The 71,603-nt window shown below is 46.7% G+C and overlaps 3 protein-coding genes across 3 annotated transcripts; 2 read left to right on the top strand and 1 right to left on the bottom strand.

The window, feature by feature from the left end:
• Positions 1–23,590: 23,590 nt before the first annotated feature.
• On the top strand, positions 23,591–26,374 carry LOC109943021 (protein MAIN-LIKE 1-like). The gene is made up of 8 exons (XM_020545761.3): positions 23,591–23,680; positions 23,757–23,923; positions 23,996–24,502; positions 24,580–24,766; positions 24,849–25,057; positions 25,148–25,442; positions 25,512–25,595; positions 25,672–26,374. Exons 1-8 carry the CDS (start codon positions 23,609–23,611, stop codon positions 25,948–25,950), a joined length of 1,800 nt encoding a protein of 599 aa, XP_020401350.2. The 5' UTR covers positions 23,591–23,608; the 3' UTR covers positions 25,951–26,374.
• Positions 26,375–26,505: 131 nt separating this feature from the next.
• LOC109943199 (uncharacterized) lies at positions 26,506–27,257 on the top strand. The gene is made up of 2 exons (XM_020546131.1): positions 26,506–26,839; positions 26,906–27,257. Exons 1-2 carry the CDS (start codon positions 26,543–26,545, stop codon positions 27,230–27,232), a joined length of 624 nt encoding a protein of 207 aa, XP_020401720.1. The 5' UTR covers positions 26,506–26,542; the 3' UTR covers positions 27,233–27,257.
• Positions 27,258–27,371: 114 nt separating this feature from the next.
• On the bottom strand, positions 27,372–28,245 carry LOC103641778 (uncharacterized). Its single transcript, XM_008665113.3, has 3 exons — positions 28,100–28,245; positions 27,833–28,025; positions 27,372–27,748 (listed from the first exon to the last, which is right to left on the bottom strand). Exons 1-3 carry the CDS (start codon positions 28,210–28,212, stop codon positions 27,452–27,454), a joined length of 603 nt encoding a protein of 200 aa, XP_008663335.2. The 5' UTR covers positions 28,213–28,245; the 3' UTR covers positions 27,372–27,451.
• Positions 28,246–71,603: the final 43,358 nt, after the last annotated feature.

Genomic DNA, 71,603 nt, shown 5'->3' with positions numbered 1-71,603 from the left:
AGATTAACTTCATTATTCCTGTCATTATGATGCCATTGGCTCTTTCAACGAGTCCATTTGACTCCGGATGTCTGACTGATGCAAAATGGATCTTCGTACCAATTTGATCACAGAAATCCCTAAAAGCTTCGGAGTCAAACTGTGTTCCATTATCCACAGTAATAGCCTTTGGTACCCCGAACCGACAAACAATATTTTGCCAAAAAAACTTTTGGACGGTGGCCGAAGTTATTGTGGCTAAAGGCTTTGCCTCAATCCATTTAGAAAAATACTCCACCGCCACTACAACATATCTTAGGTTCCCTTGGGCCGGTGGTAACGGACCTAACAAATCAAGGCCCCACCTTTGCAATGGCCAAACGGGTTGTATGAGCTGTGTTAAAGACGAAGGTTGTTTTTGATCTCGTGCACATCTCTGACAACCTTCGCACTTTTGAACTAATTCCGCTGCATCCGTAGCTGCCTTCGGCCAATAAAATCCTTGGCGGAAAATTTTTCCAAGTAACGGCCTAGACCCAATGTGAGATCCACACAGGCCTGCATGTATCTCTTTCATCAACTCTATACCTTCGGTTCTGGATAAACACTTGAGTAGCGGAGCACAAACTCCATGCTTGTACAACTCCCCTTCTATCATGACATATGGACGAGCTCTTGCCTCTATCCTCCTGTTATAAGCTTCGTCATCTGAAAGGAATTTTCCCTGAAGATAAGAGATGATCTCAGTTCTCCAATCTTCGCTATACACAGGAGATATACTGAGGACTGCCCTTTCAAGAAGTTCCACCGAAGGTGCTTTTATTGTTTCGAAGAATACATCCGAAGGTAAAGGCAGCTGTCACACCCGGTTTTAGAAGGCAAACCGAATGCGAACCATGTACGTGCCAGGATCAGTTATTCACGTACACAGCAGTTACATAATATGGACATCATCACACAGTGCTCAAAATAGTATTAAAAAGGGAAATAGTCGATTACATTATACGTCTGAGACGTCCATATAGTTCTTACAATAAATCAAAGTGCGGAAAAGAAACGTAGATAAACGCGGCCTTCACAGGCAGCCGACTGGGGGTTGCCGCTAACCCACACCTAGAACTCGTCGTAGTCTTGGAACTCCTGGAAGTCTCCTTCCACAGCTTCATCTTCGCCTGAGCAGTGGTTGCAATGCTGACAACCTGGGGGGGTTTGGTGTGTAGAGCAAGGGTGAGTACACATCAACATACTCAGCAAGTATCCTGTTTGGCTGTAGTGGACTAGCTTTATGTGGGGATAAGTCAAGCAGTTGCTTTTAGTTGGTCAGATTATTACTTACTAGTAGAAAGCCAAGTTTTAACATTAACCCAAGTTATTAGCCCAATGTATCCTTTCCAAACGGAAAGAATACCACTTACCAATACCATACTCGTAATCAGAACCATCAATCTCATTGTCACCTGTACCGAAGTATCTCTGATCAAGTATCACTAATCTCTGGAGCTCCCTTGGCCGCTCATAACCGCGAGCACGGCTGATATATCAGTTTTCAAACACTCTGCAGAGGTTGTGCACTTTACCCACAAGCCGTGATTCCCTCTCTGGCCCGGGCTTGCAAGACCCTTATTCACTCCCGAGGTGAATGGCCAGGGATTCACTACGAAGCCTTTACAAAGATTCCCCGGGGCTGTAGCCACCCGTTAGGTTTCCTAAATGTACCGCACTCCTCCCCAAGGGACAAATCAACCTTGGCAGAGCGAGCCGCATACACCGAGCCCCATTGACGGCACGACGGCGAAGCGAACTACACCCCAGATCCTCTAATTATTCAGCTAAGGGCACCCCATTCCACCCTCATGGTTGCACTGTTTTCCTGGGCGGTCATCCATAGAACAGGTCCTTACGGAGAGGCACTCGAGAAACCGCTCGAGTCCCCTTAAATGCCACAAGTATAATCATAAATAAGAACGGGAAAACAACGTATCATAGATAACCACATCATGTTCATTGATTAAAGTTGAGCAATAGCATCAAACTAAGCAGTAATAATCCGACCCCAAATAGGTAAACAAGGACATGGATAACAAAAAGCTAGTCAATCCTTAGGTATAAGTGTGTAATGCGGGAGGTGAATTAAAGAATGATTAGGACAGAGATAGGTCAAAGGACACTTGCCTCCACCAACCGACTGCTGCTCAGGGGCTTCTCCTGCGAATTCCTCGGGCTCTTCGACCGGATCGTTCTCTATGCGATTGCAAACATACATACATCCATCCACATTTAATACAAAAGAACAGTACACCATACAAGGGAACAAATAAAGTGAGTATGCATCTAGTATGACATTCGATATCGCATTTGTTATGGTTAGAAAGAAACGGGAAAAGGGTCTCGCAGGGGGTTAAAGTTTATGCACTAATGATTAGTTAAATTATGCACTCTAGTTTCAATAGGTTCCTAGCAAAAGAATTCTGTTATATGCACTAGTGGGAACCTAATCATTTTAAGTTGATCAACATTGCACGAGATAAACAATTAACTACATGAATCAACTAGTATAACGGAATTTTAAATTAAACTTCCTATTTCAATGGCATGAACAATGATTAGCCTACCTAAAATAAAATAGCTATGAGCACAGAAAGTAAATAAAATAAAATAAAAAATAAAAAAAATAAAAAACACAGAGGGGGGGGGGGTGAACCGGCCCTGCGCAGGGGGCGCGGCTGAGCCGGGGACGCGCGGGGGGGGGGGGCGGCCGGGCTGGCCAGGGCGGCCGAGCCGGCCGAGCGGCCAGGGGGCGCGGCCAGGCGGTGGCCGAGGAGAGAGGAGGGGGAGGGGGGAGGGAGGGGGGAGAGAGGGAGGAGGGGGGGCTCACCGGCGAGGGGCGGCCGACGGCGAGGGCGGCGGCCGGCGCTAGGGCAGGGGGCAGGTAGGGGCGGCGGCTAGGGAGAGAATGAGAGAGGGAAAATGAGAGGGAGAGGGAGAGGGTTTGGGGAAAAAGGGGAGGTGGGGGGGGCGGTTGGGCCTGCCAAGGCCCAAGAGGGGGCGCCAGGGGCGGCTGGGCCGGCCGGGGTCGGCCCACGGCGCGGGAGAGAGAGAAAAAGAGGAGAGAGAAAGAGAGAGAAAAAAAAGAAAGAAAAGATCTTCTTCTCATTTTCGAAATCCGATCTTTCTACATGAATGCATTTGCACTTTCAAAGCAATCAAAAGAAATGCAAGGTTCGGCATGGTGCATCAAACAACATAAAGTATTTAGGGTTTTTCTTACACGGGAAATTCAAACCGAATCCCGCTAGAACTTTGGAAAAGGTCAAGGTTTAGCGAGGGAAAAAAGAAAAAGAAAAGGTAACGCCCGAATTTTGGCGAGTAAAGAAAAGAAAAAAAAATTCAACTGCAAAATTCGAGGCGTTACAAACCTATCCCCCTTAAAAGAATCTCGCCCTCGAGATTCAGGGCTGGCTAGCAAAGAGCTCTGGGTACTTGGCCACTAGATCATCTTCACGCTCCCAGGTTGCTTCTTCCTCAGAGTGGTGATTCCATCTGACTTTGCACATTCTGATGGTCTTCCTTCGGGTGACTCTGTCTGCAATCTCAAGGATCTGAGCTGGCTTCTCAACATAGGTCAAGTCCTCCTGGACCTCAAGACCTTCCACTGGCAACTGCTCTTCTGGCACACGCAAGCACTTCTTCAACTGAGACACATGAAAGACATTATGCACAGCAGACAAATTCTCTGGCAGGCTGAGCTGATAAGCCACTTCTCCACGCTTTGAGAGGATCTGGTACGGACCAATGTAGCGGGGTGCTAGCTTGCCTTTCACTCCGAATCTTCTGACTCCTCTGATCGGTGACACTTTCAGATATACAAAGTCTCCGACTTCAAAACTCAGCTCTCTTCTTCTTGTGTCTGCATAGCTTCGCTGCCTCGATTGCGCTATCTTCAGATTCTCTCGGACCATCTTGATGTTCTCTTCGGCTTCAAGCAAAATGTCTGGCCCAAACACTTGCTTTTCTCCAGGCTGATCCCATTGCAACGGAGTTCTACAACTCCTTCCATAAAGCGCCTGAAACGGTGACATCTTCAAACTGGCCTGGTAACTGTTGTTATAGGAAAACTCTGCATAAGGCAATTGCTTGTCCCATCCGGACTGATCTTGCAACGCACAGGCTCTCAACATATCTTCGAGAATTTGATTGGTCCTTTCAGTCTGGCCATCTGTCTGCGGGTGATAAGCTGAACTGAAATTCAGATGTGTGCCCAAGGCTTCATGCAACTGCTGCCAGAAATGAGAGGTGAACTGCGTTCCTCTGTCTGACACTATCTTCTTTGGCACACCATGAAGACAAACGATCCGAGACATATACAACTCTGCCAATACTGCACTGTTGTAGCTGGTCTTGACAGGTATGAAGTGGGCTGACTTGGTCAAACGGTCCACCACTACCCAAATAGAATCGTAGCCGGCTCGAGTGCAAGGCAATCCGACTATGAAATCCATACCAATTTCATCCCATTTCCACTGAGGGATCTGCAACGGTTGCAACAATCCAGCTGGTCTCTGGTGCTCTGCCTTAATTCTTCGACAACTATCGCACTTAGCCACATGCTCTGTGATTTCCCTCTTCATTCCGTACCACCAGAATTTCTTCTTCAGATCCTGATACATCTTCTCACTACCAGGGTGAATCGAATAAGCTGTCTCATGAGCTTCCTTGAGGATCAACTCTCGAATAGACTGGACATTGGGAACACATAAGCGGTCTTTGAACCATATCACGCCTTCAGCATCTTCTCGAAAATCTTTGCCTCTGCCGTCTAGAATCAATCGCCGAATCTCACTGATCTTTTCATCATTCTTCTGCGCTTCTTTGATTTCTCGCTCCAAGGTAGGTTCCAATTCAACTGTGACTCCTCGCGAATTGTTCAGAAACCCGAGACTCAACCTGTTGAACTCCTTGGCCAACTCATAAGGCATCGGGCGAGCGACCATCAGATTGACTTGACTCTTTCTGCTCAAAGCATCTGCCACTACGTTTGCTTTGCCTGGATGGTAATGAATCTCCAACTCATAGTCTTTGATCAGCTCTAACCATCTTCGTTGCCTCATGTTCAGCTCTGTCTGAGTGAATATGTACTTCAGACTCTTGTGATCTGTGTAAACATCGCATTTCTGTCCATACAGATAGTGCCTCCATGTCTTCAGTGCGTGAACCACTGCTGCCAACTCTAGATCATGGATTGGGTAGTTCTTCTCATGAACCTTCAGCTGTCGGGACGAGTAAGCCACAACTCTTCCCTCTTGCATCAACACGCATCCCAAACCTGTGTAACAAGCATCGCAATACACCGAGAAGGGCTTGTGCACATCAGGCAAGATTAGGACAGACGATGTAGTCAACTTCTCTTTCAGCGCTTCAAAGGCCTCTTGACATTTCTGGGTCCATTTGAACTCAACCTTGTTGCCTAGCAACGCTGTCATTGGCTTCGCAATCTTCGAAAACCCTTCAATGAATCGCCGATAGTATCCGGCCATTCCAATGAAGCTCTTGATTCCTCGAGCATCCGTTGGCGCTTTCCAGTTCAGAATGTCTGCCACTTTCTTCGGATCCACAGCCAATCCTTCCTTGTTGATTATGTGACCCAAGAACAGGACTTCGCTGATCCAGAACTCACACTTGCTCAACTTTGCATACAACTGGTGCTCTCGCAATCTCTGCAACACCATCCTCAAATGATCTGCATGCTCTTCTTCGCTTTGAGAGTAAATCAGAATGTCATCAATGAATACCACCACAAACTTATCAAGGTAATCCATGAATACACTGTTCATCAGATTCATGAAGAACGCTGGTGCATTGGTCAAACCAAAAGACATCACTGTGAACTCATACAAACCATACTTGGTAATGAATGCCGTCTTCGGAATGTCCGAAGGTCGGATCCTGAGCTGATGATAACCTGACCTCAGATCAATCTTGGAGAACACACTGGCTCCTCTCAACTGGTCGAACAAATCTTCTATTCTGGGCAAGGGATACTTGTTCTTGATCGTGACCTCATTCAAAGCTCGATAATCGATGCACATCCTCTTGGTGCCATCTTTCTTTTCCACAAACAAGACAGGGGCGGCCCAAGGCGAGGTGCTTGGCCGGATGTAACCTTTCTCTGACAGCTCATCAATTTGCTTCTTAAGTTCATCCAACTCTGGTCCAGATATTTTGTAAGCTCTCTTAAAGATGGGGGCGGTTCCAGGAAGAAGCTCTATAGCGAATTCAACTTTCCGCTTTGGTGGCATACCCGGTAAATCCTTTGGAAACACATCTGGGAACTCAGACACAACCTTGATACTCTCAATTGGGTCTGCTTCACCGCTATCGACAGCAAGCTGATAACAACTTCCTTTCTTTGGCTCAGGCGGGACTAACTCGGTCACCACTTCCTCTCCTAGTGGAGACACCAACTTGATTGTCCTCTTATCACAACTGATAACTGCCTGATACTTATCTAGCCAATTCATCCCTAGGATGACATCTATTCCCTGAGTACCCATTACTATAAGGTTGGCGGGAAACGCTATCCCCCTTATTTTCACACTTATATTCAAGCAAATGCTATCGGCACGAATTCTACCACCGGCTGAGTCAATTTGAATGGGGGTTGACATGGTAGTAATTGGAAGATTATGTGCTTCTACCCATGATGCAGTAATGAAAGAATGCATTGCTCCAGTATCAAATAACACTTCTGCAATATGGGAGTCGACTGGGAACATACCTACTATCATGCTGGGGGTCTTCTGAACTGCTTCAGCCTCCAAGTGGTTCAGCCTTCCATGATTATAGCGCTGCTGGGAGCGATTGCCTGCTCCAGACTGAGGCACATTCTGCTTTGCTGGGGCATTGGGGCCTGACTGCTGCTGGGCTGCCTTCTTCGGACATTGCATCACCCAGTGGCCTTGCTCTCCACAGTGGAAACATGCTCTGTTTCCAACCTGAGCTGGTGCTGCCTGACTGCTCTGCTGGTTTGCTGGGGCAGGAAGACGGGGTGCTTGCTGATTCTGCCTTTGAAACTGACCTCCTGACTGATTGTTCTGACGGTTCTGGTACTGATGCTGAGGATACTGCCTTTGGAACTGCTGATGCTGAGGTGGACGCTGGTTCTGCCTGAACTGCTGAGGTTGATTGCCTGAGAAACGAGGGCGACTGCTGCTTCCAGGCTGGGGTCCACTGATCTTGCGCTTACGATCTTCCATCTCCTTGCGCTTTCTCTCCGTCATGATTGCTCTGTCAATCAGGTGCTGGAATGTTGGGAAGGTGTGATTCATCAGTTGGTACTGCAGAGGGTCAACCAAGCCTCTCAGGAAACGGTACTGTCGCTTGGCGTCGGTGTTGACATCCTTAGGAGCATAGCGAGACAATTGCAGAAACCTGTCTCGATACTCACTAATAGATGATGACCCTTGCTTAAGGGCCAGGAACTCCTCCTTCTTCACTGTCATCAGACCTGCAGGCACGTGGTACTGACGAAAGCTACCTCTGAATTCTTCCCAGGTGATGGTGTCGGGGTTGGCATGGGTGGCGAGGTAAGACTCCCACCATGACTGGGCTGCTCCTCTCAACAGACGGGGACCATACAAGACTTTCTCCCTGTCATCGCACTGAGCGGTGTGCAACTCCCGCTCCACAGTGCGCAGCCAATCTTCAGCATCCATGGGGTCAGAAGAATGAGCGAACGTTGGTGGATGACCTCTCATGAATTCAGCACGCTTGTCTCTAGGCATCTGAGGCATCTGAGGCTGGGGTGGTGCTTGCTGCTGTTGCTGCTGCTGTTGCTGCTGAATGGCGGCCAGAGTCTGACCGATGGCCTGAACTGCCTGAGTCTGCATCAGAAACATCTGCTCGATCGACATCGGGGGCGGGGGTGGCAGCTGCTGCTGCTGGGGCGCCTCATCTTGTTGAGCGGCTCGCTCCTGCTGAGCACGCCTTCCTCCTCTGCGCCTGTTCCCTGACATCTGCAGAATGCAACCACACATCAGAACTGATCTGACAAATCTTGCAGCATAAGGAAAGAGAATAGAATTCTTCAACAGCACTGAACAGATGAGCATCTTCACTGATCTCCAACACAGACCACACAGCTTCTCAGATCAAGAGGAAAGTGGAATAAAAGGTTTCCCAACTATATAACTAACTTTATTAACATGATAGGTAAACCAAAATGCAGGGGATACCCACACTCTGGTGACAATCATTACAAAGATCCAAACCAAACATAGTTCATCATGACAAACATAAATGCACAGGATATAGCAAACTACTCTGTCTAACTAAGACTAACTAAAACTAAGACTAACGCTAAGACTGAAGCTTCTATGCATATATTTCGTATTAATTACAAGATCCAACTCCAACGATCTATGGTTCTAGAGTTATCTTGGTCTTGCAGTCGGGATTGCCATAAGACTGGTGTCCACGCTGAGGTGAGCGGTACGGGTGCTGAGTCCCGACGGGAGCGGGGGAACCACCATCCAGATGACGATGTTCCGCGCGCTCAGCCCGCAGCAGGGCGATCTCAGCACGAGCCCTACTCAGCTCGTCTAATGCATGGTCCAGCTCCGTGTTTAGCACGGCGGCTAGGTTGACTGTGCTGCTCAACCTAGGATTGCCCTCACCGACAGGTGAGACAATCACGCCTCCTGTGCTGCCAGATGGACGGCGGGGGTAATACTTCAGGTCAAGACCGTCAGCTGCCCCACCGAAAACCGAGCAGTAGTGCGAAAGCGCACGCCGTGCAGCATCTTGCATGGCTGCCTCAGCTGAGTCCCGTTCAGAGATAGAATAGTGCTCTGAGCAGGCCTCTGCACCCTGGAGACTGTCCTCCGGGCAGCGCACCAAGCAAGTCGCCTCCCAGCGGTCCGGGTAGACCCCGCGACTATGCTGGTAGACCACACAGCGATACTCGACGGACCAAGTATGCCGGTCAAATGCCCGACGTAGCAGGGTGTCGAGCGCATCGTGGAAGTGACACCCGCGAGCAGCGTCGCGAGTGATGGGTCGAGCAACCCATCCTTCCGGCTCAGGGTTAGCAGAGAAGTCGGTGTCGTGGCTCGAGCTGTCGTCGCCATCTCCGTCGTCTGGGTCTCCTCCAGCAGCTACTCCAGAAGCTGGGGCGCCCAGTGGTGGTGCAGGGGGCGCCTCCAGAGGAAGCACAGGAGAGCAGCTCCTCACAGACTCTATCTCCTGGTGGAGTGAGAAAGAAGAGCCCTGCTGCTCCTGTCGTCGACGTTCCTGCTCCTCACGCAGGCGGTGGTGTAGTCTCTCCAAGTGGCTGGACTGCCCGGCCACGGGACGGCGAAGCGGACGCTCAGCAAGGCGGGAGGGTAAGAAGGGGATGACGGACTTTCGTGCAGTGTGTCTAAGTCGATCCATCTACAAAAGACATCGCAAGCAAAAGGGTGAGAACAGAATTAATATGACCAGCAAGTAATAAGTAAATGAAGGATCAGAATGAAACACAATTTTTTTGCAAGGTATAATATATAGTAGAACATAGGTTTGGTCGGTAGGACCAACTTTTGAAGAGATATCAAAGTCAAGGTAGGGACAGAGGTCTATAATCCTTAGAACGACCATTCTACTCTAGGTTAGCGGTCCTACAGTCAGCACGGCTTTGATACCACTTATGTCACACCCGGTTTTAGAAGGCAAACCGAATGCGAACCATGTACGTGCCAGGATCAGTTATTCACGTACACAGCAGTTACATAATATGGACATCATCACACAGTGCTCAAAATAGTATTAAAAAGGGAAATAGTCGATTACATTATACGTCTGAGACGTCCATATAGTTCTTACAATAAATCAAAGTGCGGAAAAGAAACGTAGATAAACGCGGCCTTCACAGGCAGCCGACTGGGGGTTGCCGCTAACCCACACCTAGAACTCGTCGTAGTCTTGGAACTCCTGGAAGTCTCCTTCCACAGCTTCATCTTCGCCTGAGCAGTGGTTGCAATGCTGACAACCTGGGGGGGGTTTGGTGTGTAGAGCAAGGGTGAGTACACATCAACATACTCAGCAAGTATCCTGTTTGGCTGTAGTGGACTAGCTTTATGTGGGGATAAGTCAAGCAGTTGCTTTTAGTTGGTCAGATTATTACTTACTAGTAGAAAGCCAAGTTTTAACATTAACCCAAGTTATTAGCCCAATGTATCCTTTCCAAACGGAAAGAATACCACTTACCAATACCATACTCGTAATCAGAACCATCAATCTCATTGTCACCTGTACCAAAGTATCTCTGATCAAGTATCACTAATCTCTAGAGCTCCCTTGGCCGCTCATAACCGCGAGCACGGCTGATATATCAGTTTTCAAACACTCTGCAGAGGTTGTGCACTTTACCCACAAGCCGTGATTCCCTCTCTGGCCCGGGCTTGCAAGACCCTTATTCACTCCCGAGGTGAATGGCCAGGGATTCACTACGAAGCCTTTACAAAGATTCCCCGGGGCTGTAGCCACCCGTTAGGTTTCCTAAATGTACCGCACTCCTCCCCAAGGGACAAATCAACCTTGGCAGAGCGAGCCGCATACACCGAGCCCCATTGACGGCACGACGGCGAAGCGAACTACACCCCAGATCCTCTAATTATTCAGCTAAGGGCACCCCATTCCACCCTCATGGTTGCACTGTTTTCCCGGGCGGTCATCCATAGAACAGGTCCTTACGGAGAGGCACTCGAGAAACCGCTCGAGTCCCCTTAAATGCCACAAGTATAATCATAAATAAGAACGGGAAAACAGCGTATCATAGATAACCACATCATGTTCATTGATTAAAGTTGAGCAATAGCATCAAACTAAGCAGTAATAATCCGACCCCAAATAGGTAAACAAGGACATGGATAACAAAAAGCTAGTCAATCCTTAGGTATAAGTGTGTAATGCGGGAGGTGAATTAAAGAATGATTAGGACAGAGATAGGTCAAAGGACACTTGCCTCCACCAACCGACTGCTGCTCAGGGGCTTCTCCTGCGAATTCCTCGGGCTCTTCGACCGGATCGTTCTCTATGCGATTGCAAACATACATACATCCATCCACATTTAATACAAAAGAACAGTACACCATACAAGGGAACAAATAAAGTGAGTATGCATCTAGTATGACATTCGATATCGCATTTGTTATGGTTAGAAAGAAACGGGAAAAGGGTCTCGCAGGGGGTTAAAGTTTATGCACTAATGATTAGTTAAATTATGCACTCTAGTTTCAATAGGTTCCTAGCAAAAGAATTCTGTTATATGCACTAGTGGGAACCTAATCATTTTAAGTTGATCAACATTGCACGAGATAAACAATTAACTACATGAATCAACTAGTATAACGGAATTTTAAATTAAACTTCCTATTTCAATGGCATGAACAATGATTAGCCTACCTAAAATAAAATAGCTATGAGCACAGAAAGTAAATAAAATAAAATAAAAAATAAAAAAAAATAAAAAACACAGAGGGGGGGGGGCGGTTGAACCGGCCCTAGGGGCGGTTGAACCGGCCCTGCGCAGGGGGCGCGGCTGAGCCGGGGACGCGCGGGGGGGGGGGGGGGGGGGGGGGCGGCCGGGCTGGCCAGGGCGGCCGAGCCAGCCGAGCGGCCAGGGGGCACGGCCAGGGCCAGGCGGGCGCGCGGCCAGGGCGGCCAGGCGGGCGCGGCCAGGCGGCCAGGCGGCCAGGCGGGCGCGGCCAGGCGGTGGCCGAGGAGAGAGGAGGGGGAGGGGGGAGGGAGGGGGGAGAGAGGGAGGAGGGGGGCTCACCGGCGAGGGGCGGCCGACGGCGAGGGCGGCGGCCGGCGCTAGGGCAGGGGGCGGGTAGGGGCGGCGGCTAGGGAGAGAATGAGAGAGGGAAAATGAGAGGGAGAGGGAGAGGGTTTGGGGAAAAAGGGGAGGTGGGGGGGCGGTTGGGCCTGCCAAGGCCCAAGAGGGGGCGCCAGGGGCGGCTGGGCCGGCCGGGGTCGGCCCACGGCGCGGGAGAGAGAGAAAAAGAGGAGAGAGAAAGAGAGAGAAAAAAAAGAAAGAAAAGATCTTCTCATTTTCGAAATCCGATCTTTCTACATGAATGCATTTGCACTTTCAAAGCAATCAAAAGAAATGCAAGGTTCGGCATGGTGCATCAAACAACATAAAGTATTTAGGGTTTTTCTTACACGGGAAATTCAAACCGAATCCCGCTAGAACTTTGGAAAAGGTCAAGGTTTAGCGAGGGAAAAAAGAAAAAGAAAAGGTAACACCCGAATTTTGGCGAGTAAAGAAAAGAAAAAAAAATTCAACTGCAAAATTCGGGGCGTTACAGGAGCCCCTGTGCTGCTGACTTAGCTAACAGATCAGCATGCTCATTTTGTCCTCGAGGGATATTTTTGACAGAAAATCCTTCGAAGAAAGCTTCAACTCTTCGAACCATATCCAGATATTTTTCAAGCTTCAGGTCCTTAGCCTTGCAACTCTTGTCAATATGGCCCGAAACAACCTGGGAATCAGTTTTAAGTATAGCCCTTCTGATTCCCATTGCTTTTAGCTTCCGAAGACCTAGAAGCAAGGCTTCGTACTCGGCAATGTTATTTGTGCAACTAAAATCAAGCTTTGCCGCATAACAAGTTTTGACCTTGGAAGGTGAAACCAACACAGCAGCCGCTCCTGCTCCGAAGGTTCCCCAAGATCCATCACAAAACACTATCCATGCTTCGGCGTCTTTATTTGCTTCTTCCTCCTGAGCCCCTGGCGTCCAGTCAGCAATGAAGTCTGCTAACGCCTGGGACTAAATCGAAGATCTATGAACATATTCAATACAAAATTCATTGAGCTCTGCAGCCCATTTTCCAATCCTTCCAGTAGCTTCTCGGTTCCTCATAATATCTTTCAGAGGTTGTGAAGAAGGAACGATTATGTTGTAAGCTTGAAAATAATGCCGAAGCTTTCTAGATGCCATCAAAACAGCATATAACACCTTCTCTAATTCTGTGTAGTTCTTCTTTGATATACTGAGAACTTCAGATACAAAATATACTGGGACCTGCTTCCTGGCTTGGCCATCAAGCTTCTCCTGGACAAGTGCTGCACTTACCGCTGAGTGCGAAGCTGCCACATATAATAATAAAGGAGCCCCTGGCACAGGTGGAGTTAATGCTGTTAGATCTATTAAATACTGCTTCAGGTCTTCGAAGGCCTTCTGCTGGATTGGTCCCCATTGAAAGACTTCGGCTAACTTCAGCACTTCGAAGAATGGTAAGTTTCTCTCTGCTGATCTGGATATGAATCTATTGAGAGATGCCAACCTTCCTGTCAATCTTTGAGCCCCCTTTTTTGTAGTTGGTGGCTCCATCCGAAGTATAGCTTCAATCTTACTTGGATTGGCTTCAATTCCCTTTGTTGAAACCAAGCATCCTAGAAATTTCCCCTTCTTTACTCCGAAGACGCATTTTTCTGGATTCAACTTTAAACCAGCTTGTCTGAAACTGGCGAAAGTCTCCTGCAAGTCAGCAATATGATTCTCCTGCTTCGTGCTTTTGATAATGATGTCATCAACATAAGTTAGCACATTTCTGCCTATCTGAGACTGGAGGACTTTCGCAGTCATTCTGCTGAAACTTCCTCCAGCGTTTTTGAGCCCCTCAGGCATCCGAAGATAACAATATGTGCCACTTGGAGTTATGAAGCTAGTCTTTGGCTCATCTTCCTTCTTCATCCAAATTTGATGATAGCCTGAATAACAGTCTAACAGACTCATGAGCTCTGAAGAAGCTGCTGCATCAACTAAAGAGTCTATCCTTGGCAATGGGAATTCATCCTTCGGACAAGCCTTGTTAAGATCTGTAAAATCAATACACATTCGCCACTTGCCATTAGCCTTTTTTACCATAACAGTATTAGCTAGCCATTCTGGGTACTTCACTTCTCTGATGACTCCTGCACTGAGGAGTCTTTTGACTTCGTTACGAGCACCTTCGGCCTTATCATCTGACATTTTCCGAAGCCTCTGTTTTCTGGCTCTAAAGGATGGATCAACATTAAGCGAATGTTCAATAACATCCCTATTTACTCCGCAGAGATCATTAGCTGACCATGCAAAAACATCTTTGTTGTTGAACAAAAACCTTATCAAGGTTTTCTCCTGCTCTTCGGATAATTGAGAGCCTAACAGCACCTTCTGCTCTGCTATGTCCTCACATAAGAGCATAGGCTTCGGCTGATCTGCTGAAGCTGCTTTCTCCCTTCTGAATTTGTACTGTTCACAAGCTTCAGCTCCATCTATGTTATGGATTGCTTTTGAGTCAGTCCAATTACCTTCGGCCTTTCTGGCAGCTTCCTGACTTCCATGTATAGCGATGGGTCCTTGATCCGAAGGTATCTTCATGCAAAGATAGGCAGGATGAAGAATTGCTTCGAAAGCATTGAGGGTGCCACGACCAATAATTGCATTGTAAGGGTATTCCATGTCAACAATGTCAAACACAACTTGCTCAGTTCTAGTGTTGTTGACGAACCCGAAGGTTACTGACATGGTGATCTTGCCCAATGCTACAATCTGCCTCCCTCCGAAGCCACAGAGAGGATGTGTAGCATCATGAATCTTATCTTCTGGCTCTTGCATTTGTCTGAAGGCCTTAGCAAATATGATATCAGCTGCACTGCCTGTGTCAACCAAGACATTATGGACCAGAAATCCTTTGATAACACAAGAGATAACCATGGCATCATTGTGTGGGTAATCCTTGAGATGAAGATCCTCTTGGGAGAAGGTAATGGGAATGTGAGACCATCTTGACTTGATGAAGGGTCCTTGCACCCCAACATGCTGTACCCTTCTCTGTGCTTCCTTCTTTTGTTTCTTGTTAGCTGGTTCTGAGGACGAACCACCTGTGATCGGGAGCACCAGCTTCGGGTCCGAAGCAGCTCCAGCTTGGTCATTGAACGAAGCCATCAGTTCGAGAAGTGGAAGTGAGTTCACCGGAGGTGGGCGCCAATGTTGGGGACTTGTTCTCAAATGCTATGAATTAAGAACAAGGCAACATAAAGTGTTAAACGTTAAATATCCTTCATCCAACGAGGCATTATTCCTTTGAGGATTAATGAACCTTGGACGAAGGCTGATGACAATACGATTACGAAGATTAAATCTTCGTAATTGTAGTTTAATGGATTGTATAAAATAACATAAAGTATAGAGTATCAAAGGTAAACGAATCATAAACGAACCACATTGCATTTACTCAGTATATTTAATTATTGAATACAGTTATACCTCTGCCTTGGCAAAGATTGGTTTCCGAATGATGCGGTTACAGATACAGGAATGCGTGAACAGTAGAGGAATACTGTTCACTATTTATAGGCACAGGGCGCAGCCTGTGAGAGATTACAAGTATGCCCCTTATGAAAGTTTACAACATTGACTCAGACCTTTATGGACTAAAAGGTCATTCTATCTTTAAGTCGGTTTGTAATACCGAAGCTTCATGAAGAGGAACCCTCGACCATCTTACACAAACAGCTTCAGCCGAAGGTTGCTTCTTCCTAAAAGACCTTCGGCGACGAAGCACAAGCCCAACACCACCCCTAGGTGCTACCTGTATGGTCTTGCCCAGTGACGGATCAATAATTTATAAGGAGTCTGGGCTAAGTTTATAAATCACCATAAACAATTATATGTAAAGGCATGTATAAATTTGTTTGTTGCTAATATTTTTTATTGAATAAATTACCTAATAGGCTAATACACATGCAAAAAGATAAAACATAAAATTAATGTCTTAAAAATGTTCACAAAAGTAGAAGATTTTGAATGCTTTGCATTCCAAAACGTAAATATGCATAATATATTATAGTTCATAAAAAGAGACCTAGAATATAAATATATATGATTAGCACATCATATATCAATATATCATGAAAGTTTGAAAATATATTTAAGTTACGTAGTTGAAGTATTGAAATGCATCATATAAGATCGAGGAGCTTTAGTTTGATCTTATGATTGTGTTAAATTTCATCTATCAACCAAAAAATCTCCTCAATTTCAATGGTTTTCTAGAATATCCAAATGGCATGTTATAATACATTACATCAGTTTGGATTGGAAACTTTGAGAACTATGGGAGAGGAAGATATATGACCCCTGCAGTTGTCGCCAGTTGCCGAGAGCCAGAGACTTGAGAAGAGGAAGCGTCAATACTATAGGTTTTGCAAAACTGACACCCGGTATACGGTGATTGGAATTGGAGCGTCACCTGGTTTGCAATCCGCAAGAAGTGCTTTGGTCGTGGTGTCACTTGGTCTGGCCCATGCTCAACACTCATCAACATGTCTTGGACTAATGCTCAGCGCCAGGCGCCAGCCAGCAGGCCTGCAAAAAGGTGCGTTCACTCCAGCTCCACAGCTCGTGTATTCCATTCGACTGTCCACACCGGCACAAAAATGAGCTCGGACGCGCGGCCACCCGCCCGGGAGATCGATCCGCTGCTGGCCTTGCTTGTGTGACCGAGCTAGTTTGTAAAATCAAATCTCTTTGGAGTTTGGAAAGGAGTATAATTGGTTTAAAATTCCAAACTAGTTCGAAGCGTTGGTCCACATTAAGTTTTGTTCGGTTATTCCTATGTCTCATGAATTAGAAGGAATTGAAAAAAATTATGAAGAATTTTGACTTAGATTGAAGCTCACCTAATTCCCTTCAATTCAGGCCTTGTTAATTATTTCAATTCCATATAGATTGGAGTGTATTAGGATACATTTTAAATTAATATGGATTTAAACCGACTTAATACCACACAATCCACATGAATTAAAGGTGAAACGAACAAGCCCCTCATATGGATTTTAATGAAATCGAGCAAGCCCTTAGAGAGTAATAGGCTCATCTTTACAAGTGAAATAGTTTTTTAGCGTCGGTTTCATAAAACATTTGGTAAATAGTTTTCAAAGTAAAATTTAAGTTATTTTTAGAAACATTTGGTAAATAGTTTTCTAAAATGTAATAGATAAAACTTAGCCCCTGTTTGTTTTAACTTTTTACAGCTTCTGGCCACCAAAAGCTGCTGCGGACTACTAAACGCGTCAGCTTTTCAGCCAGCTTCTATAAAATTCGTTTAGATAAAAACTATTTAAAATCAACATAAACATATAATCGGTTGAGTTGTTGCAATAGTAGGAATCCGTCACTTTCTAGATCCTGAGCCCTATGAACATCTTTATCTTTCTCCGCACATAATCCTAATAATACTCAGATTCTTCCCACAGCCAGATTCTCCTCACATTCAGATTCTTAGAAAAGCTGGTCAGAAAAAAGCTGAACCAAACAGGCCCTTAGTATTTTCGCCTTTCCACAACTTCTCGTGAAAAAAAAACTATGCTTTGAAACGAGTTGAAAAATAGCTTTTAAGAAAAGTTATTTTGTTAGAACCTAGGAAAAATTGAAAAAAAACAGTTTTATAAACTTGGAGCAAAAGCTCTACCAAACAAACACTTTATTAAAGGGGTGTTTGGTTGAATCGGTTCACTGGCTAGAGTTTAATTGTGTCACATCAAATTTTGAATATCCAATTATAAGTATTAAATATAGACTTAATTAACTTTCATAAATTTGTGCGTGGAATCAAAAACTGGATGAACAATCGGGTGTTCTGGAATTCATGAGATGTCCATCTGAGCATGCTATTTTACTGACGTGGATGAGGTGCAGAGAGGCGGGTTGTATGTGTCTATATTGATGATCTAGGGATCACAGGCACAAGCAACAGCAACATCAGGAAGTTCAAAGACAGAAATGACTAAGGTATTCAAGATGAGTGACCTTGGGTTGCTATCTTATTACCTGGGCATTGAATTGATGCAGGAAGAAGCTAGGATCAGTTTGTCTCAAGAAGCTCTGCAAGAAAAATTCTAGAGAAGTGTGGACTAGAGGATTGCAATCCATGTAGAGTGCTGATGCAGGCAAGCTAAAGTTGAGTAGGGAAAGCAACAATTCAAAGCATATAGATATAAGATTTCATTTGATCCCGAGGTATGCAAATTGATACCAAATTGAAGTGAAGTTCATCAGGACAGAGGAGTAGCTTGGGGACATTCTCACGAAGCCTCTCAGCAAACTGAAGTTCAGAGAGCTCTGCACAAAGATTGGTCTGCAATCTGTTCAGTAGTAGTTCAGTGCATCTCGATAGAATAAATCCTTAAAGCACTTAGTTACCTTTTTTTTAAGCATGACCGAGTGTTTTGTGGTTGTTGAGCTTGTGCACGTTGTCTTGTATGTAGGGAGTGTGTGGCACGGCATGCCTTGACGACGTGTGGGATGGATGGCACACGAAGTGCCGAGCTTATCGCGTGGTCAGTTGCCATGACGAGTTTGAGTCCTTTAGAGCAACTCCAAAAGAACGTGTAAACTAACACCAAAACAGATATTAGTTAAGAATAGTGGTTTTTCTTACTCCAACAGCTCCCTCATTTTTCCCCCAAAAAATTAGCGTCCCGCATCCATAACCTCCTCTCCCTCATATTTTGGTGTGTTCCATCCCTCCTCAATCCATTCCTCAACGCATCGGATCATCCACAACATCTCGATGACTATACAGATTGCGCCACATGTCACATTTAAAGAAACTGTTGGAGTACCCATCATAATTCACTCTTAATATTTTTTAGCATGCTCTTAATAATCAATTTTTAGGGTAAAATTTTTAACATCCTTTTGGAGTTGCTCTTATATTCTGTGAATGGAAATGCTGCCAGTTTAGGCAGCGACAAACGTGATCGTGTTCGCGTGAGTTGCGTGTGTATGTTTGTGCAGCAGGCAGCAGCCGAGATGCTCGGCGGCAACCATCTCTTGATCGTTACTCCGGCAATCTCTGACGTACGTGACCGCGTCGAGGGCAAGATGATGGTCCCCTGGTTTTCTCTCTCTCTCTCTCTCTGTGTTGCCAGAGGACACATCTAAACACTGGTCATCCTTTGATGCAGGTAGTCAGTCACAGTCAGGTACTGAGGTGCTTTGAGCACCGTTCTGTCCTGTCCTGGCCCGTGAAGCCATAGCCATGCAGTTGCCCCATTATCTACGGTTTCAAGCTTCTCCTTGCTTGCTGCTACAGCCGGCCGATCCGGCTCACCTCTGGTGGTGCGGCCGCGATGGTAGGACTGGATGGTTCGGCGAGGTACGTTATTGGGCTAGAGTGGGCTGAATTGAGACGGGCCGTCAATGGGTGAGGTCTGGAAGCACCAGGGTCCAGGGATGTGGACATGTGGCTGTGGGAGCCCCCGTCACCGCGTGCGTAGGCGTCAGCGTCCCGGCTCTTCGGCGCCGGCGGTGCACCCACTCGCAGCAGAACCAGTGAACCACAACCACCCTATACGTTACGTTACTCACGACCGAAGCCTGCCTTTCGTGCCGGCCAAGCCGCTACGAACCTCTGCGGCCGACCAACTTTTTTGCAAATTGGCCCTTTTCGGGTTTTTTCCCACAAATACGCCCCTGACAGTTTCATTTCAAAAAATGGACCCTTATCTCGGCGCCGTCATCATTGGCGCCGAGCTTCCATGTGCCGGCGCCAATACTATTGGCGCTTATACGTCAGACGTGGCGGTTGGCTGGCAGTGACGTGTCAGGGGGTCGGCGCCAAGATCTACGGCGCCGACCCCCGTGTCGGCGGCTCAACACGTGTCCGGGGGGTCGGCGCATAGATCTTGGCGCCGACCCCCTGTATTCAACCTCTGTCGACCTTCTGTGCAAAAAAAATTGAACTCACCGCCGCCGCACAGACCCCGCGCCGGCGCTGCTCCTTCCCCGGCCCGCGCTACTCCCCGGCGGCGCTCCACCACCGGCCGGCGCCGCCCCGCCCGTCACCGGCCGCCGCCGCCCCGCCCGCCCCCGGCCGGCGCCGCTCCTCCACCGGCCGGCGACGCCAAGCCCGTCCCCGCCCGGCGCCGCTCCTCCCCGGCCGGCGACGCCCCGCCCGCACCCGGTCGGCGCCGCTCCTCCCCGGCCGGCGACGCCACGCCCACACCCGGCCGGCGCCGCTCCTCCCCGTCACCGGCCGCCACGCCCACACCCGCACGCCACCGCCCCGCAAGCGCCCCCGCCGCCCCGCCCGGCGCCGCTCCTCCCCCGACCGGCGCCGCCCGGACACGCCACGCCCGCCCCCCGGCAGCCCCGCCACGCCCGCCCCCCAGCAGCCCCGCCAGCCCTGACCGCGCCGCCGCCCCGACACGGCCGGACGCCTCCCACCGCCGCCGCACGGCCGTCGACCCGTTCCGGGCGCGCTCCTCGGTCGCGCTCGCTCCTCGCCCGCGTCGTCGACGTTCATCCCCGACCGTTTAGGTAAATTTTATATGGTTTTTGTTTATTGTGCAAGCATTTTGTGTTAATTATGTTAAATTGTTTTGCTATAATTTGTGGTTTTTTGAATGTGATGAATGTTAGTTATTGTGATAAATGCTAATTTGATTGAATATTATGAATGTGAGTCAAATGTGCATGTTTTTTATCCTCCCCGTGCAGGGGAGGTGCTGTCAAAATTTGCAATTATTATATATGAGTATTTTATAATGTGATAAATGCTAATTTGATTGAATATTATGAATGTGAGTCAAATGTGCATGTTTTTTATCCTACCCGTGCAGGGGAGGTGCTGTCAAAATTTGCAATTATTATATATGAGTATTTTATAATGTGGTTAGTATATTAGTGGGTGGTGGTTATATTTGTACTTATTTAGGTACAAATTAGTGGTTTGTGGTTAGGTAATAACCATCCACAGTTTATATTGAATGTTTAATTGGTGTTTCAAATAGATGGACAATTTTTTGAGCTTGTATCATGGAGGCAATGTGGAACAAGATCCGTATGGAAATGCCAAGTTCATTGACATGCGACACGTGCCGGTACTATTCGATGGTAGACCCTCCTTGAGAGATGTGTTTACAAAGGCTAAACAAAAGTTAGGTTTCCATCAAGCTGATGACATTGCGGTTGACGGAGTGCTTAATATCGGTCATCCACCAAATGTCATAAGACGAGTCATCCCAATTGATTGTCAACTGGATTGGGATAATTATATTACTTCGGCTATGAAGACCCATTTGCAACTCATGGAGGTTGTGGTGCGTCCGGTTGTAGTAGACCGTCCCCCTGAAGATTTTGATCGTGCTATCGATGACGTGCCAACTGTTCCTGATGCTCAATCTGGCCCCAATTTGATCCCATTAAGTCAGCCAGGAGATGGTCTGCAGACAGATTTAGCTGCGTGTATCCCTTTGGCACAAACCAATTGCAGTAAGTCTTATTGGCATTACATCTTCATTTTGGACCATGAGCACTTTGCTCATTCCATTTGACGTGGGACTGATCATCTTGTACATGTTGCAGGAGAGACTCCTACTCTTGTGGTTGATCCTCAGACTGAGGCACGTGGCTGCTTCGGTGATGGTTTTATTGCCTCCAACAGTCCTGAGTTTAGGAATGAAGAGGAGCCATATGACTTTGCTATGGCTGCCGATTCAGATGATGATCGCCCGGTTGGTGAACTCACAGAGAGTGACATTGAGATGTTGCAACGTGTTTTTCCAGACGGTCGGGATCCTAGAGTGCATGAGTTCAGCGATCTTAGTCTTTCTCATCAGGCAAATGCAGAGGGCAGGGATGATGAGCTGCTTGACGCTCCTGAGGCCGGTCCTAGCATGATGATTGAAAAGGGTAGGGTCTTCAAGGACCTAACTGCCTTGAAGAGGTGGTTGCAGCATTATGCAGTCTTACGTAAGAGGCCGTATAGAGTACTTCATTCGTACGAGAAACGTCGTTACACGGTTGTATGCGACAAGGATAACTGTTCATGGAGGGTTTGTGCTAGGATACAAAAGATCACCGCAAAGTGGAAGATAACAAAAGTAGTGGGGCCACACACATGTGCTGAACATGAGTTAACGATGAAACATCGCCAATTGACATCAACCCTCATTGGGAAGCGACTTATGGGAATACTGCAGTCGGAACCAAATATGAAGGTTAGGACAATCATGAGGATCGTGGAGAATGTGTTTGATGGGTACAAGATAACATATGGTAAAGCTTGGAGGGCTAAGCAGTGTGCGTGGAAGATGATATATGGGGACTGGGAGTCTGGGTACGAGCAGCTACCTGTTCTTTTAAATGCAATGAAGGCGGTCAATCCAGGCATGCATTATGAGTACATCCCTAAACCAAATGCATGGATTGATGGGAGACAGATATTCTTCCGTGCGTTCTGGTGCTTTCCCCAGTGTGTGGATGCCTTCCGGCATTGTCGTCCTGTCTTTTCAATTGACGGCACGTTTCTTCTCGGCAAGTACCAGGGCACTCTTCTAATTGCCATATCCGTTGATGCAAACAACAAGCTAGTTCCCCTAGCATTTGCTCTGGTAGAGAAAGAGAACAAAGACAGTTGGGGCTGGTTCCTGCGACTGGTCCGGATACATGTGGTTGGCCCAGGACGGGAAGTTGGTGTAATATCAGATCGGCACCAGGGAATACTCAACGCGGTCCGTGAGCAGATCGATGGGTACCCTCCTTTGCATCACAGGTGGTGTACTCGACACCTTGCTGAGAATCTTCTGCGTAAGGATGGTGTCAAGGATAACTTTGAGCTTTTCCAGGAGACATGTCGACAGCTGGAAGACAAGTTCTTTAGAGAAAAGTTAGAAAAGCTCAAAGTCGCAACAAATGCCGAAGGTAGAGATTGGTTGAATGGATTGATGCCGGATTTGGAGAAGTGGACGAGAGCTCACGACTTAGGTGGATGGAGATATGAGTTCCAGTGTAGTAACATGGCCGAGTCATTCAACAAATTATTGTTGGGCATACGTGGTATGCCGGTCACTGCTATAGTGACATTTACCTTTTACAAGCTTGTGGCATGGTTCAATGATAGACACACCCACGCAGTTGGATTGCAGAATGAGGGAGAGAGATGGGCTCCAAAGCCTAAGACCTTTCTAGAGAAGGCAAAGGAAAGGGCAAACACACACACTGTTGATTGTTTTGACTTACAGTCAGGGACATATGAGGTATTCCTTCAAGCTGGTACTACTTCTGACGGCGAGTCACAAGAGTCGAGGAAGCATGTGGTTGTCCTTAATGACTTGTCATGTACTTGTGGCGCACCCAGGCAATACCATTTTCCATGTTCTCATCTAATCGCAGCTGCTCGAGCTCGTAACTTTGACTTAGAGAGGAGGATACCTCAAGAGTTTACTATTGATAAACTAGTGTTGACTTGGAGTCCAAGATTTATTCCTTATCGTGACGCGGGTGAGTGGCCTCCGTACGATGGCCCAAAGTATGTCGCTGATCCAAGTAGTCGTTGGACCAAGCGTGGATCCAGGAAGAGGACGAGGCACAAGATGGTTATGGATCAGGTTGGTGGTAGGAGTAGAAGGGGAAGGAGAACACCATTTCTTACCGACCCCGAGCAGTATGAGTGTGGCAAGTGCGGTAGACTTGGTCATAATTCACGCACTTGTCGTTGGCAGATTAGCGAGGTTTGTATTTTTAGTTTAATGATACTACCTTAATTTTATTTAATAAGGCTATATTACTTACTAACATTAATTTCATTTTGTAGGATGGCACAGTTCCACCTTCTCGACCCGTTCTACGACGAGAGCCACCGGGGGCGCCTTCTGTCGGAAGGCCAGGTATTTAATTGTAAATATCTTTTGTAGATTTGTTGTTGTACAAATGGTGTTGCTTATATAATATTTTTCCGTGTAGGACCTAGCAACGCTTCGTTCTAGGACACACAATGGGTTCCTAGACATGGTGTTCGACGACAGGTACACTAATTACCTCAGACGAGCAGGTCTAGATGTAATATCTTACCAGTTACGACGCGGGTTGCCTACTATTGATTCGGCGGCCATTACTGCACTTGTGGACAGGTATTGTTATGATTTTATAAAAATATTCTTGAATCATTGAGCTCTTTTACACTATTTTTTTTAATTATGTAGGTGGCGTCCTGAGACACATAGTTTTCATCTTCCTTTTGGTGAGATGACAGTCACATTAGAGGATGCACAGAAGATACTTGGACTCAATGTTGGTGGCAGAGCAGTGACAGGCCAATGTGACTCTGACGGATGGAGGGCTAGAGTTGAGGCCTTTCTTGGTAGGGAGCTTCCTCCTGAGGGCGTTGAACGGACTGCTGGAGTAGGCATCACATGGCTCCGTCAGTCTTTTGGTGTGTGCCCTGCTGATGCTGATGAGGCTACAGTCCAGTTCTATTGTCGAGCTTGGATCTTGCACATGTTTGGTTGTGTCCTCTTCCCAGACGCCACAGGAGACTGCGCGTCCTGGATGTACATCCCATGTCTAACCGACTGGGATACAGCTGGACAGTACAGTTGGGGCTCCGCTGTGCTTTCTTTTTTGTACCGGCAGCTTTGTGAAGCTTGCCGTCGTACGTCCTCCTCTTCGTCTATAGGCGGTTGCGTCTACCTCCTGCAGATATGGATGTGGTACGTCTTGGACCGAAGTCTTCAAAATTTTATTTAATAAGGCTATATTACTTACTAACATAAATTTCATTTTGCAGGTTTCGCATACCAGTTGGTCGACCACGTGTTTTCCAGCCTAGACCCTGGCCATGGATGATTCATGGAAATGATCGTCTTCGACCGACGTATGCTTATATTTGGGACCAAGTGGCAGCTCCTTTTGCGAGAGCTAAGAGGGCATACATGGAGTATGTTAACGAGTTTGACACCCTTTCTGCCTCTAGCGTAAGTACTCAACAATGAAAAACTTATCGTTATGAAATTTGTTTTATTATACTTAACATAGATTGCTTCATTTTTGTTTTAGGTCACATGGCAGCCATACAACGCACCTGAGTATGCTGGGATGATCTTTAGTGTAGTATGCAGCAGTGAAGATGAACTCTATATGATGCAATGTCCTTTGGTCTGTTTCTGGTGTGTTGAGTGGCACCTACCTCACAGGGTTCAGAGACAGTTTGGTAGGAACCAGCTATGGCCGGTTGAAGATGTTCCTACTTCAAAGGAGCTACACAAGTAAGTTCGCAATCTATAAATCCAGTTTGCAATTTATAACATCAATCATTCTTAACTTTGTGTTATTTATATGATATGATTTGTGTGTAGATTTGACCGGCGGAAGCAAAAGAAGATAACGGACTTTCGTCAACATCATCTGATATTAGTAAATGATTGGGAATCGGGTGCTGAGAATGTATATTCCAACGATGAGTTGCACAACAATAGTGATTACAGGCGGTACCAAGCTTGGTACCAGGGTGCGACTCGTTGTAAGCTTCGCCAGCAGTGGACAGCGGAAGACTACGCCGACATTGATTCTTCAGACGATGAAGAAACGGAGTATGACCTGACCACTAGACTGGGAACCCAAGTGGAGGCGGCACCCATATTAGATCGAGTGGTAAGTTTTACTCGATTTTAATACTCGACATGTATAAATAGTATGTGTGATGCAAATTGTGTTGTACAGGGTAACACATTGCGACGGTCGGTAGAGGACATTGATCGCCAACTTTTGACTACGGGCGACAGCAGCATGCGCAGCTTCTTGCAGGTAAGCCCACATGCATCGTTTATAGCCTTTAGCGTGTTATGAATATGTTGTAAACTAATATGTCTTTGGCATGCAGCGTTTATCTAGGCGCCTACGTGGAGCTGCTGCTCGCTGTGGCTGCAGGACTACTGTTGCACATGACGTCCATGTACCATCGTGTACCGACACAGCAACGCCCTCCACAGGTCTTGGTGCTGGCTTCGACTACGATCACGACGAGATAGGACCTTCACAGCTCGAGGGGGCTCCTTCGACACAGCCATTACAACCACAGGATCGTAGGCGACACCGCTCTCCACAACGTTACACTCCAGGCACCGACGCTTTAGGCAAGGGTAAGACTAGGAGACGTTGAATTGGTTTGGACTCTATGGACTTGTTATGTAACGTATGAATTATATAGACTTGTAATGGACTCATTTGGCCTCTACGGGCTTGTATGACATTTTAATGGACTTGTATGAATTCTATGGACTTGTAATGAACTTGTTTAGACTTTTATGAGCTTGCTTGGAATTGTTTACAATTGTATGCACTTGTATGTTATGCTTATCTATGAGTATGTCTTGGATTGACAAAAAACAGAGAAAACTCTGCCGAAATTTTGTGAAATTGTTGGTTATGTCATGTAGCCTTTACATAACTATTACATAGCCTTTTCAGAAGCATTAATTTTAGGACTAGCATCTATACTTTTCAGATCCATTTCGTAGCCTTTTCAGGAGTGCTTATATAGCCTTTTCAGAGTGTAAAAATAGCCTTTTCAGGATTGTATATATAGCCTTTTCAGAAAAAGAACATAGCGTAGGACATGTAGCCTTTTCAGAACTAGAACATAGCCCTTTCAGAGTTTTTGTACATATCTGATGTTTATAATCTATTACACTATCTATCCTTTAGCCTATATATACACGATCCTTTGTACATTTGCTTCATTGTGCAATAGAATGGCTTCAGGGTCTTCTAGGGGCAAGGGTGCGGTAAATGAGAGACGAAAGGATGGAGGGAAGTTAACTCCAATGTCTTTTGATGGCCCTCTTGGTCCAGATTTTTTTGAAGAGGCGGTTTTTAACTTTCCAGTTCAAAGTAAAAAAGATTTCAACAAAGAGGTTAGACTTAGGTCCTACGATAATAGGAGAGAAGATTGGCCGAAGTGCATGCATGGCGAGGATTGCTTGGTGCAGATGTTCGTTGAGGGTGGAATTGATGGAGGCCGGCGTTTCTTCAGATGTCCTTATGCATATGTACAAATTAATTTCTAGTCCTTTTTTCTAAATACATGGTGGAACTAACTATAAACATTTATGCAGCATTCATTGGTCAAGGAGAATTGTGGGTTCACTCGTTGGGTAGATCCTCGTCCAATTTTTCCTCATGCGGAATACATATCCTACCTACAGAATAGGATATTTGATCTAGAGAGAGAAGTAAGCAACAAAAATGATGAGGAAGAAAGAGACACAAACAATGGTGGTGCTTCACAGGTGCAAGTATGCCCAGATCCATATTGTTGCTGCCCTTGTCACAACAAGAATGTTGGTCCTCCGTCGTCTCCACCGCACCCACAGCAGACACCAACAATGGGAGGATACTATGGGGAAGGCTCAACTCAATTTGGAATGTGGGAGCACTACTAGAAAACTCTTATGTATCAATTGCTTTTAGCGTGTTGGTTATCTATTTCAATTGCTTCAAGTCGCCTTCAAGAATTGCTTTAAATCTACTTTTCATGAATTATGTATTTATGTAATTTTTCATCAATTTGAAGGTAATTCATTACGAAATATCATTGTTCGACAATACATATTACCGAATAATAAGTTCATTATTACATAACTTCAAATAAAACACCAATACTACTGAGTACAACGGGGCCATTTGCCTTTGCGAAATGCATCAGGGTTCTCCTCCATTGCTTCCTTTGCACGACGTGCACGCTCAAGCTTCTTCTCCTTATCTTCCCTGCATTCAGCAACACGCCTCATTTTCTCTTCGTCTTCACGTTGTTGCTCGGCAGCAAGCTCCTCTCGTCTTTTTTTCATCCTCTCTTTGTCCTCTGCATCCCACTTTTGAAGATTCTCCAGCCACTTCTTATCTTTCTCTGATATTTCGGTGTCAATCCACTGCTCAAAATCACATAGCGGTGGAGGAGTCTACAAAATGTGCAATTATTAGTACGCAAAAAAACATTTACAAAAACATTCACAAATGTAAACATATTACAAGACTATTCTCACCATTAAATTCATCCGACGTTGAACAACAGTTGGCTCAAATGCAAAGTTAGCACACATCCAATACCTCTGTCGATAGGTGTCATGATCTTCAGACTTATCGACCTTACAAGGATCACCACAAAAACACATAGGCACTGGAACACCACTTGGCAAAGGCAGCGGGTCGAAGGCAGTTCCGGTCAAAGGACCCTTCCTAAATTTCCATAAACTCTATAACAATCAGAAATATAATAGACTCACAAAATAAGAGGCAGATCCAAAACTTACCTTTGTTTAGCATATTTACCACGCCTAGACATCTCTAGTTTAGAAGAATTGAAATGAGCACAGCAACAAGCCAGACGTAGGGTACTATTTATAGGAACGTACCTCGGCGCCATAGATCTTGGCGCCGAGGTAGGCGTCGTTGACCGGGCGCCTACCTCGGCGCCAAGATCTATGGCGCCGAGGTACGTGCCACGTCAATCCAGATCCCACCGGCGTCTGACGTATAAGCGCCAATAGTATTGGCGCCGGCACACACATGCTCGGCGCCAATGATGACGGCGCCGAGCTAAGGGTCCATTTTTTGAAATGAAACTGCCAGGGGCATAAATGTGGGAAAAAAACCCGAAAAGGGCCAAATTGCAAAAAAGTTGGTGCGGCCGACGCGTTCGTTCCGTGCCGGCCAAGTCGCTGCGCGCTTGCTCTGCTCCTGCCGTGCCGCGGCACGCCGCGCGGGCGTGCGTGCGTCAGCGCTTACAGATGCCTCACTCTTTAGTTTTTACCCGTTCTTATTGCCGAGAGCAGCAGGGGGGCTTCGCCGGGCGGGCGCTGGGTGCTGCGCTTCCGCCGTGCGCCCAACACAAGTGCCTTTATCGCTTTTTTTCCCTTCTTGAGGGACAAAAACGGTGCTGCCGAAAGCGAAGATCTCCTATTCTTCTCCAAGTGCAATGTCCGCATCACGCTGCAACTACTCATAGCTGCTGACGTCCTCACGAGAGAATGAAACGGCACGCTTTCTATCATTCTATGGACGTCTTCGTCTAGTCTTTGTTCAGAAAGTGCCGGTGTTGCTCATCGCTCGTGTCTTCGGCGGCTCGGCCTCCAAACGGCTGGTAGCCTGGTAGTGGTAGAGATAGAGTAAAATAACTAATTTTTTATATAACTCCAATCAAAATGAAATATATGTGTGTATATATATAATGTCTAGTCTCATTTCACTATATCTAAAATAAATAAATAACATGCAATAACCCCATAATATAATACAGTACGATGATACGATTTTGGTCTCCTAAACAAACCACAGCCGGACCATCAAACAGCTATACAACACGGAGACCCTGCCCCCCTGCAAGGTTGTAACCTGTTCACCAGTCACCACGCAGCCGTGCGCCGCTTTTCTGTATGCTGGCAGCCAGTGCCCCGTGGCCCATGGGCGCAGGCCTTATCGGCCGCGATCCTGGCCAGCGCCGCCCGCTCGGCGTCGCGTCTCCGGTCAGGCCGTCACGGCGGCTCCACGTGTGGCCGGCGGGGAACACGTGTAAGGAACAACGCCCAGCAAAGCTCTCCTTCCTCATTAGGATGGCATTGGATAAATATATCCAATTTACACACAGTCATACTCATACTCACTAAGGCTTTGTTCGTTTACACCAATCCCGCTTTGGATTAGCATGGATTGGAATTAAATCCATGCCTCAATCCATGTCCCAAAATAATCCATGACTACTTAATTTTTTTTATTCGGTTAAACCCATCATGGAATATAACCCAAAGGTTTGGAAATTTTTTAAACTATGGAAGATATGGATTCTATCCATAGCCCATTAGGTATGGAACAAATCCATGAGATATTGCACAAGTTTACATTAGAATCCATGGATTAAAAGAATAACTAGCTTTGAAAGTCACATTGATTTGTTAATGGATTTAATCCCACCATAGGATTGGGTGTGAGATATGGATTCACCCAATCCATACCCAAATTAAATCCATGGCGGGATTATATCCCATGTAACCGAACAAAGTCTAAAGAAAAATATCTCATACTTATACCTACTAAGCATTATATACTCATATTCGTTAATATTATAATAAACATGATGATAAAAGTAAATATTGTATACGAAATGTTAAAACCACATACCTTATCAGTACTACAAGATACTAAAATAATATATTATTTATGTGTTAGCATGACAAATTTATCGAACCCAGCATAATTTTATCACAAAGTCAACACTATTTAGCACAAGTCCTTTAATTCGAATGCACATGTCATATGTTAGCGAGTTTAATATCGAGCTAGCGGGTATGGAACAACAGAGAACATACTCATACCTATCATATTTAGTAAAATATACATGAGTATCAAAATTCAACATACTTATGCTCTAATAGGGTTCTACTCATTGGATATTGGGCTTTGGTTAACTATTGGTATCCCTGCTCCTCACGGCTCCCGCTCTATCCATGCGTCCATGCATGATCCATCAATCCATGTACCGTAATATGGTCCCGGGTCTCCGTCTGGATGTCACGTAATACAATCCGACGTTTGTCGTGCTCGTGCGTGGGAGAACGTTGCATCAGCAGTGGCCCACACACCAGCCTTCTCGACTCGTGTCAGCGTTTGGCCCCCCACACGTCAGATCGTGGGGCCAGGAGGTACGAAAAGTGTGATTGTGTGAACCGGGAGATGCGGAATTGCGGATGGAGGGAGGGAACAGACTTGGCTGAAAACACGTGTTGTTCATGTGACTGAGAGGATTGGTGTGTTCATTCATATATAATAACTTTATTCTTACATAACAGTAAATAACATAGCATTTCCTATTTTATCCATACTTTTTATGGCCACATCGTGACCTTACTTTAACATTTCTAATTTGGAAGGTATCTTGTGCTCACAGACCATTCGAACTCATCTGAACACCTTAATTTTGGTTCACTTCATTTTGGTGCATCAATGACCAATCCAAGTATCCAACGATGAACGTAGGCCGTAGCCAACGATGAACGACAAAAATCACTTATCCCGACACAGGAAACTCGTAGACTATTGTTGGACAAAACCTAAGTGGAAGGGGATAAGTAAAATTTGTCGAACATCGTTGTATTACTCACAAATGCACCAGATTTAAATGTTGGATTGTATGTGTGGAGCGACATTATTGTTGGGCTACCAAACCTTTAGAGTTAGGGTTCTACGTTTATATATGTAATCACCATCTCTATGCAATACAATCAAAGAGTTTCCCATTTCAATTTGGTACCAAAGCTATTTTTTTCTTTTCTCTCTCTACTCCCATCCATGGCAGTCGTTGGGCTTCCCCTGGTCGGCTGTTGCGCCATCTCGTCAGCTCCTCCTGGCCGCCGCCTGGATGTCATCCCCTGCCCCTCCCACGACCTCATCTTCCCCACGACGCAGGGAAACCCGACGCCCCTCCATGCTCTGCGTGTCTGTCGTTCCCTTCCTCCACCCCTGCATTCTTCTCGCTGGGTCGCCGCCACCGCAAGGCCCGCTGCCGCAACTGCCTCTTCTCGCTTGGATCTTTGCCCCCGTCGCCCTTCCCCTTCATCGCCTTTGTTGGATCCGTCACTGCCGCGGTCTTCCCGCTCGGATTCACCGTTGTTGTGACCTTCCCGGCTCGATCCATCGTCCCTTTGGCTGGATCGCCGTCTTCCCAGCTGGATCCATCGTTGTCGTGGCCTTCCCAATCGGATTTGCCTTTACCCCTTCTATTCTATCGCGACCACCATGACAGGCGCAGACGCGTGTGCTGCCGCTGGGCTCCCTGGCGAGGCTCCTCGATGTCCGGACGATCGAAGAAGCAAGAAGTTTGGCCTGCTTGTGCTCTTTTGTTGTGTCGCCCTACTGACCGCTGACGCTCGAACGTCGACCCCTCCCCCCTGAAGAACAGGCTATTTTTGCGTGTCTCCCGACCACGACCTCCTCAACTTCGACTACCTCGACATCCAGGGGCTATCGTCTTCTTGGAGTCCACATTAGTCTCTACTCCAGCCGCAACATTCACACCCACATGACGTGTGACTGCGGGGGATATCAACCCGTCATCTCCTACCTTCGGCTTCTACTCTAATCTCATTGTGTGTGGTGCCCCCGTTGTGACTATGTGTGTGGGCCGACGCCACTGTTGGGCTGCCGTCCCATTAGGGTTAGGGTTCTGTGTCTATATGTAATCACCGCCTCTATGCAATACAATCAAAGGCTTTGCCATTCCAACTTTAAATGCTCATATGAACAAGAAGGTTCCATGAGCACTGAATATGTCCCTTTCTATTTTTCATGATCGATCTTTCTAAATATATGTGTTCTTCAATGTCGTTGGCTTATCGTGATTGTTGTAGATGTTTTTATGGCTTTTCTATGCTTTCTTCTAGTGGACCGGTGGCCATAATCCTAAGGCGCTCTCTAACGTTCCCTTGAGTTGTTCCATCCCCTCACTTCTCTGTGTACGACACCCTCAGATATGGTCTAATGGTGCCCCCTCTTTGTCCCTGAAATTGAAAAGAGAGGATCCATACGGGGGAGCTCTAATCTCCCCCTTCACTAAACAGTGATAGTAACCGTGAAATAATCATTTTTGCTTTTAGTTACTAGATAACAATGTGTGTTATGACACTACAAATATTGTTTGAACTCTAAAAGGTGATGTATAAAAGTCAAAAACCTCAGTTAAAATGTAAAGCGTGAGCTTAATAGGGGGGATGATTGGAGAAGAGGATGAATAGGGGGAGAAATGAAAGAGGGGAAGTATTTAAAAAATGAATAGAAAGTATGAATAGGGGGAGGTGAGAGGGGGAGTGATTGGAACCAGCCTAACCTTTCTAGTTGTCCATATCCTTTGGTGTCATTAGTCTGTCATGGCTGTTATGTACTCTCTTTGTTCCCTATCTTAAGGTAACAAAGGTTTGTCCTAAATCAAAGTTTTGGAATTTTAAACAACAATATCTACAAAAAATATTTGTTTTTAAATTAAAGAAATTATATATTATGCTAGATGTTTTAATAATAAATCTAATAGTTTTATTTTTATTTAGCTAGTGTTTATGGATATTTTGTTATTAATAGTCAAAGTTTCAAAATTTTAACTTAGGACAAACCTTCATGACCTTAAGATTGGGAACAGAGGGAGTGTGTTTTTATGTCTTTCTCTATTCTTTGGCATACCCGTTCATTGATTAGTTATAAATATGCTAGTGATGCCATAATAGTAACCATACCCACTCGCGGCTATATCCTACCCTTTCTGCCACTATTCGTCGTCTGCAATATCTAGTAATATCTTAATAATAACCAAGCCTTCCCATCATCTTCTTCCCTTGGCATCACCAACTTTATCGAGATCATTGATAGTAACCCTATCCTTTCTAGTTTTCATACATCTTCTTCCTCTAGCGTCGTCAACTTGAAGAGAGGGATATAAAGGTTTGGCGACACTTTGTAGTACTAACCCTAATATTGTTGCCTTTCTTCATCCAACATCGTCGTCTTATTGAAAATTCACTGTTGTGTTTTGAAAGGGAAATAGGGTGAAACCTTTTCCTATAAATATTTTGGTGGTTGATGAAAGGATCATGATGCCCAAGAGGGGGGGTGAATTGGGCTTTTCTAAAAATCAACACTAATTAAAACCTAAGCAAGAGCTAAGCAAGAGCCCAACTTCACCCCCAACAACTAGCACTAAGAATATAATACTAGAAATACAACAATGCTAAGACAATACTTCAAATACTTGCTAAACAAATACACAATGTAAAGTGCTTGAATTAAGTGCGGAATGTAAAGCAAGGTTTAGAAGACTCCTCCAATTTTTCCCGAGGTATCGAAGAGTCGGCACTGTCCACTAGCCCTTGTTGGAGCACCCGCGCAAGGGTATCGCTCCCCCTTGGTTCTCGCAAGAACCAAGTGCTCACTACGAGATGATCCTTTGCCACTCCGGCGCGGTGGATCCCTCGAGACCGCTTACAAACTTGAGTCGGGTCATCAACAAGATCTTCACGGTGATCACCGAGCTCCCAACGCCACCAAGCCGTCTAGGTTATGCCGATCACCAAGAGTAACAAGCCGTAGACTTTCGCTTGACCAAGAGAAGCCTAATGCAAGTGGTGTGTGCTCTAGGTGGCTCTCGCTAGCGCTAATGAGGAACAAATGCGGGATTAAGATTCTCTAATCTCCTCACTAGGCTTTTGGTGCTTGCAATGCTCTAGCAATGTGCTGGAATAAATGTGGGGTGCAAGACATTGAATATGGTGGGTGGAGGGGGTATAAATAGCCCTCACCCACCAACTAGCTGTTACAGGCATTTCACTGCGCACTGGCGCACCGGACAGTCCGGTGCGCCAACAGTGCACCACCGGTGCGCCAACGGTCGTTTCCAACGGCTAGTTCTGACAGTTAGCCGTTGGACTCATGGCACACCGGACAGTGAACAGTCACTGTCCGGTGCACACCGGACAGTCCGGTGCACTGTCCGGTGCACATTTCTGGTGCGCCACTATAATTCACTTCTGAAACAGGGCGCGCTCGGGTTTTGCTGCCCGGGGAGACCTTCCCCTGGGCCAGCCTGGCCCACCTGGCAGATGGTGCACCGGACAGTCCGGTGCACACCGGACAGTCCGGTGCCCCAGGGCCAGAAACCCTACCTCTTGTTTTTCAGCTGATTTTCAAATCGATTTTCGTTCTAACTTGTGAGTGAGTTCTAGAGTGACACCTAGCACTGTATGTGAGTGTGATTATGCACCAACACTACACTAGAACTCTCTTGGTCAAACTACTCATCGACAACCCCTCTTTATAGTACGACTAAAAGAGAAATAAAAGACCTAACTAAATCACGAGTGTCCACATCTCCTTGACACTCGGACTCCGTAGTCCTTCACCTTTTGTTTCGTCGTTTTAGCCATCGCTTCGAGTTCTTATCTCCGGGATTGTTTTCACCGTTGTAGTACTTCTACCTGTAATGCGACCTAACTTACCATTTGTCTCTGCAAAACACACGTTAGTCACATATAACATTACGTCGTCATTAATCACTAAAACCAACCAGGGGCCTAGATGCTTTCAATCTCCCCCTTTTTGGTGATTGATGACAACCCTACAAGTTTTGTGAGAGTAGTTTGTTTTGAAGTTTCTGTCAATAGAAAGGATGGTTAGTTATACTCAGTAATCTTTGACAGAAAGAATGTGTACCATAATAATAAGAATGAGCGCATACACATCGTAAGATTCTTGTTCATATAAAAGTGAAATTAAATCAATGAATCAAGAACTAGAAGACTGGTGATAAAATATAAGGTGAAAACATAATACACAGTCAATCATAAGCATCGAGAGTATATATAGAGTTTGTGAGCCAAAAGCACCAAGCTAGTACAGAGAGTAACAAGCACATATATTACATCAAAATGACTCTCTACTAACTCTCTAACTCCCCCTAGCTCTCACAACTCATATCTCTCCCCCTTTGGTGTCAAACACCAAAAGGGTACTCGAACCTACACATCTGAAGCAGGAGGAGGCGGCGGAGGCGCATCCGGTCGCGGTCGAGGCAGTAGTGCGAACGCCAGCTGGGGGTCAGAGTCAGTCTCGGATCCAGGATCTGCTGTAGAAGCTGGAGCTGGTACTGACTCGGACTGAAGTTGCGCTGTAGAAACTACCGGATCTGAAGTGGTCGCAGACACCGCCACAACAGTAGTGGTAACAGCAGAAGCTGGTGGCACTGATGGCTGAGGGCAGACAGATCTGAGAACCAGTGTCGTGAAAGCCAGGGTGACCGGCCGGAGCGGAGAGGAAGAAGGACCAACAGAAGGAAGAGGGGGTCCTGACTGAATCGCTGGCACAACAGGAGCCTGAAGTGGAGGAGGCGGTGCAGACTGAACCGGGGGAATCGAAACTCCAGAACGCTGTAGCATAAGAGTCATGAAGGCCCTGCTCTCAGCCCGATCCTGAAGGAGCTGCTGCTGAAGGGAATCCTGCCTGTCCTGTATGGTCTGAAACATCGAGAGCATCCTCTCGGATAACTGCTGATGGGCTGCTGCCTGGCGGGTCTGCTCGACTACCAAGTGAGCCTGCTGTTGAGTGAGTGTCTAGAGAATCGAAGCAAGAGCAGGGTCAATCGCAGGAGGGGCAGCAGGGGTAGCACTAGAACTCCCAGCCTCATGATCATGTGAGCGTGGAGGCATAGGAGGCGGAGGCGGGGGTGGAATCCCAAAATCATCATCATCATCATCATCATCAATTGCTGCATCCTGAGCTTCGAAATGATGAAGAGCAGCATCCTCGGCCTGAGTGTCAAAAACTGGAGCAGAAGCTGGCACAGGAGCCTCAGGCGCAGGACGGTAGGATCCAAAAACAAGGCGTGAGGCCTCAAGTGTGCCCTGGAACTGTGGAGGCCAAATCAGCTGAGCAAAAATGTGGCACAAGTAGTGAGCATATGGTAGCTGACGACGAGCACGCATACCATCCAATACAGTGTCCTCGATCTCACAAATAAGGAAATCAACAACGTCAAACTCAGAGTGAGAGACCAGGGCACCAAGGAGCCAGAGCTGGATATGTGTGGTAGCCTCCCTGTATCCCATCCTCGGCAGAAGAGTCCGTCTCATATGCTGAAATAAGAACTTGGTTGCTGTAGTGAAATCTGCCGGTGAACGTCGCGACCCATCTGAGAAGGGCGGGCGGAACAGAGCCGCGACGTGAGCTATACCCGGAGCCACACCGCCGTGAGGGCGACGAGGAGGGTCAGAGGCGCCGTAGCATAAGCTGTGAAGTCGAGTCGACGACTCGTGAAAACCAAAGAGCTGGCGAATCTGGCTGGCAGTAATAGTGACATCCTCTCGCTCAAAACAAAACCTCATCCAGTGATGATCTGGGTCTATCCATACAGATGCGTAGAAAACTCGGACCCACTCCTCAACATACCTGCTGCTGGTAGTCAAAAGAGTCAGAAGGCCAGGCAGATATGTGAGGTGCAACTCAGAGTCAGCACCGGCGGCTAGCAGAAAAGCTGGAAGATACAAAAGCCGGTGCACTCGCAGAGCAATCTGTGCAGACATCTGTGCCCTGAAGAAAGATTCCTGAATCCTGGTGCTGAAAAGGTCAACTGCAGCAGGGTCCCTCTAAGCCGGGAACCAAGACTCCATGGGTACATATCTGAACCTACGTACCCGTGCCGCTGTAGCACGCTGAAGGTCAAACAACCGGGGATCAACAACCAGAGGTCCCACCTTAGTCTCATCGCGCTCCCGGAAACGAGCAGGTGGAATAGGAGGAGCAGAAACAGGAGCGGGAGGAGGATCAATGGAAGCTGGTGTAGTGGAGGTAGCGGGTATGGCTGTGGTGGTGGATGGCGCAACATGGGTGACGAGAGCAGGCATAGTGGGTGGTGGAGTGGAAGTAGTGGTGTGAGTGGAGGAGCGAGGCTGGGAGGCAAGGCGACGAACACGGTACGCAATCTGATCTGGTGGGGTCTGTGGCTGATCCCCTAGCTCGGCCTGCGCAGCGGCTGCTGCCGCTGCTGCCGCTGCACGAGATGCTCTGTCCGTACGCCGCTTCTTGCGGCCTTCCTGCTGCTCCAAGTGGACGGTCTTGCCCTTGACCTGCCTGAAAGGGCGACGAGGATCCTCATCATCGCCTCCCCCTGGCGCCGACACATTCTTCGTGCGCGACATCCTGACCTGACGACTGCAAATGAGAGAGAGAATCTAAGCACAAGTCAATAATAGTCGATAGAATAGCAAAAGAGGAGACATCTACCTGGAAAGCTCACACGAGAGGTGACGATCCAGGCAGGACAGGAGACGGCACACGGGCAGTCAAGGTCACTGAAATGATAGAAGAGGTGAGCACCTATTAGTCACATAGTCATAAGTATATGAAATGTGAATAAATACATACACAGAGAAATATGGCACAAAAAATTGAGAAATAAGGCGACCGAGAGGTCAAACGACGTGAAAACGGCGTTTGAACGATAAAAAGTGCCATAGGAGGTTTGGAATTCGAATTGAGGCACGAAATGACGTGGAATTGAGCCGATACTTCACGAATAGGTTTATATGGGCGAATATGAGTGAAGTGTGTGCTTGGTTTGAATTTAGGCGAAGAAAAAGAGATTTGGGCACTCGGTTCGGAAACGATCGCTCGAAACGAGGAATTTGGTGAAATTAAAGCCTGGAATATCAGATGGGCGTGAAATTTTGTGAATATGTTACTGGAGGTGTTGTGAAGGTGCCTAAAAAATTTGGGTTCAATCGGAGCATCTTTGGCTGGTTTGGGCATTTCACCGAGCATGTGGTAGGCGAAGGTTTAGGTTTTCGGTGAAACGACTATTTAAGGCTGTGAAACCCTCCCTAAGGAGCTGAGAACCTACAAGGATATTCAAGAGACACATGGGAACACATTCCACCACTTGGATTCACTAGAATTGACAGGAAATTGATTTGGGCACAAAAGGGGTGGAGGTGAGCTCACCGGCCTGAACAGAGAGAAGAGAGAGGAGTGAAGACATGGCTGCTCACCAGAGGGAGAAGGGATGAGCGCAGGAGGTCGCCGGAGTGATAGTCGCCTAGAGGGGGGTGAATAGGGCGAAACTGAAATTTACAAATATAAACACAACTACAAGCCGGGTTAGCGTTAGAGATATAAACGAGTCCGCGAGAGAGGGCGCAAAACAAATCTCAAGTAAATGAAGAGTGTGACACACGAATTTGTTTTACCGAGGTTCGGTTCTCGCAAACCTACTCCCCGTTGAGGAGGCCACAAAGGCCGGGTCTTTTTCAACCCTTTCCCTCTCTCAAACGGTCCCTCTGACCGAGTGAGCTTTCTCTTCTCAAATCAACCGGGAGCAAAACCTCCCCGCAAGGACCACCACACAATTGGTGTCTCTTGCCTTGGTTACAAGTGAGTATTGAACACAAGAAAGAATGAAAGAGAGAAAGCAATCCAAGCGCAAGAGCTCAAATGAACACGGCAAATCACTTTGGGTGTGTCTAGAATTGAATGCCTAGCTCTTGTAAGTGGTTGAGAAGTGGAAAACTTGGATGCAATGAATGGTGGGGTGGTTGGGGTATTTATAGCCCCAACCACCAAAAGTGGCCGTTGGGAGGCTGTCTGTTCGATGGCGCACCGGACAGTCCGGTGCACACCGGACAGTCCGCTGCCCCCTGCCACGTCATCACTGCCGTTGGATTCTGACCGTTGGAGCTTCTGACTTGTGGGCCCGCCTGGGTGTCCGGTGCACACCGGACAGGTACTGTTTGCTGTCCGGTGTGCCAGCATGGGCGACTCTGACTCCTGCGCGCGCTGCGCGCGCATTAAATGCCGTTGCAGGTAGCCGTTGGCGCGAAGTAGCCGTTGCTCCGAGGTTGCACCGGACAGTCCGGTGCACACCGGACAGTCCGGTGAATTATAGCGGACTAGCCGTTGGAGTTTCCCGAAGCTGGCGAGTTCCTAAGGCCGACCTCCCTTGGCGCACCGGACACTGTCCGGTGTACACCGGACAGTCCGGTGAATTATAGCCGAGTCGCCTCTGGAAATTCCCGAAGGTGGCGAGTTTGAGTCTGAGTCCCCCTGGTGGCACACCGGACAGTCCGGTGCGCCAGACCAGGGGTGCCTTCGGTTGCCCCTTTGCTCCTTTGTTGAATCCAAAACTTGGTCTTTTTATTGGCTGAGTGTGAACCTTTTACACCTGTATAATCTATACACTTGGGCAAACTAGTTAGTCCAATTATTTGTGTTGGGCAATTCAACCACCAAAATTAATTAGGGACTAGGTGTAAGCCTAATTCCCTTTCAATCTCCCCCTTTTTGGTGATTGATGCCAACACAAACCAAAGCAAATATAGAAGTGCATAATTGAACTAGTTTGCATAATGTAAGTGTAAAGGTTGCTTGGAATTGAGCCAATATAAATACTTATAAGATATGCATGGATTGTTTCTTCATTTTTAACATTTTGGACCACGCTTGCACCACATGTTTTGTTTTTGCAAAATCTTTTGTAAATCCATTTCAAAGATCTTTTGCAAGTGGTCAAAGGCAAATAAATGAGATTTTGAGAAGCATTTTCAAGATTTAAAATTTTCTCCCCCTGTTTCAAATGCTTTTCCTTTGACTAAACAAAACTCCCCCTAAATGAGATCCACCTCTTAGTGTTCAAGAGGGTTTTGATATATCATTTTTGAAATACTACTTTCTCCCCCTTCTTGAACATAATGGGATACCAATTGAAAATTTCTCTTTGAAAGACTAAGTTTTTTTTAAAATTGGTGGTGGTGCGGTCCTTTTGCTTTGGGCTCATACTTTCTCCCCCTTTGGTCATAAATAAAAGAGTTAAGATTATACCAAAGTAGGAATCATTAGAGCCCATTAAAGTACTTTCTCCTCCTTTGGTCATAAATAAAAGAGTTAAGATTATACCAAAGTAGGAGTCCTTTTGTTGTGCTCTCTCCCCCAAGGATAGAGAGCGGCTCGGAGTGACGGCGAAGGATGAGTTACGGAGTGGAAGCCTTTTGTCTTCGCCGAGGACTCCAATTCCCTTTCAATACACCTATGACTTGGTTTGAAATAGACTTGAAAACACATTAGTCATAGCATATGAGAGAGACATGATCAAGGTATATTTATGAGCTATGTGTGCAAGTTAGCAAAAGAAATTTCTAGAATCAAGAATATTGAGCTCATGCCTAAGTTTGGTAAAAGATTGTTCATCAAGTGGCTTGGTAAAGATATCGGCTAATTGATCTTTAGTATTAATGTAAGAAATCTCGATATCTCCCTTTTGTTGGTGATCCCTGAGAAAATGATACCGAATGGCTATGTGTTTAGTGCGGCTATGCTCGACAGGATTGTCAGCCATTTTGATTGCACTCTCATTATCACACAGCAAAGGGACTTTGGTTAATTTGTAACCGTAGTCCCGCAGGGTTTGCCTCATCCAAAGCAATTGCGCGCAACAATGACCTGCGGCAATGTACTCGGCTTCGGCAGTGGAAAGAGAGACCGAATTTTGCTTCTTTGAAGCCCATGACACCAAGGATCTTCCCAAGAACTGGCAAGTCCCCGATGTGCTCTTCCTATTAATCTTACACCCCGCCCAATCGGCATCGGAATAACCAATTAAATCAAATGTGGATCCCCGAGGGTACCAAAGCCCAAACTTAGGAGTATAAGCCAAATATCTCAAGATTCGTTTTACGGCCGTAAGGTGGGATTCCTTAGGGTCGGATTGGAATCTTGCACACATGCAAACGGAAAGCATAATATCCGGTCGAGATGCACATAAATAGAGTAAAGAACCTATCATCGACCGGTATACCTTTTGATCGACGGATTTACCTCCCGTGTCGAGGTCGAGATGCCCATTGGTTCCCATGGGTGTCTTGATGGGCTTGGCATCCTTCATTCCAAACTTGGTTAGAATGTCTTGAGTGTACTTCGTTTGGCTAATGAAGGTGCCCTCTTGGAGTTGCTTGACTTGGAATCCTAGAAAATACTTCAACTCCCCCATCATCGACATCTCGAATTTCTTTGTCATGATCCTACTAAATTCTTCACATATAGATTCGTTAGTAGACCCAAATATAATATCATCAACATAAATTTGGCATACGAACAAATCATTTTCAAGAGTTTTAGTGAACAAAGTAGGATCGGCCTTTCCGACTTTGAAGCCATTAGTAATAAGGAAATCTCTAAGGCATTCATACCATGCTCTTGGGGCTTGCTTGAGCCCATAAAGCGCCTTAGAGAGCCTATAAACATGATTAGGGTACTCACTATCTTCAAAGCCGGGAGGTTGCTCAACATAGACCTCTTCCTTGATTGGTCCGTTGAGGAAGGCACTTTTCACGTCCATTTGATAAAGCTTAAAGCCATGGTAAGTAGTGAAAGGGAATTAGGCTTGCACCTAGTCCCTAATTAATTTTGGTGGTTGAATTGCCCAACACAAATAATTGGACTAACTAGTTTGCCCAAGTGTATAGATTATACAGGTGTAAAAGGTTCACAATCAGCCAATAAAAAGACCAAGTTTTGGATTCAACAAAGGAGCAAAGGGGCAACCGAAGGCACCCCTGGTCTGGCGCACCGGACTGTCCGGTGTGCCACCGGACATGTCCGGTGCACCAGGGGGACTCAGACTCAAACTCGCCACCTTTGGGAATTTCCAGAGGCGACTCGGCTATAATTCACCGGACTTAGTGTCCGGTGCGCCAAGGGAGGTCGGCCTCAGGAACTCGCCAGCTTCGGGAAACTCCAACGGCTAGTCCGCTATAATTCACCGGACTGTCCGGTGTGCACCGGACTGTCCGGTGCGACTCCGGAGCAACGGCTATCTCCACGCCAACGGCTCTCTGCGGCACAATAAATGCGCGCGCAGCGCGCGCAGATGTCAGGCGCGCCCATGCTGGCACACCGGACAGCAAACAGTACCTGTCCGGTGTGCACCGGACACCTAGGCGGGCCCACAAGTCAGAAGCTCCAACGGTCAGAATCCAACGGCAGTGATGACGTGGCAGGGGGCACCGGACTGTCCGGTGCGCCATCGAACAGACAACCTCCCAACGACCACTTTTGGTGGTTGGGGCTATAAATACCCCAACCACCCCACCATTCATTGCATCCAAGTTTTCTACTTCCCAACCACTACAAGAGCTCTAGCATTCAATTCTAGACACACCAAAGAGATCAAATCCTCTCCATATTCCACACAACGCCCTAGTGACTAGAGAGAGTGATTTGCTTGTGTTCTTTTGAGCTCTTGCGCTTGGATTGCTTCTTTTCTTTCTCACTTGTTCTTGTGATCAAAACTCCATTGTAATCAAGGCAAGAGGCACCAATTGTGTGGTGGCCCTTGCGGGGAAGTTTTGTTCCCGGCTTTGATTTGAGAAGAGAAGCTCACTCGGTCCGTGGGACCGTTTGAGAGAGGGAAGGGTTGAAAGAGACCCGACCTTTGTGGCCTCCTCAACGGGGAGTAGGTTTGTGAGAACCGAACCTCGGTAAAACAAATTCGTGTGTCACACTCTTCATTTGCTTGAGATTTGTTTTGCGCCCTCTCTCGCGGACTCGTTTATATTTCTAACGCTAACCCGGCTTGTAGTTGTGTTTATATTTGTAAATTTCAGTTTCGCCCTATTCACCCCCCTCTAGGCGACTATCAATTGGTATCAGAGCCCGGTGCTTCATTAGAGCCTAACCGCTCGAAGTGATGTCGGGAGATCACGCCAAGAAGGAGATGGAGACCGGCGAAAAGCCCACTACAAGCCACGGGAGCACTTCATCGGAAGAGTCCCGCACCAAGAGGAAGGAGAAGAAGAAGAGCTCCTCCAACAAAGGAAAAGAGAAGAAATCTTCTTCTCACCACAAGGAGAGGAAGGAGAAATCCTCTTCTCACAAGCCACGTCGGAATGGGGACAAACACAAGAGGATGAGGAAAGTCGTCTATTACGAGACCGACACTTCATCAACATCCACCTCCGGCTCCGACGCGACATCCGTCACTTCTAAGCGCCAAGAGCGTAAGAAGTATAGTAAGATCCCCCTACGCTACCCTCGCATTTCCAAACATACACCTTTACTTTCCGTCCCATTAGGCAAACCACCAACTTTTGATGGTGAAGACTATGCTAGGTGGAGCGATTTAATGCGATTTCATCTAACCTCGCTCCACAAAAGTATATGGGATGTTGTTGAGTTTGGTGCTCAGGTACCGTCCGTAGGGGATGAAAATTATGATGAGGATGAGGTGGCCCAAATCGAGCACTTCAACTCTCAGGCGACAACAATACTCCTCGCCTCTCTAAGTAGAGAGGAGTATAACAAAGTACAAGGGTTGAAGAGCGCCAAGGAGGTTTGGGATGTGCTCAAAACCGCGCACGAGGGAGACGAGCTTACCAAGATCACCAAGCGGGAAACGATCGAGGGGGAGCTCGGTCGGTTCCGGCTTCGCAAAGGGGAGGAGCCACAACACATGTACAACCGGCTCAAGACCTTGGTGAATCAAGTGCGCAACCTCGGGAGCGTAAAGTGGGATGACCACGAGATGGTTAAGGTTATTCTAAGATCTCTTATTTTCCTTAACCCTACCCAAGTTCAATTAATTCGTGGTAATCCTAGATATACTAAAATGACCCCCGAGGAAGTTATCGGGAATTTTGTAAGTTTTGAGTGCATGATCGAAGGCTCGAGGAAGATCAACGAGCTTGATGATGCCACCACATCCGAAGCTCAACCCGTTGCATTCAAGGCAACAGAGGAGAAGAAGGAGGAGTCTACACCAAGTCGACAACCAATAGACGCCTCCAAGCTCGACAATGAGGAAATGGCGCTTGTCATCAAGAGCTTCCGCCAAATCCTCAAGCAAAGGAAGGGGAAGGACTACAAGTCCCGCTCCAAGAAGGTTTGCTACAAGTGTGGTAAGCCCAGTCATTTTATTGCTAAATGTCCTATATCTAGTGACAGTGACCGAGGTGACGACAAGAAGGGGAGGAGAAAGGAGAAGAAGAGGTACTACAAGAAGAAGGGCGGTGATGCACATGTTTGTCGGGAGTGGGACTCCGACGAAAGCTCAAGCGACTCCTCCGACGACGAGGACGCCGCCAACATCGCCGTCACCAAGGGACTCCTCTTCCCCAACGTCGGCCACAAGTGCCTCATGGCAAAGGACGGCAAAAAGAAGAAGGTTAAATCCAACTCCTCCACTAAATATGAGTCTTCTAGTGATGATAATGCTAGTGGTGAGGAAGATAATTTGCGTACTCTTTTTGCCAACCTTAACATGGAACAAAAAGAGAAATTAAATGAACTAATTAGTGCCATCCATGAGAAGGATGATCTCTTGGATTCCCAAGAGGACTTCCTAATCAAGGAAAATAAAAAACATGTTAAGGTTAAAAATGCTTACGCTCTACAGGTTGAAAAATGTGAAAAATTGTCTAGTGAGCTAAGCACTTGCCGTGAGATTATTGACAACCTTAGGAATGAAAATGCTAGTTTAAATGCTAAGGTTGATTCACATGTTTGTAATGTTTCAATTCCCAATCCTAGAGATAATAATGATGATTTGCTTGCTAGGATTGAAGAATTAAACATTTCTCTTGCTAGCCTTAGATTAGAGAATGAGAATTTAAATGCTAAGGCTAAAGATTTTGATGTTTGCAAAGTTACAATTTCCGATCTTAGAGAAAAGAATGATATACTTCGTGCTAAGATTGTTGAACTTAATTCTTGCAAACCATCTACATCTACCATTGAGCATGTCACTATTTGCACTAGATGTAGAGATGTTGATATTAATGCTATTCATGATCACATGATTTTAATTAAACAACAAAATGATCATATAGCAAAACTAGATGCTAAAATTGCCGAGCACAACCTAGAGAATGAGAAATTTAAATTTGCTCGTAGCATGCTTTATAATGGGAGACGCCCTGGCATTAAGGATGGCATTGGCTACCAAAGGGGAGACAATGTCAAACTTAGTGCCCCTCCTAAAAGATTGTCAAATTTTGTTAAGGGCAAGGCTCCCATGCCTCAGGATAACGAGGGTTACATTTTATACCCTGCCGGTTATCCCGAGGACAAAATTAGGAAAATTCATTCTAGGAAGTCTCACTCTGGCCCTAATCATGCTTTTATGTATAAGGGTGAGACATCTAGTTCTAGGCAACCAACCCGTGCCAAGTTGCCTAGAAAGAAAACTCCTAATGCATCAAATGAACATAGCATTTCATTTAAGACTTTTGATGCATCCTATGTTTTGACTAACAAATCCGGCAAGGTCGTTGCCAAGTTTGTTGGGGGCAAACACAAGGGGTCAAAGACTTGTGTTTGGGTACCCAAAGTTCTTGTTTCTAATGCCAAAGGACCCAAAACAGTTTGGGTACCTAAAGTCAAGAACTAAATTTGTTTTGTAGGTTTATGCATCCGGGGGCTCAAGTTGGATACTCGACAGCGGGTGCACAAACCACATGACCGGGGAGAAAAGGATGTTCTCCTCATATGAGAAAAACCAAGATCCCCAACGAGCTATCACATTCGGGGATGGAAATCAAGGTTTGGTCAAAGGACTTGGTAAAATTGCTATATCTCCTGACCATTCTATTTCCAATGTTTTTCTTGTTGATTCTTTAGATTACAACTTGCTTTCTGTTTCCCAATTATGTCAAATGGGCGACAACTGTCTTTTTACTGATGTAGGTGTCACTGTCTTTAGAAGAAATGATGATTCAATAGCATTTAAGGGTGTGTTAGAGGGTCAGCTATACTTAGTAGATTTTGATAGAGCTGAACTCGACACATGCTTAATTGCTAAGACTAACATGGGTTGGCTCTGGCACCGCCGACTAGCCCATGTTGGGATGAAGAATCTTCATAAGCTTCTAAAGGGAGAGCACATTTTAGGATTAACAAATGTTCATTTTGAGAAAGACAGGATTTGTAGCGCATGCCAGGCGGGGAAGCAAGTTGGAGTCCATCATCCATACAAGAACATCATGACGACCGACAGGCCGCTTGAGCTACTCCACATGGATCTATTCGGTCCAATTGCTTACATAAGCATCGACGGGAGTAAGTATTGTCTTGTAATAGTGGATGATTATTCTCGCTTCACTTGGGTATTCTTTTTACAGGAAAAATCTCAAACCCAAGAGACCTTAAAGGGATTCTTGAGACGAGCTCAAAATGAGTTCGGCTTAAGGATCAAGAAAATAAGAAGCGACAACGGGACGGAGTTCAAAAACTCTCAAATTGAAGGCTTCCTTGAGGAGGAGGGCATCAAGCATGAGTTCTCTTCTCCCTACACTCCACAACAAAATGGTGTAGTGGAGAGGAAGAATCGAACTCTATTGGACATGGCAAGAACCATGCTTGATGAGTACAAGACACCGGACCGGTTTTGGGCCGAAGCGGTCAACACCGCCTGCTACGCCATCAACCGGTTATATCTTCACCGAATCCTCAAGAAGACATCCTATGAACTCCTAACCGGTAAAAAGCCCAACATTTCATACTTTAGAGTTTTTGGTAGCAAATGCTTTATTCTTGTTAAAAGAGGTAGAAAATCTAAATTTGCTCCTAAAACTGTAGAAGGCTTTTTACTTGGTTATGACTCAAACACAAGGGCATATAGGGTCTTTAACAAGTCCACTGGACTAGTTGAAGTCTCATGTGACGTTGTGTTTGATGAAACTAACGGCTCTCAAGTAGAGCAAGTTGATCTTGATGAGATAGGTAATGAAGAGGCTCCATGCATAGCGCTAAGGAACATGTCCATTGGGGATGTGTGTCCTAAGGAATCCGAAGAGCCTCCAAGTGCACAAGATCAACCATCCTCCTCCATGCAAGCATCTCCACCAACTCAAAATGAGGATGAGGCTCAAGTTGATGAAGGGCAAAATCAAGAAGATGAGCCACCTCAAGATGATGGCAATGATCAAGGGGGAGATGCAAATGATCAAGAAAGGGAGGATGAGGAAGAACCAAGGCCGCCACACCCAAGAGTCCACCAAGCAATCCAACGAGATCACCCCGTCGACACCATCCTCGGCGACATTCATAAGGGGGTAACCACTCGATCTCGTGTTGCACATTTTTGTGAACATTACTCTTTTGTTTCCTCTATTGAGCCACACAGGGTAGAGGAAGCACTTCAAGATTCGGATTGGGTGATGGCGATGCAAGAGGAGCTCAACAACTTCACTAGGAATGAGGTATGGCATTTAGTTCCACGTCCTAACCAAAATGTTGTAGGAACCAAATGGGTCTTCCGCAACAAACAAGACGAGCATGGTGTGGTGACAAGGAACAAAGCTCGACTTGTGGCCAAGGGATACTCCCAAGTCGAAGGTTTGGATTTCGGTGAAACCTATGCACCCGTAGCTAGGCTTGAGTCAATTCGCATATTATTGGCCTATGCTACTTACCATGGCTTTAAGCTTTATCAAATGGACGTGAAAAGTGCCTTCCTCAACGGACCAATCAAGGAAGAGGTCTATGTTGAGCAACCTCCCGGCTTTGAAGATAGTGAGTACCCTAACCATGTTTATAGGCTCTCTAAGGCGCTTTATGGGCTCAAGCAAGCCCCAAGAGCATGGTATGAATGTCTTAGAGATTTTCTTATTTCAAATGGCTTCAAAGTCGGCAAGGCCGATCCTACTTTATTCACTAAAACTCTTGACAATGATTTGTTCGTATGCCAAATTTATGTTGATGATATTATATTTGGGTCTACTAACGAATCTACATGTGAAGAATTTAGTAGGATCATGACAAAGAAATTCGAGATGTCAATGATGGGGGAGTTGAAGTATTTTCTAGGATTTCAAGTCAAGCAACTCCAAGAGGGCACTTTCATTAGCCAAACGAAGTATACTCAAGACATTCTAAGCAAGTTTGGAATGAAGGATGCCAAACCCATCAAGACACCCATGGGGACAAATGGGCATCTCGACCTCGACACGGGAGGTAAGTCCGTGGATCAAAAGGTATACCGGTCGACGATTGGTTCATTGCTTTATTTATGTGCATCTCGGCCGGACATTATGCTTTCCGTTTGCATGTGTGCAAGATTCCAATCCGACCCTAAGGAATCCCACCTTACGGCCGTAAAACGAATCTTGAGATATTTGGCTTATACTCCTAAGTTTGGGCTTTGGTACCCTCGGGGATCCACTTTTGATTTAATAGGTTATTCGGATGCCGATTGGGCGGGGTGTAAGATTAATAGAAAGAGCACATCGGGGACTTGCCAGTTCTTGGGAAGATCCTTGGTGTCTTGGGCTTCAAAGAAGCAAAATTCGGTCGCTCTTTCCACCGCCGAAGCCGAGTACATTGCCGCAGGTCATTGTTGCGCGCAATTGCTTTGGATGAGGCAAACCCTGCGGGACTACGGTTACAAATTAACCAAAGTCCCTTTGCTATGTGATAATGAGAGTGCAATCAAAATGGCCGACAATCCCGTCGAGCATAGCCGCACTAAGCACATAGCCATTCGGTATCATTTTCTAAGGGATCACCAACAAAAGGGAGATATCGAGATTTCTTACATTAATACTAAAGATCAATTAGCCGATATCTTTACCAAGCCACTTGATGAACAATCTTTTACCAAACTTAGGCATGAGCTCAACATTATTGATTCTAGAAATTTCTTTTGCTAACTTGCACACACAGCTCATAAATATACCTTTGATCATGTCTCTTTCATATGCTATGACTAATGTGTTTTTCAAGTCTATTTCAAACCAAGTCATAGGTGTATTAAAAGGGAATTGGAGTCTTCGGCGAAGACAAAGGCTTCCACTCCGTAACTCATCCTTCGCCATCGCTCCAAGAAAAGGACCTTGTCTTTGGGGGAGAGAGTAAGAGCCCAAAGCTAAAGGACCGGACTTCGTCTTTGGTATAATCTTAACTCATTTACTTATGACCAAAGGGGAAGATAGTACTTCCATGGGCTCTAATGATTCCGTTTTTGGCGATTCATGCCAAAGGGGGAGAAAGTATGAGCCCAAAGCAAAAGGACCGCACCACCACCAATTTCAAAAAAAACTTAATTTTTCAAAGAGTATTTTCAATTGGCATCCTATTATGTTCAAAAAGGGGAGAAAGTAGTATTTCAAAAAAAAAAGATATATCAAAACCCTCTTGAACACTAAGAGGTGGATCTCCTTTAGGGGGAGTTTTGTTTAGTCAAAGGAAAAGCATTTGAAACAGGGGGAGAAAAGTTCAAATCTTGAAAATGCTTTGCAAACTCTTATTCATTTACCTTTGACTATTTGCAAAAGATCTTTGAAATGGATTTACAAAAGAATTTGCAAAAACAAAACATGTGGTGCAAAAGTGGTCCAAAATGTTAAAAATGAAAGAAACAATCCATGCATATCTTGTAAGTATTTATATTGGCTCAATTCCAAGCAACCGTTACACTTACATTATGCAAACTAGTTCAATTATGCACTTCTATATTTGCTTTGGTTTGTGTTGGCATCAATCACCAAAAAGGGGGAGATTGAAAGGGAATTAGGCTTGCACCTAGTCCCTAATTAATTTTGGTGGTTGAATTGCCCAACACAAATAATTGGACTAACTAGTTTGCCCAAGTGTATAGATTATACAGGTGTAAAAGGTTCACAATCAGCCAATAAAAAGACCAAGTTTTGGATTCAACAAAGGAGCAAAGGGGCAACCGAAGGCACCCCTGGTCTGGCGCACCGGACTGTCCGGTGTGCCACCGGACATGTCCGGTGCACCAGGAGGACTCAGACTCAAACTCGCCACCTTCGGGAATTTCCAGAGGCGACTCGGCTATAATTCACCGGACTGTATGGTGTACACCGGACAGTGTTCGGTGCGCCAAGGGAGGTCGGCCTCAGGAACTCGCCAGCTTCGGGAAACTCCAACGGCTAGTCCGCTATAATTCACCGGACTGTCCGGTGTGCACCGGACTGTCCGGTGCGACTCCGGAGCAACGGCTATCTCCGCGCTAACGGCTCTCTGTGGCACAATAAATGCGCGCGCAGCGCGCGCAGATGTCAGGCGCGCCCATGCTGGCACACCGGACAGCAAACAGTACCTGTCCGGTGTGCACCGGACACCCAGGCGGGCCCACAAGTCAGAAGCTCCAACAGTCAGAATCCAACGGCAGTGATGACGTGGCAGGGGGCACCGGACTGTCCGGTGTGCACCGGACTGTCCGGTGCGCCATCGAACAGACAGCCTCCCAACGGCCACTTTTGGTGGTTGGGGCTATAAATACCCCAACCACCCCACCATTCATTGCATCCAAGTTTTCTACTTCCCAACCACTACAAGAGCTCTAGCATTCAATTCTAGACACACTAAAGAGATCAAATCCTCTCCATATTCCACACAACGCCCTAGTGACTAGAGAGAGTGATTTGCTTGTGTTCTTTTGAGCTCTTGCGCTTGAATTGCTTCTTTTCTTTCTCACTTGTTCTTGTGATCAAAACTCCATTGTAATCAAGGCAAGAGGCACCAATTGTGTGGTGGCCCTTGCGGGGAAGTTTTGTTCCCGGCTTTGATTTGAGAAGAGAAGCTCACTCGGTCCGTGGGACCGTTTGAGAGAGGGAAGGGTTGAAAGAGACCCGGCCTTTGTGGCCTCCTCAACGGGGAGTAGGTTTGCGAGAACCGAACCTCGGTAAAACAAATTCGTGTGTCACACTCTTCATTTGCTTGAGATTTGTTTTGCGCCCTCTCTCGCGGACTCGTTTATATTTCTAACGCTAACCCGGCTTGTAGTTGTGTTTATATTTGTAAATTTCAGTTTCGCCCTATTCACCCCCCCTCTAGGCGACTATCAAGTAGCATAGGCCAATAATATACGAATTGACTCAAGCCTAGCTACGGGTGCATAGGTTTCACCAAAATCCAAACCTTCGACTTGTGAATACCCCTTGGCCACGAGTCGAGCTTTGTTCCTTGTCACCACACCATGCTCATCTTGTTTGTTGCGGAAGACCCATTTGGTTCCTACAACATTTTGGTTAGGACGTGGAACTAAATGCCATACCTCATTCCTAGTGAAGTTGTTGAGCTCCTCTTACATCGCCATCACCCAATCCGAATCTTGAAGTGCTTCCTCTACCCTGTGTGGCTCAATAGAGGAAACAAAAGAGTAATGTTCACAAAAATGTGCAACACGAGATCGAGTGGTTACCCCCTTATGAATGTCGCCGAGGATGGTGACGACGGGGTGATCTCGTTGGATTGCTTGGTGGACTCTTGGGTGTGGCGGCCTTGGTTCTTCCTCATCCTCCTTTTCCTGATTATTTGCATCTCCCCCTTGATCATTGCCATCATCTTGAGGTGGCTCATCTTCTTGATTTTGCCCTTCATCAACTTGAGCCTCATCCTCATTTTGAGTTGGTGGAGATGCTTGCGTGGAGGAGGACGGTTGATCTTGTGCACTTGGAGGCTCTTCGGATTCCTTAGGACACACATCCCCAATGGACATGTTCCTTAGCGCTATGCATGGAGCCTCTTCATTACCTATCTCATCAAGATCAACTTGCTCTACTTGAGAGCCGTTAGTTTCATCAAACACAACGTCACATGAGACTTCAACTAGTCCAGTGGACTTGTTAAAGACCCTATATGCCCTTGTGTTTGAGTCATAACCAAGTAAAAAGCCTTCTACAGTCTTAGGAGCAAATTTAGATTTTCTACCTCTTTTAACAAGAATAAAGCATTTGCTACCAAAAACTCTAAAGTATGAAATGTTGGGCTTTTTACCGGTTAGGAGTTCATAGGATGTCTTCTTGAGGATTTGGTGAAGATATAACCGGTTGATGGCGTAGCAGGCGGTGTTGACCGCTTCGGCCCAAAACCGGTCCGGTGTCTTGTACTCATCAAGCATGGTTCTTGCCATGTCCAATAGAGTTCGATTCTTCCTCTCCACTACACCATTTTGTTGTGGAGTGTAGGGAGAAGAGAACTCATGCTTGATGCCCTCCTCCTCAAGGAAGCCTTCAATTTGAGAGTTCTTGAACTCCGTCCCGTTGTCGCTTCTTATTTTCTTGATCCTTAAGCCGAACTCATTTTGAGCTCGTCTCAAGAATCCCTTTAAGGTCTCTTGGGTTTGAGATTTTTCCTGTAAAAAGAATACCCAAGTGAAGCGAGAATAATCATCCACTATTACAAGACAATACTTACTCCCGCCGATGCTTATGTAAGCAATCGGGCCGAATAGATCCATGTGGAGTAGCTCAAGCGGCCTGTCGGTCGTCATGATGTTCTTGTGTGGATGATGAACTCCAACTTGCTTCCCCGCCTGGCATGCGCTACAAATCCTGTCTTTCTCAAAATGAACATTTGTTAATCCTAAAATGTGCTCTCCCTTTAGAAGCTTATGAAGATTCTTCATCCCAACATGGGCTAGTCGGCGGTGCCAGAGCCAACCCATGTTAGTCTTAGCAATTAAGCATGTGTCGAGTTCAGCTCTATCAAAATCTACTAAGTATAGCTGACCCTCTAATACACCCTTAAATGCTATTGAATCATCACTTCTTCTAAAGACAGTGACACCTACATCAGTAAAAAGACAGTTGTAGCCCATTTGACATAATTGAGAAACAGAAAGCAAGTTGTAATCTAAAGAATCAACAAGAAAAACATTGGAAATAGAATGGTCAGGAGATATAGCAATTTTACCAAGTCCTTTGACCAAACCTTGATTTCCATCCCCGAATGTGATAGCTCGTTGGGGATCTTGGTTTTTCTCATATGAGGAGAACATCCTTTTCTCCCCGGTCATGTGGTTTGTGCACCCGCTGTCGAGTATCCAACTTGAGCCCCCGGATGCATAAACCTACAAAACAAATTTAGTTCTTGACTTTAGGTACCCAAACTGTTTTGGGTCCTTTGGCATTAGAAACAAGAACTTTGGGTACCCAAACACAAGTCTTTGATCCCTTGTGTTTGCCCCCAACAAATTTGGCAACTACCTTGCCGGATTTGCTTGTAAGCACATAAGAAGCATCAAAAGTTTTAAATGAAATAGCATGATCATTTGATGCAATAGGAGTTTTCTTTCTAGGCAACTTGGCACGGGTTGGTTGCCTAGAGCTAGATGTCTCACCCTTATACATAAAAGCATGATTAGGGCCAGAGTGAGACTTCCTAGAATGAATTTTCCTAATTTTGCTCTCGGGATAACCGGCAGGGTACAAAATGTAGCCCTCGTTATCCTGAGGCATGGGAGCCTTGCCCTTAACAAAGTTAGACAAGTTCTTAGGAGGGGCATTAAGTTTGACATTGTCTCCCCTTTGGAAGCCAATGCCATCCTTGATGCCAGGGCGTCTCCCATTATAGAGCATACTTCTAGCAAATTTAAATTTTTCATTTTCTAAGTTATGCTCGGCAATTTTAGCATCTAATTTTGCTATATGATCATTTTGTTGTTTAATTAAAATCATGTGATCATGAATAGCATTAATATCAACATCTCTACATCTAGTGCAAATGGTGACATGCTCAATGGTAGATGTAGATGGTTTGCAAGAATTAAGTTCAACAATCTTAGCACGAAGTATATCATTTTTATCTCTAAGATCGGAAATTGTAACTTTGCAAACATCAAAATCTTTAGCCTTAGCAATCAAATTTTTATTCTCTAATCTAAGGCTAGCAAGAGAAATGTTTAATTCTTCAATCCTAGCAAGCAAATCATCATTATTATCTCTAGGATTGGGAATTGAAACATTACAAACATGAGAATCAACCTTAGTATTTAATCTAGCATTTTCATTTCTAAGGTTGTCAATCATCTCACGGCAAGTGCTTAGCTCACTAGATAGTTTTTCACATTTCTCAATTTCTAGAGCATAAGCATTTTTAACCTTAACATGCTTTTTGTTTTCCTTAATAAGGAAGTCCTCTTGTGAGTCCAAGAGATCATCCTTCTCATGAATAGCACTAATCAATTCATTTAATTTTTCTTTTTGTTGCATGTTAAGATCGGCAAAAAGGGTACGCAAATTATTTTCCTCATCACTATCATTGTCATCACTAGAGGATTCATATTTAGTGGAGGATTTAGATTTAACCTTCTTCCTTTTGCCGTCCTTTGCCATGAGGCACTTGTGGCCGACGTTGGGGAAGAGGAGTCCCTTTGTGACGGCGATGTTGGCGGCGTCCTCGTCGGAGGAGGAGTTGGTGGAGCTCTCGTCCGAGTCCCACTCCCGGCAAACATGGGCATCACCGCCCTTCTTCTTATAGTACCTCTTCTTTTCTCTCCTCTTGCCCTTCTTGTTGTTATCCCTGTCACTGTCACTTGATAAAGGACATTTAGCATTAAAGTGACCGGGCTTACCACACTTGTAGCAAACCTTCTTGGAGCGGGACTTGTAGTCTTTCCCTCTCTTTTGCTTGAGGATTTGGCAGAAGCTTTTGATGACGAGCGCCATTTCCTCATTGTCGAGCTTGGAGGTGTCTATTGGTTGTCGACTTGGTGTAGATTCCTCCTTCTTTTCCTCCGTCGCCTTGAATGCGACGGGTTGAGCTTCGGATGTGGTGGAATCATCAAGCTCGTTGATCTTCCTCGAGCCTTCGATCATGCACTCAAAACTTACAAAATTCCCGATAACTTCCTCGGGGGTCATTTTAGTATATCTAGGATTACCACGAATTAATTGAACTTGAGTAGGGTTAAGGAAAATAAGAGATCTTAGAATAACCTTAACCATCTCGTGGTCATCCCACTTTACGCTCCCGAGGTTGCGCACTTGATTCACCAAGGTCTTGAGCCGGTTGTACATGTGTTGTGGCTCTTCCCCTTTGCGAAGCCGGAACCGACCGAGCTCCCCCTCGATCGTTTCCCGCTTGGTGATCTTGGTGAGCTCGTCTCCCTCGTGCGCGGTTTTGAGCACATCCCAAACCTCCTTGGCGCTCTTCAACCCTTGAACTTTGTTATACTCCTCTCTACTTAAAGAGGCGAGGAGTATTGTCGTTGCTTGAGAGTTGAAGTGTTCGATTTGGGCCACTTCATCCTCATCATAGTTCTCATCCCCAACGGACGGTACCTGCGCACCAAACTCAACGACATCCCATATACTTTTGTGGAGCGAGGTTAGATGAAATCTCATTAAATCGCTCCACCTAGCGTAATCTTCACCATCAAAAGTTGGTGGTTTGCCTAATGGGACGGAAAGTAAAGGTGTATGTTTGGAAATGCGAGGGTAGCGTAGGGGAATCTTACTATACTTCTTGCGCTCTTGGCGCTTAGAAGTGACGGATGCCGCGTCGGAGCCGGAGGTAGATGTCGATGAAGTGTCGGTCTCGTAATAGACGACTTTCCTCATCCTCTTGTGTTTGTCCCCACTCCGACGTGGCTTGTGAGAAGAAGATTTCTCCTTCCTCTCCTTGTGGTGAGAAGAAGATTTCTTCTCCTTCCCTTTGTTGGAGGAGCTCTTCTTCTTCTCCTTCCTTTTGGTGCGGGACTCTTCCGATGAAGTGCTCCCGTGGCTTGTAGTGGGCTTTTCGCCGGTCTCCATCTCCTTCTTGGCGTGATCTCCCGACATCACTTCGAGCGGTTAGGCTCTAATGAAGCACCGGGCTCTGATACCAATTGATAGTCGCCTAGAGGGGGGGGGGTGAATAGGGCGAAACTGAAATTTACAAATATAAACACAACTACAAGCCGGGTTAGCGTTAGAGATATAAACGAGTCCGCGAGAGAGGGCGCAAAACAAATCTCAAGTAAATGAAGAGTGTGACACACAGATTTGTTTTACCGAGGTTCGGTTCTCGCAAACCTACTCCCCGTTGAGGAGGCCACAAAGGCCGGGTCTTTTTCAACCCTTTCCCTCTCTCAAACGGTCCCTCTGACCGAGTGAGCTTTCTCTTCTCAAATCAACCGGGAGCAAAACCTCCCCGCAAGGACCACCACACAATTGGTGTCTCTTGCCTTGGTTACAAGTGAGTATTGAACACAAGAAAGAATGAAAGAGAGAAAGCAATCCAAGCGCAAGAGCTCAAATGAACACGGCAAATCACTTTGGGTGTGTCTAGAATTGAATGCCTAGCTCTTGTAAGTGGTTGAGAAGTGGAAAACTTGGATGCAATGAATGGTGGGGTGGTTGGGGTATTTATAGCCCCAACCACCAAAAGTGGCCGTTGGGAGGCTGTCTGTTCGATGGCGCACCGGACAGTCCGGTGCACACCGGACAGTCCGGTGCCCCCTACCACGTCATCACTGCCGTTGGATTCTGACCGTTGGAGCTTCTGACTTGTGGGCCCGCCTGGGTGTTCGGTGCACACCGGACAGGTACTGTTTGCTGTCCGGTGTGCCAGCATGGGCGACTCTGACTCCTGCGCGCGCTGCGCGCGCATTAAATGCCGTTGCAGGTAGCCGTTGGCGCGAAGTAGCCGTTGCTCCGAGGTTGCACCGGACAGTCCGGTGCACACCGGACAGTCCGGTGAATTATAGCGGACTAGCCGTTGGAGTTTCCCGAAGCTGGCGAGTTCCTGAGGCCGACCTCCCTTGGCGCACCGGACACTGTCCGGTGTACACCGGACAGTCCGGTGAATTATAGCCGAGTCGCCTCTGGAAATTCCCGAAGGTGGCGAGTTTGAGTCTGAGTCCCCCTGGTGGCACACCGGACAGTCCGGTGCGCCAGACCAGGGGTGCCTTCGGTTGCCCCTTTGCTCCTTTGTTGAATCCAAAACTTGGTCTTTTTATTGGCTGAGTGTGAACCTTTTACACCTGTATAATCTATACACTTGGGCAAACTAGTTAGTCCAATTATTTGTGTTGGGCAATTCAACCACCAAAATTAATTAGGGACTAGGTGTAAGCCTAATTCCCTTTCACGGAGCATGGTGGACGTCGGTGCACGGTGGTCGCCGGCGAGAGGATCTGATCGCCAGAGGAGGGCAGAGAGCCAGAGAGAGGGAAGAAATCTGAGAGCCTCTGGCTCGGCTCGGGCTGGAGGCGATTTTTTTAAAAACGTGATATGGGCGCACCGGACAGTCTACAGTGCCTGTCCGGTGCACACCAGACAGCTCACAGTAGCTGTCCGGTGAACCACCGGACAGCGCACAAGAGAATGGAATTTTAGCGCGCGGTTGCCGGTGCACCGGACATTGCACAGTGCAGTGTCCGGTGCACACCGGACTGTCCGGTGAGCCCAGACAGAGGGAAAATTTGGATTTTTTGGATTTTTCTATCTAGTTCCCAACCAAACCAAATCCCAACTTATAAACACACAAAATAACACTTGTTGGGACAGGTATTGGCACCCTCATATACTTTTCTCATAATTTTCAAAATATTTTGCCATAGGCTAGATAATTTTTAGAGAAAATAGGCAAATGGTGAAATTTGCATTTTGGCCATGCACTAGGGGTTTTCAAAGTGATTTAAGTTTTGAATACTCCCCCTAAGTGCAGAACCTCACGCATATTTCAAGAACCAACAATTGCATAAAAAATAAGAATTTAAGTGCTAAAAGCTTAAAACTAAGACTTGTCAAGTTTGACCCGAGTTAAGTTTTTTCACTCGCTTTGTTGGCGGTTATCTCAACTAGGTTAGACAAGCCCTAGATGCAATACAAGAAATTTAAACATGCAATGCAAGCTTGACAACACCATTTGACATCTTACATAAAATTTCTAAGATCAAGAATATTTAGTTCATTTCTCAACATGCAAAAGCGGGTCTTATCAAGTGGCTTAGTGAAAATATCCGCTAATTGATCTTCCGACCTCACTCCTTCTAAAATGATATCTCCTTTAGCAACATGATCTCTAAGGAAGTGATGACGGATACCAACGTGCTTGGTGCGAGAGTGTTGTACAGGGTTATTAGAAATTTTAACAGCACTCTCATTATCACACAACAAAGGTACCTTTTCTAGAACTACGCCATAGTCTAGAAGAGTTTGTTTCATATATAAAATTTGTGTGCAACAAGCACCTGCGACAATGTATTCCGCTTCGGCAGTTGACAAGGCAACACTATTTTGCTTTTTGGATGTCCATGAAACTAGTGATTTACCAAGCAGATGGCATCCCCCAGAAGTACTTTTCCTATCAATTTTGCAACCGGCATAATCCGAATCGGAATAACCAATTAAATCAAAAGTAGCTCCTTTGGGATACCACAGACCAACGCTTGTGGTGTGGCTGAGATACCTAAGAATTCTCTTAACAGTGCGAAGATGAGCTTTCTTAGGATTAGATTGAAATCTAGCACACATGCAGACACTAAACATAATATCGGGCCTAGATGCGATAAGGTACAATAAACTACCAATCATAGAACGGTAAAGAGTTTGATTAACCGGGTTACCTCCCTTATCTAAGTCGAGATGTCCATTTGTTGGCATGGGGGTCTTGATTGGTTTGCACTTCTCCATGTTGAACCTTTTCAACAAGTCTTTGGTATACTTCTCTTGTGAGAGAAAGTTACCATCTTTCATTTGCTTGACTTGAAAGCCGAGGAAGTACGTTAGCTCACCAATCATTGACATCTCGAACTCCTTCGACATCAACTCACCAAATTCCTTGCAATGATAGTCATTTGTCGAGCCAAAGATTATATCATCAACATATACTTGACAAATGAAAATATCACTGTTATGTTTCTTTGTGAATAGAGTTGTGTCGACGGTCCCGATCTTGAAGCCCTTTTCGATGAGGAAGTCACGAAGGCGCTCATACCAAGCCCTTGGAGCTTGCTTTAGCCCATATAGCGCCTTGGACAACCTGTAAGCATGGTTATGATATCTAGGGTCTTCAAATCCAGGTGGTTGCTCAACATATACAAGTTCATTTATGAAACAATTTAAAAATGCACTTTTTACATCCATTTGATAAAGTTTTATATCATAGCATGATGCATATGCAAGTAGGATACGAATGGCTTCCAGTCGAGCAACCGGTGCAAAGGTCTCTCCAAAATCTAAGCCTTCAACTTGAGAGAAACCCTTTGCAACAAGTCTTGCCTTGTTCCTTACAATCACACCTTGATCATCTTGTTTGTTTCTGAACACCCACTTTGTTCCAATGATTCTTGCATCTTGTGAGTGCTTCTCTAGGGTCCAAACTTCGTTACGGGTGAAGTTGTTAAGTTCTTCATGCATGGCATTCACCCAGTCCGGATCCTATAGCGCCTCATCTATACAAGTAGGCTCAACACAAGAAACAAAAGAGTGATGTTCAATAAAAGAAGCATGTCTATGTGATCGAGTAATAACCCCTTGTGAAGGACTCTCGATGATTTGGTTTTGAGGATGAGCTTGAAGTAGTGATGAGTTTCTCCTGTCAACCACTTGGGAAGAAGATCCTAGAGCATCAACATCTTCGGCTTGTACCCTTGCTTGTTCATGAGAGACAAATGTATCTTCATTTGCATATCTCTCATCTTTTTCATCATCTTATGGTACATTTGATGAAGAAGGCATGTCAATGTTTTGCACCTCTTCTTCATCTTCTTTTGGTTTGATAGCTCCAATTGGCATGTTCTTCATTGCTTCCCTAAGTGGCTCATCACCTACATCATCAAGATTTTCAAGTGCTCCTTGGGAGCCATTAGTCTCATCAAATTCCACATCATATGTGTCACACCCGGTTTTAGAAGGCAAACCGAATGCGAACCATGTACGTGCCAGGATCAGTTATTCACGTACACAGCAGTTACATAACATAGACATCATCACACAGTGCTCAAAATAGTATTAAAAGGGATAATAGTCGATTACATCATACGTCTGAGACGTCCATATAGTTCTTACAATAAATCAAAGTGCGGAAAAGAAACGTAGATAACTGCGGCCTTCACAGGCAGCCGACTGGGGGTTACCGCTAACCCACACCTAGAACTCGTCGTAGTCTTGGAACTCCTGGAAGTCTCCTTCCACAGCTTCATCTTCGCCTGAGCAGTGGTTGCAATGCTGACAACCTGGGGGGGGGGGGTTTGGTGTGTAGAGCAAGGGTGAGTACACATCAACATACTCAGCAAGTATCCTGTTTGGCTGTAGTGGACTAGCTTTATGTGGGGATAAGTCAAGCAGTTGCTTTTAGTTGGTCAGATTATTACTTACTAGTAGAAAAAGGCAAGTTTTAGCATTAACCCAAGTTATTAGCCCGATGTACCCTTTCCAAACGGAAAGAATACCACTTACCAGCACCATAGCCATAACCAAAACCATCAATCTCATTGCCACCTGTACCACAATGTCTCTGATCAAGCACCACTAATCACTGGAGCTCCCTTGGCCGCTCATAACCGTGAGCACGGCTGATATATCAGTTTTTCAAACACTCTGCAGAGGTTGTGCACTTTACCCACAAGCCGTGATTCCCTCTTGCCTCGGGCCGATCAAACCCTTAAACACTACCAAGGTGAATAGGCAGGGTTTCACTACGTAGCCTTTACAAAGATTCCCCGGGGCTGTAGCCACCCGTTAGGTTTCCTAAATGTACCGCACTCCTCCCCAAGGGGCGAACCCAAACTTGGCAGAGCGAGCCGCATACACCGAGCCCCATTGACGGCACGACGGCTAAGTGAACTACACCCCGGATCCTCTAATTATTCAGCTAAGGGCACCCCATTCCACCCTCATGGTTGCACTGTTTTCCCGGGTGGTCATCCATAGAACAGGTCCTTACGGAGAGGCACTCGTGAAACCGCTCGAGCCCCCTTGAAGGTCACAAGTACAACATCATAATAAGAGAAGGGAAAACAGCGTATCATAGATAATCTCATCATGTTCATTGATTAGAGTTGAGCAATAGCATAAAGCTAAACAATAATAATCCAACCCAAATAGGTGAACAAGGACATGGATCACAAAAGCTAGTCAATCCTTAGGTATAAATGTGTAAAGCGGGAGGTGAATTAAAGAATGAATAGGACAGAGATAGGTCAAAGGACACTTGCCTCCACCAAACGACTGCTGCTCAGGGGCTTCTCCTGCGAGTTCCTCGGGCTCTTCGACCGGATCGTTCTCTATGCGATCGCAAGCATACATACATTCATCCATTCAAATTGGGAAACAAACAGTACATCATACAAGGGAACAAATAAAGTGAATATGCATCAAGTATGACATTCGGTATCGCACTCATTATGGTTAGAAAGAAACGGGAAAAGATCTCGCGGGAGGGGGGTTAAAGCTTATGCACTAATGATTAGTTACAATTGGTTCTAACAAAAGAATTCAGTTATATGCACTAATGGAAACCTAGTCGTTTTTAGTTGATCAGACTGGATAAACAATTAGTTGTATGAACTAACTAGCATAACGAAATTCTAAATTAAGTTTCCTATTTCAATAATATGAACAATGATTAACCTACCTAAAATAAAATAAGTAACAGTAATGAAAGAAAATATAATAATAATAAAAAAAATAAAATAAAGGGGGGGCGGTTGAACCGGCCAGGGGGCGGTTGAACCGGCCTGGGGCAGGGCGGGGGCGGCCGAGCCGGCGGCGCGCAGGGGTGGCTGGGCAGGGGCGGGCGGTTGGGCCGGGACCGGGGCGGCCGAGGCCGGGCGGGCACGGGGGCGGCCGAGCCGGGCGGGCACGGGGCAGGGCGCGCGGGGGCGGCCGAGCCGGCCATGGCGGCCGAGCTGGGCGGCGGGCGGCCGAGCGGCGAGGGGAAAGGGGGAGGGGAGATGGGGGAGGGAGGAGAGGGGGAGGGGGATCTCACCGGGGACGGGCGGCCGAGCGGCGGGGGGCGGCGGCTAGGGCAGGGGGGCGGCGGCTTGGGTAGGGAAGAGAGAAAATGAGAGGGAGGGAGAGGGATTGGGGAATTTGAGGGGAAATTGGGAGGGGGCGGCTGGGCCAATGGGCCCAAAGGGGGGCGCGCGGGGGCGGCTGGGCCGACCAGAGGCGGCCCACGGCGCGGGAGAGAGAAAAAAGAGAGAGAGAAAGAAAAAGAAAAAGAAAGAAAAGGTTTTTCTCCCTTTTCGAAATCCGATCCGTCTAGATGAATGCACTTACATTTTTAAGCAATCGAAAGAATGCATGGTTCGGCATGATGCATCAAACAACATAAAGTAATTTAGGGTTTTTTCTTCACACGGGAATTCCAAACCAAATTCCGCTATAACTTTGGAAAAGATCAAGGTTTAGCGAGGGAATGAGAAAAAGAAAAGGGTAACGCCTGAATTTGGTGAAAGAAAAGAAGAAAAAAAATTCTACCCCCAAATTCAGGGCGTTACAAACCTATCCCCCTTAAAAGAATCTCGCCCTCGAGATTCAGGGCTGGCTAGCAAAGAGCTCTGGGTATTTAGCCATCAGATCATCTTCACGCTCCCAGGTTGCTTCTTCCTTAGAGTGGTGATTCCATCTGACTTTGCACATTCTGATGGTCTTCCTTCGGGTGACTCGGTCTGCAACCTCAAGGATTTGCACTGGCTTCTCAACGTAGGTCAAGTCCTCCTGGACTTCAAGACCTTCCACTGGCAACTGCTCTTCTGGCACACGCAAGCACTTCTTCAACTGAGACACATGAAAGACATTATGCACAGCAGACAAATTCTCTGGTAGACTGAGCTGATAGGCCACTTCTCCACGTCTTGCAAGAATCTGATACGGACCAATGTAGCGGGGTGCTAGCTTGCCTTTCACTCCGAACCTTCTGACTCCTCTGATCGGTGACACTTTCAGGTAGACGAAGTCTCCGACTTCGAAACTCAGCTCTCTTCTTCTTGTGTCTGCATAGCTTCGCTGTCTTGATTGCGCTATCTTCAGATTCTCTCAGACCATCTTGATGTTTTCTTCGGCTTCAAGCAAAATGTCTGGCCCAAACACCTGCTTTTCTCCAGGTTGATCCCATTGCAACGAAGTTCTACAACTCCTTCCATAGAGCGCCTGAAATGGTGACATCTTCAAACTGGCCTGGTAACTGTTGTTATAGGAAAACTCTGCATAGGGCAATCTCTTGTCCCATCCGGACTGATCTTGCAACGCACAGGCTCTCAACATGTCTTCCAGAATTTGATTGGTCCTTTCGGTCTGGCCATCTGTCTGCGGGTGATAAGCTGAACTGAAATTCAGATGCGTGCCCAAGGCTTCATGCAACTGCTGCCAGAAATGAGAGGTGAACTGCGTTCCTCTGTCTGACACTATCTTCTTTGGCACACCATGAAGACAAACGATCCGAGACATATACAATTCTGCCAATACTGCACTGCTGTAGTTGGTCTTGACAGGTATGAAGTGGGCTGACTTGGTCAAACGATCCACTACTACCCAAATGGAATCGTAGCCGGCTCGAGTGCGAGGCAATCCGACTATGAAATCCATACCGATTTCGTCCCATTTCCACTGAGGGATCTGCAACGGCTGCAACAACCCAGCTGGTCTCTGGTGCTGTGCCTTAATTCTTCGACAACTATCGCACATAGCCACATGCTCTGCGATTTCCCTCTTCATTCCGTACCACCAGAATTTCTTCTTCAGATCCTGATACATCTTCTCACTGCCAGGGTGAATCGAATAGGCTGTCTCATGAGCTTCCTTAAGAATCAACTCCCGAATGGACTGGACATTGGGAACACACAAGCGGTCTTTGAACCATATCACGCCTTCTGCATCTTCTCGAAAATCTTTGCCTCTGCCATCTAGAATCAGTCGCCGGATCTCACTGATCTTCTCATCATTCTTCTGCGCTTCTTTGATTTCGCGCTCTAAGGTAGGTTCCAACTCAACTGTGACTCCCCGCGAATTGTTCAGAAATCCGAGACTCAACCTGTCGAACTCCTTGGCCAACTCATAAGGCATCGGACGAGCGACCATCAGATTGACTTGACTCTTCCTGCTTAAAGCATCTGCCACTACGTTTGCTTTGCCTGGATGGTAATGAATCTCCAACTCATAATCTTTGATCAACTCTAACCATCTTCGTTGCCTCATGTTCAACTCTGACTGAGTGAATATGTAGTTCAGACTCTTGTGATCTGTGTAAACATCACATTTCTGTCCATACAGGTAGTGCCTCCATGTCTTCAGTGCGTGAACCACTGCTGCCAACTCTAGATCATGGATTGGGTAGTTCTTCTCATGAACCTTCAACTGTCGGGACGAGTAAGCCACAACTCTTCCCTCTTGCATCAACACACATCCCAAACCTGTGTAACAAGCATCACAGTACACAGAGAAGGGCTTGTGCACATCAGGCAAGACTAGGACAGGCGCTGTTGTCAACTTCTCTTTCAGCGCTTCAAAGGCCTCTTGGCATTTCTGGGTCCACTTGAACTCAACTTTGTTGCCTAGCAACGCTGTCATTGGTTTCGCAATCTTCGAAAACCCTTCAATGAATCGCCGATAATATCCAGCCATCCCAATGAAACTCTTGATTCCTCGAGCATCTGTTGGCGCTTTCCAGTTCAGAATGTCTGCCACTTTCTTCGGATCCACAGCCAAACCTCCTTTGTTGATTACATGACCCAAGAACAGGACTTCATTGATCCAGAATTCACACTTGCTCAACTTTGCATACAACTGGTGCTCTCGCAATCTCTGCAATACCATCCTCAAATGATCTGCGTGCTCTTCTTCGCTTTGAGAATAAACCAAAATGTCATCAATGAATACCACCACAAACTTGTCAAGATAATCCATGAATACACTGTTCATCAAGTTCATGAAAAAGGCTGGTGCATTGGTCAAACCAAAAGACATCACTGTGAACTCATACAACCCATACTTGGAAATGAATGCCGTCTTCGGAATGTCCGAAGGTCGGATCCTGAGCTGATGATAACCTGACCTTAGATCAATCTTGGAGAACACACTGGCTCCTCTCAACTGGTCGAACAGATCTTCTATTCTGGGCAAGGGATACTTGTTCTTGATCGTGACCTCATTCAAAGCTCGATAATCAATACACATCCTTTTGGTGCCATCTTTTTTTTCCACGAACAAGACAGGGGCGGCCCAAGGCGAGGTACTTGGTCGAATGTAACCTTTCTCTGACAGCTCATCAATCTGCTTCTTAAGTTCAACCAACTCTGGTCCGGATATTCTGTAAGCTCTCTTAAAGATAGGGGCGGTTCCAGGAAGAAGCTCTATGGCAAACTCAACTTTCCGCTCTGGTGGCATACCCGGTAAGTCCTTTGGAAACACATCTGGGAACTCAGACACAACCTTGATACTCTCCATTGGGTCTGCTTCACTGCTATCGACAGCTAGCCGATAACAACTTCCTTTCTTTGGCTCAGGCGGGACTAACTCGGTCACCACTTCCTCTCCTAGTGGAGACACCAACTTGATTGTCCTCTTATCACAACTGATAACTGCCTCCCTAGGATGACATCTATTCCCTGAGTACCCATTACTATAAGGTTGGCGGGAAACGCTATCCCCCTTATTTCCACACTTATATTCAAACAAATGCTATCGGCTCGAATTCTACCACCGGCTGAGTCGATTTGAATGGGGGTTGACATGATAGTAATTGGAAGATTATGTGCTTCTACCCATGATGCAGTAATGAAAGAATGCGTTGCTCCAGTATCAAATAACACTTCTGCAATATGGGAGTCGACTGGGAACATACCTACTATCATGCCGGGGGTCTCCTGAACTGCTTCAGCCTCCAAGTGGTTCAGTCTTCCATGATTATAGCGCGGCTGAGAGCGATTGCCTGCTCCAGGCTGAGGCACATTCTGCTTTGCTGGGGCACTGGGGCCTGACTGCTGCTGGGCTGCCTTCTTCGGACATTGCATCACCTAGTGGCCTTGCTCTCCACAGTGGAAACATGCCCTGTTTCCAACTTGAGCTGGTGCTGCCTGATTGTTCTGCTGATTTGCTGGGGCAGGAAGACGAGGTGCTTGCTGATTCTGCCTCTGAAACTGACCTCCTGACTGATTGCTCTGACGGTTCTGGTACTGGTGCTGAGGATACTGCCTTTGGAACTGCTGATGCTGCTGAGGTGGACGCTGGTTCTGCCTGAACTGCTGAGGTTGATTGCTTGAGAAACGAGGACGACTGCTGCTTCCAGGCTGGGGTCCACTGATCTTGCGCTTACGATCTTCCATCTCCTTACGCTTCCTTTCTGTCATGATTGCTCTGTCAATCAGGTGCTGGAATGTCGGGAAGGTGTGATTCATCAGTTGGTACTGCAGAGGGTCAACCAAGCCTCTCAGGAAACGGTACTGTCGCTTGGCGTCGGTGTTGACATCTTCAGGAGCATAACGAGACAGCTGCAGAAATCTGTCCCGGTACTCACTAACAGACGATGGCCCTTGTTTGAGAGCCAGGAACTCCTCTTTCTTCACTGTCATCAGACCTGCTGGAACATGGTACTGATGGAAGCTTCCTCTGAACTCTTCCCAGGTGATGGCGTCAGGGTGGGCATGGGTGGCGAGGTAAGACTCCCACCATGATTGGGCTGCTCCTCTCAACATACGGGGACCATACAAGACTTTCTCCCTGTCATCGCACTGAGCGGTATGCAACTCCCGCTCCACAGTGCGCAGCCAATCTTCAGCATCCATAGGGTCAGAAGAATGGGCAAACGTTGGTGGATGACCTCTCATGAATTCAACACGCTTGTCTCTGGGCATCTGAGGCATCTGAGGCTGAGGTGGTGCCTGCTGCTGTTGCTGCTGCTGCTGCTGAATGGCGGCCAAGGTCTGACCGATGGCTTGAACTGCCTGAGTCTGCATCAGAAACATCTGCTCGATGGACATCGGGGGCGGGGGCGGCAGGTGCTGCTGCTGGGGCACCTCTTCCTGCGGAGCGGCTCGCTCCTGCTGAGCACGCCTTCCTCCTCTGCGCCTGTTCTCTGACATCTACAGAATGCAACCACTCATCAGAACTGATCTGGCAAATCTTGCAGCATAGGAAAAGAGTATAGAATTCTCCAACGGCACTGAACAGATGAGCAACTTCGCTGATCTCCAACACAGACCACACAGCTTCTCAGATAAAGAGGAAAGGAGAATAAAGGGTTTCCCAACTATATAACTAACTTCATTAACATAATAGGTAAACCAAAATGCAGGGGATACCCACACTCTGGTGACAATCATTACAAAGATCCAAACCAAACATAGTTCATCATGACAAACATAAATGCACATGATATAGCAAACTACCCTGTCTAACTAGGACTAACTAAGACTGAGACTAACGTTAAAACTGAAGCTTCTATGCATATATATTTTGTATCAATTACAAGATCCAACTCTAACGATCTATGATTCTAGAGTTATCTTGGTCTTGCAGTCGGGGTTGCCATAAGACTGGCGTCCACGCCGAGGTGAGCGGTACAGGTGCTGAGTCCCGACGGGAGCGGGGGAACCATCCTCCAGATGACGACGTTCCGCGCGCTCAGCCCGCAGCTGGGCGATCTCAGCACGAGCCCTACTCAGCTCGTCTAGTGCATGGTCCAGCTCCGTGTTTAGCACGGCGGCTAGGTTGACTGTGCTGCTCAACCTAGGATTGCCCTCACCGACAGGTGAGACAATCACGCCTCCTGTGCTGCCAGATGGATGGCGGGGGTAATACTTCAGGTCGAGACCGTCAGCTACCCCACCGAAAACCGAGCAGTAGTGCGAAAGCGCACGCCGTGCAGCATCTTGCATGGCTGCCTCAGCTGAGTCCCGCTCAGAAATAGAATAGTGCTCTGAGCAGGCCTCTGCACCCTAGAGACTGTTCTCCGGGCGGCGCACCAAGCAGGTTGCCTCCCAGCGGTCTGGGTAGACCCCGCGACAGCGCTGGTAGACCACACAGCGATACTCGATGGACCAAGTATGCCGGTCAAATGCCCGACGTAGCAGGGTATCGAGCGCATCGTGGAAGTGACACCCGCGAGCAGCGTCGCGAGTGATGGGTCGAGCAAACCATCCTTCCAGCTCATGGTTAGCAGAGAAGTCGGTGTCGTGGCTCGAGCTGTCGTCGCCACCTCCATCGTCTGGGTCTCCTCCATCAGCTACTCCAGAAGCTGGGACGCCCAGTGGTGGTGCAGGGGGCGCCTCCAGGGGAAGCTTAGGGGAGCAGCTCCTCACAGACTCTATCTCCTGGTGGAGCGAGGAAGAAGAGCCCTGCTGCTCCTGTCGTCGACGCTCCTGCTCCTCACGCAGGCGGTGGTGCAGTCTCTCCAAGTGGCTGGACTGTCCGGCCACGGGACGGCGAAGCGGACGCTCAGCAAGGCGGGAGGGTAAGAAGGGGATGATTGACTTTCGTGCAGTGTGTCTAACTTATGTCACACCCGGTTTTAGAAGGCAAACCAAATGCGAACCATGTACGTGCCAGGATCAGTTATTCACGTACACAGCAGTTACATAACATGGACATCATCACACAGTGCTCAAAATAGTATTAAAAGGGATAATAGTCGATTACATCATACGTCTGAGACGTCCATATAGTTCTTACAATAAATCAAAGTGCGGAAAAGAAACGTAGATAACTGCGGCCTTCACAGGCAGCCGACTGGGGGTTACCGCTAACCCACACCTAGAACTCGTCGTAGTCTTGGAACTCCTGGAAGTCTCCTTTCACAGCTTCATCTTCGCCTGAGCAGTGGTTGCAATGCTGACAACCTGGGGGGGGGGGGTTTGGTGTGTAGAGCAAGGGTGAGTACACATCAACATACTCAGCAAGTATCCTGTTTGGCTGTAGTGGACTAGCTTTATGTGGGGATAAGTCAAGCAGTTGCTTTTAGTTGGTCAGATTATTACTTACTAGTAGAAAAAGCCAAGTTTTAGCATTAACCCAAGTTATTAGCCCGATGTACCCTTTCCAAACGGAAAGAATACCACTTACCAGCACCATAGCCATAACCAAAACCATCAATCTCATTGCCACCTGTACCACAATGTCTCTGATCAAGCACCACTAATCACTGGAGCTCCCTTGGCCGCTCATAACCGTGAGCACGGCTGATATATCAGTTTTTCAAACACTCTGCAGAGGTTGTGCACTTTACCCATAAGCCGTGATTCCCTCTTGCCTCGGGCCGATCAAACCCTTAAACACTACCAAGGTGAATAGGCAGGGTTTCACTACGTAGCCTTTACAAAGATTCCCCGGGGCTGTAGCCACCCGTTAGGTTTCCTAAATGCACCGCACTCCTCCCCAAGGGGCGAACCCAAACTTGGCAGAGCGAGCCGCATACACCGAGCCCCATTGACGGCACGATGGCTAAGTGAACTACACCCCGGATCCTCTAATTATTCAGCTAAGGGCACCCCATTCCACCCTCATGGTTGCACTGTTTTCCCGGGCGGTCATCCATAGAACAGGTCCTTACGGAGAGGCACTCGAGAAACCGCTCGAGCCCCCTTGAAGGTCACAAGTACAACATCATAATAAGAGAAGGGAAAACAGCGTATCATAGATAATCTCATCATGTTCATTGATTAGAGTTGAGCAATAGCATAAAGCTAAACAATAATAATCCAACCCAAATAGGTGAACAAGGACATGGATAACTAAAGCTAGTCAATCCTTAGGTATAAATGTGTAAAGCGGGAGGTGAATTAAAGAATGAATAGGACAGAGATAGGTCAAAGGACACTTGCCTCCACCAAACGACTGCTGCTCAGGGGCTTCTCCTGCGAGTTCCTCGGGCTCTTCGACCGGATCGTTCTCTATGCGATCGCAAGCATACATACATTCATCCATTCAAATTGGGAAACAAACAGTACATCATACAAGGGAACAAATAAAGTGAATATGCATCAAGTATGACATTCGGTATCGCACTCATTATGGTTAGAAAGAAACGGGAAAAGATCTCGCGGGAGGGGGGTTAAAGCTTATGCACTAATGATTAGTTACAATTGGTTCTAACAAAAGAATTCAGTTATATGCACTAATGGAAACCTAGTCGTTTTTAGTTGATCAGACTGGATAAACAATTAGTTGTATGAACTAACTAGCATAACGAAATTCTAAATTAAGTTTCCTATTTCAATAATATGAACAATGATTAACCTACCTAAAATAAAATAAGTAACAGTAATGAAAGAAAATATAATAATAATAAAAAAATAAAATAAAAAAGGGGGGGGGCGGTTGAACCGGCCAGGGGGCGGTTGAACCGGCCTGGGGCAGGGGCGGGGGCGGCCGAGCCGGTGGCGCGCAGGGGCGGCTGGGCAGGGGCGGGCGGTTGGGCCGGGGCCGGGGCGGCCGAGGCCGGGCGGGCACGGGGGCGGCCGAGCCGGGCGGGCACGGGGCAGGGCGCGCGGGGGCGGCCGAGCCGGCCATGGCGGCCGAGCTGGGCGGCGGGCGGCCGAGCGGCGAGGGGAAAGGGGGAGGGGAGATGGGGGAGGGAGGAGAGGGGGAGGGGGATCTCACCGGGGACGGGCGGCCGAGCGGCGAGGCGGCCGAGCGGCGGGGCGGCCGAGCGGCGGGGGGCGGCGGCTAGGGCAGGGGGGCGGCGGCTTGGGTAGGGAAGAGAGAAAATGAGAGGGAGGGAGAGGGATTGGGGAATTTGAGGGGAAATTGGGAGGGGGCGGCTGGGCCAATGGGCCCAAAGGGGGGCGCGCGGGGGCGGCTGGGCCGGCCAGAGGCGGCCCACGGCGCGGGAGAGAGAAAAAAAAGAGAGAGAGAAAGAAAAAGAAAAAGAAAGAAAAGGTTTTTCTCCCTTTTCGAAATCCGATCCGTCTAGATGAATGCACTTACATTTTTAAGCAATCGAAAGAATGCATGGTTCGGCATGATGCATCAAACAACATAAAGTAATTTAGGTTTTTTTTTTCTTCACACGGGAATTCCAAACCAAATTCCGCTATAACTTTGGAAAAGATCAAGGTTTAGCGAGAGAACGAGAAAGAGAAAAGAGTAACGCCTGAATTTGGTGAGAGAAAAGAAGAAAAAATTCTACCCCCAAATTCAGGGCGTTACAAACCTATCCCCCTTAAAAGAATCTCGCCCTCGAGATTCAGGGCTGGCTAGCAAAGAGCTCTGGGTATTTAGCCATCAGATCATCTTCACGCTCCCAGGTTGCTTCTTCCTCAGAGTGGTGATTCCATCTGACTTTGCACATTCTGATGGTCTTCCTTCGGGTGACTCTGTCTGCAACCTCAAGGTTTTGCACTGGCTTCTCAACGTAGGTCAAGTCCTCCTGGACTTCAAGACCTTCCACTGGCAACTGCTCTTCTGGCACACGCAAGCACTTCTTCAACTGAGACACATGAAAGACATTATGCACAGCAGACAAATTCTCTGGTAGACTGAGCTGATAGGCCACTTCTCCACGTCTTGCAAGAATCTGATACGGACCAATGTAGCGGGGTGCTAGCTTGCCTTTCACTCCGAATCTTCTGACTCCTCT

Source organism: Zea mays, chromosome 10 (assembly GCF_902167145.1).
Source record: "Zea mays cultivar B73 chromosome 10, Zm-B73-REFERENCE-NAM-5.0, whole genome shotgun sequence".
Lineage (NCBI taxonomy): Eukaryota > Viridiplantae > Streptophyta > Magnoliopsida > Poales > Poaceae > Zea > Zea mays.
Note: the sequence above shows the minus strand (reverse complement) of the source record. Positions and strands in the feature narration are given on the sequence as shown.

Excerpts from the sequence above, each read along its gene's own strand:
- LOC109943021 (XM_020545761.3), top strand. The coding sequence starts at position 23,609 with ATGGCACAGTTCCACCTTCTCGACCCGTTCTACGACGAGAGCCACCGG. Across the intron at positions 23,681-23,756 it reads GCCTTCTGTCGGAAGGCCAG|GACCTAGCAACGCTTCGTTC; the intron begins GTATTTAATTGT and ends TTTTCCGTGTAG. Across the intron at positions 25,443-25,511 it reads CACCCATATTAGATCGAGTG|GGTAACACATTGCGACGGTC; the intron begins GTAAGTTTTACT and ends TGTGTTGTACAG.
- LOC109943199 (XM_020546131.1), top strand. The coding sequence starts at position 26,543 with ATGGCTTCAGGGTCTTCTAGGGGCAAGGGTGCGGTAAATGAGAGACGA. Across the intron at positions 26,840-26,905 it reads TCAGATGTCCTTATGCATAT|CATTCATTGGTCAAGGAGAA; the intron begins GTACAAATTAAT and ends ACATTTATGCAG.
- LOC103641778 (XM_008665113.3), bottom strand. The coding sequence starts at position 28,212 with ATGGCGCCGAGGTACGTTCCTATAAATAGTACCCTACGTCTGGCTTGT. Across the intron at positions 28,026-28,099 it reads GGTAAATATGCTAAACAAAG|GAAGGGTCCTTTGACCGGAA; the intron begins GTAAGTTTTGGA and ends ATGGAAATTTAG. Across the intron at positions 27,749-27,832 it reads AACGTCGGATGAATTTAATG|ACTCCTCCACCGCTATGTGA; the intron begins GTGAGAATAGTC and ends CACATTTTGTAG.